A 72089-nucleotide genomic window follows, 5' to 3' on the forward strand; every position below is an offset into this window, starting at 1 on the left:
AATAAAGCAAGATTTGTGTTTTTACTTTCATTCGACCGAATGTGTGCATGTTGTTTAGTAGCTGTTTAATTTGTGAACGCACATGAACCACGGACCTTCTGAGATGGGATAATTTGCTTGCGGTAGATCCAACCAAAACGGAGAGGTGAGACCAGACTGTGATTATCAATGAGGACAGCAGCTTTTGTAGTAATTACAAAGGTAACAGTCTCATCATTGACTGACCTGCCCATGCAACGTTAGCCAACATGAACATTTTCGTGCAGGCGAGTAGCTCAGCCTATGGCTGATGAAGTGGGGTCCTCTTGGTTAAAATATTCCCTAGGTAAGGAACATAGTCTGTCACTTGGATCATCGACTGGGGACTACCGAGGACTGATGTTGTCATCAATAGAAACAAAACTGCATTCTTTGGGACAGAGAATTGAATGTTTCATCCCTTAATCGAATAGAAAAACTGAAATGGGAGATGATGAGGGTGAATTTAGATGTAGTGGGATTTGGCAAATGTGATAATAATGACGGACTGCGGGTCAGGTGACAAAGACAAAATCAAATATGGATAATTCAGGAGTAGATTCAATAATTAATAGGAATATAAGAATGTGGGCAGGCTACCATCAACAATGAAGTGAACGCATTTTCATATCCAAGACAGATACGAAGCTAAGACTCACCGCAGTATATGGTAAGTAGCTTCGCAGGTGATGACTGAAAGAATATGTGATGACATTAATCAAATAACTGAGATAGTTAAGGGAGGCAAACTTAAATGACGATGGGGGTCTTGAATTCGAAACTGGAAAATGGAAGAGGTGGAATAACAATAGAAGAGCATAGAATGGAGGAAAAGAATGAAAGAAATAGCCGCCTAATTGAACTGTGCACAGGCTGATAGAGCTTCAGAAGTTATGTAAGGTAATGATTTGCTGAAAAAGAGAAAGGAATATAGAAAACGAATGAGTAGGCTTGAGAGAAGAAAAAGTGAACTCAGAAGATGGTCAAATAGGTAGCAGAATTTCTTGAGTGAACAAGAGATACTGAATTCATTCGACGAAGAATAAAATAAAAAAATACAGTAAATGAAGTGGGTGAGAGGGTTAATGTCTAAAAGTGTTAATTGCATAAATAGGTGTAGCTACAGGACAAACGTAAAGCTGGGGTAAGACTGGTGCTACCCACAGGAAAATCAAAAGGCACTTTGGAGAAATGGGAGAGAGCCGTATGAATAACGACACCTCAGGTGGCAAAGTACTAAGCAAAGAGGCGAAAAGGGAAAAGTGGATGGAAAGTGTGGAAGGGAAATGAAGGAAATATTATATGCAGGCAAGAAGAAGTAAAAGAGAGGTATGATACTGTGAGAAGAATTTGACAAAACGCAGAAAGACCTAGGTCGAAACAAAGTCCCTCGAGTTGGTGACATTCCCTCAGAGCTACTGAGATCCTTTTAGAGGCAGCTTGACAAAACTCTTCCACCTGGTATGCAATTCACAGGGTAAACATTAATAAAACCAATTGGAGGAAATATATTCTATGAACATGTGCCTAGAAATGCATCATTGCCAGACTGAGCTTACAAATGAGGATTCCTCTCACCACCTTGTACTCGTTACAGGTGATAAGGATAATGACGGTTGTCATGCAGGACACACATAATCGTACTTTGGCTTTCATCTTGTTGGCAGGCCACTTGACTGAAGCTTGTGCTAGGGTTCATCTCTGTACGTTCGTCTCTCTCAAAGGACCCATGATCACACACACTCCAAAAAATAGCTTGATATGTTGTGTGACTTGGTTGGTGTCTGTGAGGGTACTTGTTTTAGTATAGCCTAGCTGCCTCTCCACCGTTATAACCTGCTTGACTGTGTACGAACACCTTATTGGTTTGTTCCCGCCATGAATACTGGACCATTCCACTGCTTACAGTGCTGCATCAATCACACAGCTTGCAACACACAACGAACACATGGCACGTAGTAAGAAGAACTTTCATTCGTCAGCACCGTCTACTGTGGCCATGAAGCATTTCCAGACACATGTCCATAGGACATTCTCTTCTCCACTTCCAGTCCGGAATCCGTCCCTGCAGTTTGTCGCTTTTATTGATGTTTACCCTCTATATGAGACAGGCAAAATACACTCTGACTTCAAGGAGAAAAAAATAATTACGATTCCTAGGAACGTAGGTGATGTGAATATCACCTAGCCATCATTTTAATAACTCATAGTTACAAAATACTGTCAAGAATTATTTACAGAAGAATTGAAAAACTTTCAGAAACTGATCTATCAGAATTTCCAGTATCAATACCCAGAGTAAAATTCACACTGAAGCCACGAAAGAATATAGGTCCATTCAATATAACAGCTTGTGCTGTTCCATTTCTTCCAAGTTTTTTCTCGAGGCTAATATGTTTGTAGACAGACATGCGGTGGCAGCGTTGATGATACACACGTCGACGAGGCATAGCGCTTCAATGCTGTTGCAGATAGAGCTCACAGCGGAATGGTTCCGTTGGAGTGCACTGCCCGTTTATATACTAAGCGAGTGACCTTGATTACGTAAGGCGCTGATAACGGACTTAGACTCTGCAGGCACCAGCAGGCGGGGGTTATCCCGTATGCGTGCTGTGGTCGTACTAGCAGCACTTGTACCCTGGTGCGCCGGCCGGCCTGGCGCCGAGCCAAGTTGGGCGGGTTGCGTCACCAACTCGCTAGGCGCTCAGCGGACAGTGCGGCACTATGTTTTCGATTTTTTTTTTTTTTTAAACGGTAACATCCCTGAGCCCCCGGTTCGCGATGTACGTTCCCTGGTTACAGATGTCAAGGATCACACTTTATTAATAATTATAGTACAAGATAATATCACCAGTCACAGTTACATATTCAGCAAGTACACCAAGTCCTTTCATCCATACATGTATTTTTTCATCATTACTAACTTTACGACAGGAGCGAGTATACAATGGAAATGTGATATTACTATATACAGTAGGAGTAGCCTAGCGAGTTGGTGACGCAGCCCGCCCAACTTGACTCGGCACCAGGCCAGCGCACCAGGATACGCGTGCCGCTACTACGACTACACGCGTACAGGATAACGCCCGCTTGCTGGTGCCTGCTGAGTCTACGTCCGTTATCAGCGCCTTACGTAATCGAGGTCACTCGCTTAGTATACAAGCGGGCAGTGCACGCCAGCGCAACCATTCCGCTGTGAGCTCTGTCTGCAGCAGCATTGAAGCACTATGCCTTGTCGACGTGATTTTTGTAGCATTTATAGATCTGAAGATGTAAAGAAAGTTTTTTATAATGTTGACTGGAAAAGGTGAAAAATGGTTGGAATGGTTCTGAGCACTATGGAACTTAACATCTGAGGTCATCAGTACCCTAGACTTAGAACTACTTAAACCTAACTAACCTAAGGACTTCACACACATCCATGTGCAAGGCAGGATTCGAACCTGCGACCGTAGCAGCAGCGTGGTTCCGGACTGAAACGCCTAGAACCGTTCGGTCACAACGGCTGGCTACTGGATAAGGCAAATGGAGATAAAACACAGGGAAAGAAAGGTTGTATAGAACTTGTATATAAGGGACATGAAATTGATGTAGCTGTCTAGACAGGACTACGACAAGATTGCAGCTTATCCCTATGTTCTTCAGTATGTGCGTTGAGCAAACAGTACAGGAAACCAGAGAGAAATTTGGGGAAATGATTAAAGTTCAATGAGAGAAAATAAACATTTCTATGTTGCTCAGTATCCTTGTAAATGAGATGGCAAAGAACTCGGAAGAGCAGCTGAATGGAATGGATAGTGACCTGAAATTTCAATATATATTATAAAAGCAAGAGCACAATTTGCATATCGCTACAACGAATCCCGGTACGATCAATCGAATTATATGGTGTGAAGAAGGTTCCGTTTTTACCTGAAGGGCGTGCTATTGAAGATATAAGGGTTGGGAAATTTCGCCTTTTATAAATTTCTAGAACATTCCAGAACATTCGAGAGTATTCGAGATGATTACAGAACATTTGAGAGTATTTGAGAACATTCCACAACATTCCAGAATGTTTCAGGATGTTCCACAATGATCCGGATGTTCTAGAATAATCTGGAATAGTCTGGAACCCTCGGGAAGATTTGAGAATGTTCGGGAACATCCCAAAACATGCCATACTATTATAGAACATTCCAGAACATTCTAGAATGTTGTTCAATGTTCTGGAACATTGTGAACTATTCGAGGTCTTTTTGGTATGTTCTGGAATTCGACACTGATGGGGCCACACATTGGTAGGGGTTTATAAAGCAAGTCGTGGGTTCGAACGTCAGTTTCGTATTAATGATGAAGGGAGGAATAGTGGAAGTAATGCAGTGAGTGAATAAAAACAGCGAGGTGTGAGTAGTCAAAGTGAGACGGAGACAGAATATAAATCGAAAATGGTGAAAAGTATTTGTAAATAAAAAGTTGATTTGATATACATTTTACATAATCCCCAAATGTAAAAAAGGTCTTGCCAGTTCTGAAGCAAAACAGCGTTAACAAAAAGAACAGCGATGAAATGAAGCAGACGAAAAGCGTGACGCACGTTTAAGTTCCCAGCAAACGACAACGAGCAGCGTGAGAAGAAAAGAAAACGAAGAACAACGAAATGAACGGATTGAAGAATCAAGAACTGCGATGCACGCGTATAATAAGAAACTGCGGACTCAAGCCAGCTATGAAAATATTCCCTACGAGAAGCGCGGGCGGGGTCAAGTAAACAGTACAACTTAACAAATGAAGCATTCTAATACGACACGACAAAAGAATATAACAAACACAAACTCGTAAAAATGGATAACATCTGCCAATTTCGAAACGCGAAAAGCTTCAGTAGAGAAACACCAGGATGCTGCTGCATGAATGGAAAAAGGAAAAGCATAAATTTTGACAAGAACATTTAAGAGAAAATGAAGAAACAGAAATTGATCAACGATGCAGAAATTTCAGTGAACTGAGACGAGAAGTAATCCATGATCTACAGTGGATCTTATAAAGCCGGCCGCTGTGGCCGAGAGGTTCTAGGCACTTCTGTCCTGAACCGCGCTGCTGCGTCGGTCACAGTTTTGAATCCTGCCTCGGGCATGGATATGTGTGATGTCCTTAGGATAGTTAGGTTTAAGTAGTTCTAAGTCTAGGGGACTGATGACCTCTGATGGTAAGTCCCATAGTGCTTAGAGCCATTTGAACCATTTGATCTTATAGAAATACAATCAACAGATTGTCATGTTTAAAACAGCACTAAACTGAATGATTTCTGATAACCATAAAGTTATAATTTGAGTTGACGAAACTTCAAATGTGTTATGGATTTTTTTATTCTTAGTGTTTTATTCTGGCTTGCTATGATATTCGTTTTCATCGGAAGATGATGCATCTGGATATAAAAGGAAATATACCACTGATGCGTCAATATAAAGCAAACCAATCATATGAGCCATCCAATATCCACTAATATTTCTGCACGGAGAGGACGGATATTATTTTAATATGAAACAAATCCGACCTGAAACAGGGGTTATGCAATTATGCGTTATGCAATTGCTACAATGTGTGATCAAAAGTATTTGGACACCTGGCTGAAAATGATTTCGTGGCACCCTCCATCGGTAATGCTGGAATACAATGTGGCATTGCTCTCCGTTAGCCTTGATGATAGCTTTCACTCTCGGAAGCATACGCTCAGTCAGGTGCTGAAAGGTTTCTTGGGGAATGGAAGCCCTTTCTTCATGGAGTACTCCACTGAGGAGAGGTATCGATGAGGCCTGGCACGAAGTCGGCGTTCCAACACATTTGAAAGGTGTTCTATAGGATTCAGGTCTGGGCTCTGTGCAAGCCAGTCCATTACAAGGATGTTATTGTCGTGTAACCACTTCGCCACAGACCGTGCATTATGAACAGGTGGTCGATAGTGTTGAAAGACGCAATGACCATCCCCGAATTGCTCTTCAACAGTGGGAAGCTAGAAGGTGCTCAAAATATCGATGAAAGCCTGTACTGTGATAGTGCAACGCAAAACGTCAAGGGGTGCAAGCCCCTCCATGAAAAACACGACCACACGATAACACCACCGCCTCCGAATTTTACTGTTGGCACTACACACGATGGCAGATGACGTTCACCGGGCATTCGTCGTACCCACACCCTGCCACATTGCGTACCATGATTCGTCACCCCACACAACGAGTTTCCACTGTCCAATCGTCCAACGTTTATGCTCCTTACACCAAGCGAGTCGTCGTTTGGTATTTACCATTTACCGGCGTGATGTGTGGCTTATGAGCAGCCTCTCGACCATGAAATCCTAGTTCTCTGACACCCCACCTACTCTGGACCATGAAATCCGCCTACTGTCATAGTACTTGCAGTAGTTCCTGATGCAGTTTGGATTTCCTGTGCGATGATCTGGATAGATGTTTGTCTAATGCACATTATGACCCTCTTCAACTGTAGGCGGTCTCTGTCAGTCAACAGACGAGGTCGGCCTGTACGTGTCCCTTCACGTTTCCACTTCACTGTCACTTTGGAAACAGTGGACTTAGGGATTTTTAGGAATGTGGAAATCTCGTGTACAGACGTATGACACAAGTAACACCCAGTCACCTGACCACGTTCAAAATTCGTTAGCGACGTGGTACGCCCCATTCCGCTCTCTCACGATGACTATTGAGGTCGCTGATATGGAGTACCTGGCAGTTGGTGGAAACACAATGCACCTACTATGAAAAACGTGCTGAATAGCTGATGGGCTGGCCGTCCAACTACAGCCTGGTGTTAAGACGAATCCGGAACAATGAAGCCGGTGATGGTGGGCCAACAGATCCCTCAGTCTCCTCTCTCCCCTGGATGTGCCATCATGGCTGCAGCACAGAGCTTTTCCTCTTCCGCTCCTTTTGACGTAAATATGTTTACTTCCTCTCGTGGCATTAGAATAAGAGCATTAAGCAGAAATACACATCAGGCCATGTTTTGCAAAGGCTCACAGGGAGAGAGGAGGGTGGTTGCTTCGGGGAATATGGCACAAAGGATGGCGCGCCACATAAGACTACAACGAGAAGATGGAGAAACTACCTTCAAAGAGGCACTACCAACAGAGCTCCTGGCACAGGCATGAAGAGAATCAGCTCACATCAGGACAGGGAGGTAGTGTCTAACAGCAGAGAAAATTCCTTACTGAACACGAAGCAGTTGCGGCTGGGGACCATCTTCCCAGGCTCCAGTGACACGATTCACCGAAGGCTGATGGACGCTGGACTTCACGCATGACCGTAGGCCGTCAAACAAGAGCGAAGACAGTATTTTGTACTGGCTGGTAGTTTGGGAGCTCGAACTGAGTGCATGGTGGAAAAATGTCATTTTCACTAAAGAGAAATGTTTTCTACAGTAACAGTTATCCAAGAGTCGTATACAGGCCACAAGGGACTCGCTATCGATGCGAATATGTAACCGCGACAAGAAGAAGGGGCCGGCTATATGTTTCCTCCAGGGGATGGGTTTCTGCGAGAGGAGCAGCAATTCTTCACAGGATAGAAGGAACTCTCCACAGTGAGCGGTACGCCCACATATTGGACAATGTGATGCTTCTTTCAGTGCGAATGCTGTACGGACAAGCGGACTTCACATTGCAAGGGGAGCATTCTTCCTTTCATACAGTCTGCATTCGTTCAGCAGCAGCTCTTCACGACAGGCGTCAACGTTATGGACTGGCCGCAACGGCCTCTGATACGAACCTCATGGGAAACATGCGGGCTGAAGTCGACAGAACGTTACGAGATAACTGGCCACAAAACCAACCAACTACAATTGATCTTCGTATATCCATATTTAAACTGGATGCAGTTGGGACACAGCTGGTATAATTTTTATTAAAAATGAATTTCCTCCAGCTGTACTTAAGATTTTTTATATACTTCTCTACTAGTTTCGGCGTTGCGTCAACACTTTGCTGAAATCAGTTGTGTGTGTATTCAGTCTAGAGGCCTACGGTGAGATCTCACTGCGGACTTCTAGACTGAGCCACACACAACCTATTTCGGCAAAGCGTACGGACTTGAAGATGGCATTGACGCAACGCCGAAACTAGTAGCGAAGTAAATAAAAAATCTTAAGTACAGCTGAAGGAATTTGATTTTTAATAAAAACTACAATTGACGCTCTTTCGAACTGCGTGCTTGAAGCCTGCGAAGAAATTGTTTCTTCAGTTTGTTAGTCCGAATGCTTATACACACAGTGCCAAGAGGCATGATAGACCTACAAAACAATGCGCGATTGAGGTTAAAGTATCATAGTCCTTTAAACATTTTGGTATGTCGTATTCCTCTTCTTCATTTTTCTTCATTTAGAGCCAGTGAAAGATCTCTTGGCAACACATAAAAAAAATTAAATAAGGAGGGTCGTTCAATAAGTAATGCCTCACATTTTTTTCTCGGAAAATATTTATTGTCAAGAGTCAGAATTTGGTGACAATAGACATCAACATGTCTTGTCCATGCCCTATTCTTCTAAGTGGTCTCAATCACATTCTATGGCCGTACGTCAACGTTGCGGAAGAGCATGTATTCCCCGTCGGTAAAAGCTCTTGTCCTGTAGGCGTAGCCATGTTTTCACTGAATGTCTGACACTCTCGTCATCTTAAAAGTGTGTTCCCCGTAGAGAATCTTTAACCTCCAACAGTTAGAATGAAATGGCCTTTCTTTGAATCTTGTGGTCCGCTGTGAGCATCCGAGAGCCTCGGTCATTGCAGACGCTCTTCCGATGCTGACCGACAAGTGTATAGCGAATTGTCAAGTTGTGATGCAGGGGTCGGCACGAATAATGGCATCCGCACGATTCAGCATGTCTGGAGCAGTCTCTGTCGCAGGACGTCCCGAGCGTGGCTGATCTTGAAGCTCTGTTTCTGCATTTCCTGAGGCCGTAACTTTCTTCACCCATCACCCAATCGTAATCCTGTCAACTGCAGCATCGCCATACCTGCACAAAATCGTTTATGGATGTTCACCAAGGTTTCTGTTTCTGCACACAAGAATTCAACAACAGCACGCTGCCTGTAACGTGAGTCCTATGTAGACACCATTTTGACGCTGTACTACGGCTCCATCACCTGCCAAAACGTTTCGAAACTTCGCCGGCACACAGAAAAACATCAAATGTAAAGCAGCAACAAGGACGTTTGTCTATGTATAGCAATGGCTTTTTTAAGAAATGTTGAGCATTTCTTATTGAACGACCCTCGTACGTTTCCTTTCATATGTCTTTTTAACTGACGTGAGCTTCTTTTGAATATACAGTTTGTTAAATATTTAATTTTTATTTCATTTATATCCTATCCAGATATTTACAAAGTAATCAGTTTAGAAGGATGGTTTAAAACTATTTGTGTTATTTCGAATAAATATCTCTCTTCTCCTCCATCTATTAAAACACCCTCTGTCCTCCAAAAAATGAACAAACGATTTCGTCTTATTCATTGTTAATTTCTTGTAATTCTCTCTCTCACTCTCTCTTCTCTCTTACGTTATCACCTCAACTGTCCTTATACTCCCTTCTCCCAAAAAGTTATAAAAATAATTAACGGTTTCCATTGAAACTATACGTTCTCTTTTAAATTCTGCTTTTTTTACTGACCTAAATCATCCTTCTCAAAATCTATGAAACCATGTTCTATTATGTCCCTATACATTTACTCCTTTCTTCATTCTGAAAATATTCCTTCCTTTTCTCTCTGTCCTGCCATAAAACGAACTGCGGCGTACGTCTAAGTAAGGAACACTTTGCAAGCTTTTCATTTTTTTATTCTACACTTCTGCACTCCTATTAATTCCTGGATCCCTCCCTCCTTCCTGCTACCTCTCTCTTGACATCTTCGTCCAAATCTACATGAGTACTCTGCAATTCACAATTAAGTGCTTGGCAGGATGTTATCTGAACAACTGTCACATTAAATCTCTACCGTTCCACACTCAAAAAGCGCGTGGAAGTGATGAACAACGAAACCTTAGCGTGCAAGCACTGAGTTTCTTATCACAATTATCATGTCTCCCATGTCTGTCGAGGTAAACGAAATATCGCGGCATTCAGCGGAAGAGGCTGGTGATTGTTATTTAGTGAAAACACATCGCTGCGACGTAAAACACCTGAGTCTCAATGATTTCCATCTTAGCTCGTTTGCCATATTCGTGACACAATCTCCCCTATTTCGTAATAATACAAAACGAACTGCCCTTCTTTGAACTTTTTCGATATCTTCCGTCAGTCCGAAAATGCGTGGGTTGGTTGGTTGTTTGATTTGGGGGAGGTGACCAAACACAGAGGTCATCGGTCCCCTAGGATTAGGAAAGGATGAAGCCTGAACCGACTTAGAAAAATCACGGAAAATCTAAATCTGGATAGCCGGACGCGGGTTTGAATCAACGTCGACCAGAGTGCGAGTCCATTGTGCTAACCACTGCACCAGTTCGCTCAGTACTGCGGCGGAATACTCACGAAGAGGAGGGAAGGGTGTCTCAGGCGGTCACTTTAGTTGATGTGCTTCTTCTTCTACGTATTCTACCAATAAAATGCGGTCTTTGTGTTTCCTTCCCCACAATATTTTCAACATGACGGTTCCAATTTAAGTTTTTCATAACCGTGGCTCTTAGATATTTAGTTGGTTCGATAACCTTTAAATGTGACTGATTTATCGTGTAAGCGAACTTCAACGGAATTGTTATGGTACTCATGTGGAAATCCCCACACATTTAATTCTTTAGAATCAATTGTCGCATTTCGTACCGTAAAGATATGTTTTCAACATACTATTGCATTTTGCTTTGCTCTTATGAGGAGTGTACTAGACGGCAGCGACAGATGCCACATCTCTAAGAGAAACGTTCCAATTGTCTGCTAAATAGTTTACGAGTGTATACACTATAAACAGCGTGACGGACTGTCAATCCTAAGGTCCCGGGTTCGATTCCCGGCTGGGTCGGAGATTTTCTCCGCTCAGGGACTGGGTGTTGTGTTGTCCTAATCATCATCATTTCATCCCCATCGACGCGCAGGTCGCCTAAGTGGCGTCAACTCGAAAGACCTGCACCAGGCGAACGGTCAACCCGACGGGAGGCCCTAGCCACACGACATTTCATTTTTACACTATAAACAGTAGAGCGTCTACGTCACTTCACTTGCTGAATCAGACTCATCACTTCCGTTTCACTAGGTGACGTCCCGTCGCTTACTGAGAACTGTGGCCTTTTAGACAGGAAATCACGAATGCAGTCGCACAACTGAGACGATATGGCCCGTAGGAAATCAGTGTGGTTGGAAGTCGCTTGTGAGCAATGATATCTAAAGCTTTTATGGAACTCTATAGATAACGAATCATTTTAAGAGCCCCTGGACACTGTACACCTTGCAAATGAAGTGCCAGCTATGACTCACAAGACTGATGCTTTCCAAATCCATGCTGGTTTGATGACAGTAATATATCTCGGGGTATTTCATAAAGTTGGAACAAAGTGTATGTTGACACATTATCCTACATTTCTAAGAAATGGTTATGTAACTAAGTGGATTACATTAGTTTCCTTTTGCATCTATAGTAGTCGTCTTTGCAACTTTCCATTCTTCTTCCTCATCATAAATACTAGAATAACCCTAATAATGTCGTAGGAAAAGTAATTAAGCTGCTGCATTGTTGATGAACAAGCTGCACTCCTAATTTTTAGCCCTCTCAAGAATGACATTTCCTGTGGAAACATAATAGTACTACTACGATTAAGATAGGGCCATGGCAACATAGTGGAACAAGTCTGGCCACGCTGTGATAGTTCTCTTACTTCGAATTACAGAGAAGTATCTTTCAGGATTCGCTTGACTTACTTGCGGTATACCAATCAAAGACTCAGAATGAATTCCACTGTAGTGTGTAACTGACTTATCAAATACATGTTTTCAAACAGGTGATATAACTTTTATGCAAGAACTCCAACTAATCTCGTTTTCTAAATTGCCAATTATCTCTATCAGCCATCACAAGGGCAACGAGGAGGGATGAACACAGTAGTTGGTTCCTGGATCCATTACAATGTCGAAGCGTTGTGAAGAGTAAGAGTCAATAACTCTCAGTTCAAAACTTGCGGGGAAGTAACTCTTTACGTCCTCTGCGACAGAGCTGCAAACAGCTATATCGAAATCAGTACGACATCCTTAGAAATTTCCCCGTCATAAGATGTCTCCTAAGGTCAGTAACCAGTAGAGACGAGGTACGAAATATAAACTACTGCGGAACTGCAACTGAAAACACACAAAAATGTTAATGAAATCGTGTCACTGAATACTCTGTTAAATGTGTTTCATTCAGCAACAACTCTCACAGCCATATTGTCAGTTTTACGTTGTATTCCTGTAAAGCTACTTGAGTATGACGGAAGACCTCGCCTTCAATTAAGGTAGCTATTTGTTGTATGGTATTAGATCGAAACCAGTTGTGTTACTGTGATGCGTATTAATAGCGTTCCCCGTTGGGTTCCTGAAGAAAATAGAAAAAAAATAGAGAAATTGCAAATAATATGTTCCACTTCGTTATTGAACACCATCTGACGAAGTGCAGGTAGTTTTCCGATCCCGCGCATGTAGCAACTTGCTGATTAGGCGTTAAGAAACGATTACAGCGCAATCTAAAAAAAAAAGTAATTTTCTTGACGATTCATAGGTAGGTAGGTAGGGGTCGAGAAAGCTAAACACATGCCGATGCCAGATTAGGATCCAAGCATTAGGGGTGTATACCAACTAAGTTCCTTGATGTCTACCAGGTCGCATTTCTTACTCTGCTAAACAAGGCATCTCATTTGTTGACAACAAATTTCAACTGCGAAGGACATATCGTAGTGAGCGGTTCGTAACACAAAACACATTCTTTGTATCGCCAGAAGTATACCAATAACAATAAATTTTCAGGACGTATACAGCCTGTCATCTGAGATAATGTTTGTTATTGCTTACTAACTATTTCTCCTTATGACGTTACCAAACGATACTTCAAATCACCATCAGACCACACTGATTTAGTTTTGTGGTTACCTATTTAAATCTATTATAGAAAATCCCAGGATCAATCCTTTGAAAGGACACAGACGATTTCCTTCGCCATCCTTCCCAGTTCGAGTTTCTCCTTTGCGTCTGATATCGTTTTCGACAAGACGTTATAATATAATCCTCCTTCCTCCCTTTAACTTCAATGTGACTACTGAAGCCAACTGACGCATGAAAGTTAATTGCTTGCCACACTTGCCAATTATCTGATACGCTGTCATTGACCATAGTAGAAAATGGCTGAAACATCCTTCATCAATGCCTATTTGTCTTACTGAATGTCATGATTACTTTATCTCTCACGATTGTACTTGAAACGATACAAGTTGACTTGCAGGACAGCGTTCACTCCATACGGGGCACAAGTGTTCTCAATTGCCTCCACTTCTTTTACCCTTTTGTTAAATACAAACAGAACACAAACATTAGTTTTTACTCCTTTGTAGACTCCGTTTCCTAGAGCGTAAACCACGCTCCTCATGACGTTAAAAATGAGAATTATTCAAGTTGTCGTGGAACGAAGTACACTAAGGTCTTCAAGAAAATAAGACCATAGTTAAATACACTTATAGCAACAAGCCATACAAAATCACCAACTTGCTAATTAGAACGCAGAAAAGTCCACTGGAGATCATAGGCTCTATGCCCAGTGCGTGAAATCACTAGGGTGGATGTAGATCTGCATCAAGCGGCCACTGACTGATAGCGCTGAAATTCGTTTTACCATGACAGGCACCCACGGGCCGTTTCACATGCATAATTCTGCAAGTTTTTTCCTATTACTCTCTTGTTATAAAAAGAAAGAAACGGTTCTCACCTTCTGTCAGACTGATGCTCTTAGCAGACAGACAGAATACGGCTTAAAAAAGGGAGAGGGTTGGTGTGATATCACTGTTTTGCGTTTGACTACTAGACAACGAAGCGGTTATTCGCAGTAATAGCTCAAGTGGAATTCTAAACTTCTTGTGTCCTGTCAGGGTACCCCATTACGACAAAAACATAAACCCATCACATGTGAAACTCGGTGGTTAGTTCGACTGGTGCTAGGTTGCAATAGCTAAGGTGTGGGTTCTATTCCTTCTTACGGAACCAATTTTTAACGGCCATAACCATAATCTCTTGACCACCAATAAAGCCAAGTAAATAATGCTGGACTACGCTGTGTATCGAAATCAATATTAAACGTGTCCAGTCGCTACTGACTGGAACAGAGTTGTATTATTTTTGGCTGCCAAAGACGGAAGTCGCTGCTTGCAGAACCTCTGTGTTCATTAAGCTTTCTTACAGTATTAATATTACTTTAGTTCACGAACCAGTCTTCATATAAGTTGGTAAAACCTTCATTTCTCGTATTATGTGAACTTGATATTTTGAAAATATTGGTCCTGGACTCATATTCGAGCTCTGATTCCAAATTTCCTCTGTATTTGAACCCTTAGGATGATACTGTCCCATCACTGTATCTTCATGATGCCAGAGTACTCCACTTTTCCACGAACGGCTCAATCCTCTCTGCTAGTGAAACAGAATTTGATAGTTGACACCTCTTTGCGTGGAGTCAACAACGACAAAATCCGCGGCGTTGAAGGCCCAGGCCGCACAGAACTATCTGTTGCGTTATCTCTATCCGAACATGTGGACATCTCGCTACTGGTGAAGAAGAAACAATAAGTATTTCATGTGTATTCGTAGCTATTAGACAATAGCTACAATGACAGGTTAAAATCATTTACATCGTCGTCTCAGGTTTCTATACGACACGGTTGATGAACATATTTAATATCTCATATCTGACTGTGCTTAGTTAACAATTCATATAGATACTGTCCTCTACTCCCCGTCTATGACCACACTTGCGCACTGCACTTTAATACATACCTTTCGTAGTTATTTCTTATTGGCAATATGAACTTCATGGGGTTCCCAGTGCATTGCTAAACGTGTCGTCGTTCGTTTCCAGCTTCGGACTTTCGGCCTTGTGAACTGACAGTGGTTAACACTATGATATTTTACGTCTCTTTATGCCTACTTAAGTCTCGATTAGACTCGCAGACCTTGTTTTGTCGGCATTGGGTCCAATTTCGGACCACGTATTTATTTTGAGTGTGATAAGACATCTGTAGTGTCACTTACTGTAATGAAGTTTTAAAAGCGTTAAAGACTGACTCATCTCTAATAACATTTGTTGTATGATGTTATAGTTTTACATCTGGACTGCCTGCCAAAAAGAGCAGTTTTCTCTAGTAGTCTCTTACGGAACCCATTTTGTAAAGTGAAACGAATGCACTATAGAGGGTTTAGAGGACCTGCGACACAGCTTTCCATCAACACTCTATTCCATACCGCTTTTCTCAAAAATACCATTCTTACTTGCAAACTTCACTGGTGAGAAATGTTCTCCAAGCATGTGTTAGTAAGCTTCTCATATCTTCCTTTTTTTCTTCTGAGATGCGTTAATTCCCTTCAAAGAGAGCCGAATTTATTCGTCTGTTACATGGTCCTCCATTCTCAGGCACACCTTGTCTCAGACCTTATTTCATATGCCCTTCCGTGGAGGTGGTGCGCTGGTCAGTTGCTCCTCCATGTAAGTATTCAGTTATTCAGTGACGCCTATCGGTGGAGGATGATACAGCGGTCAGTCGGTAGCTGTGGGCTTTCCGAAGCCTGTTCGGACGGATTTAGTCGACAGGCAAAGAATACGTTGAAAGCCTCTATGAGAGGGAAGATTTTCCTGACGTGATAGAAGAAGAATCATTACTCAATTTAGAACAAGCAGGGAATGCAGTATTAGAATCAGAATTTAAAAGAGTTTGGAGGACTTCAGACCGAATATGGCAGAAGGGATAGGTAACATTCTACCAGAATTTCTAAAATCATTGGGGGAAGTGGCAACAAAACTGTCGTCGGTGTGTAGAAAGTATGAGTATGGTGATACACCATCTGACTTTCGGAAAGATATCATCCACACAACTCCGAGGACTTCAAAAGCAGAAAAGTGCGAGAATTATTTCACAATCAGTTTAACAGGTCATGCATCCCAGTTTCTAACAAGGATAAGATGTAGAAGAATGGAAAAGAAATTGAGGATGTACTAGACGACGATTAGTTTGGCTTTAGAAAAGAGAGATAGCGGCAATTCTGACGTTGCGGTTGATAATGGAAGCAAAATCAAAACACGTTCATAGGATTTGTGGACCTGGAAAAAGCGTTCGACACTGTAAAATAGTGCAAAATGTACGAAATTCTAAGAAAAATAATCATAAGCTATTGGGAGAGACGGATAATATACAATATGTACAAGAGCCAAGAGGGAATAATAAGAGTTCAAATGGTTCAAATGGCTCTGAGCACTATGGGACTTAACATCTGAGGTCATCAGTCCCCTAGAACTTAGAACTACTTAAACCTAACTAACCTAAGGACATCACACACATCCATGCCCGAGGCAGGATTCGAACCTGCGACCGTAGCGGTCGCGCGGTTCCAGGCTGAAGCGCCCAGAACCGCTCGGCCACACTGGCCGGCCAATAATAAAAGTGAACGACCAAGAACTAAGTGCTCGGTTTTTGGTTATCAATGAAACGATTCGCTGATGACATTGCTATCGAGAGTGAAAGTGAATTATATGATCTACTGAATGGAATGAACAGTCTAATGAGTACAGAACATAGATTGAGAGTAAATCGAAGAAAGACGAAAGTAATGAGAAATAGCAGAAATGAGAACAGTGATAACGTAATATCAGGAGTGACGGTCACGAATTAGATGAAGTTAAGGAATTATGCTAACTAGGTAGAAAAATAATTAATGACGGACGGAACAAGGAGGACATTAAAAGCAGACTAGCACTTTCAAAAAGGGCATTCCAGGCGAAGAAAAATCTACAAGTATCAAATAGAGGCTTTAATTTGAGGAACAAATTTCTGTGAATGTACATCTGGAGTACAGCATTGTATGGTAGTGAAACATGGACTGAAGGAAAACTGGAACAGAAGATAATCGAAGCATTTTAGATGTGCTGCTATAGAGGAATGTTGAAAATCTGGGCGTACTGATACGGCAAGGAATGGGGAGGTTCTGCGCAGAATCGAAAAGTAATATGGGAAAAACACTGATAAGGAGAAGGGACAGGGTTATAGGACGTCTGTTAAGACATGAGGGAATTACTTACATGGTACTAGAGGGAGCTATAGAAGGCAAAAACTATAGAGGAAGACAGAATTGCAATACATTCAGCAAATAACTGATGATGCATGTGACAAGTGCTGCTACTCTGAGATGAAGTGTTTGGCACAAGATGGGAATTCGTGGGAGGCCGCATCAAACCAGTCAGAAGACTGACACTCCAGAGAAAAATTACGGGATTGTGAATAATCAGAGTATGAGTTAATACTCTTTGTATTTCGTGTGTTTATTAGTTAATAGTGTTGCTGAACTGACAATAATTTTGAGCTTACTAAGGTTTGTTTCATTATGATCTCAAAATGATCTTACTTTTTAATGCGTTTTGAATGACTGTTTAGCTTGAGGATTCTGGTATCACTCTTTTATCACTGTCAACACCACTTTACTGCATTTAATAAATTATTTATGTATGTATTCTTAGGTATCGTGAGACCACTTTTCCTTTATTTGAGATACTCTTTCAGCCATAAACAATATTCAACATAATTGTTTTGGGAGCTCTGCATCAGTTACGGGCATTAGACCTGAAACTTGTCTTTAACTGTTCATTTATCGTTCATTAGTATTCCTGTGTATTTTTACCAATGCACATTTAATGCATTAACTATTTCACTGCAGGTTCACACTTACAGATTATCATTTGTAGCGAGTTAGCTGGTGGGGATGAAAGCAGACGTGTGTAGCTTCACCCTATGACGTTATTATTCTATTTTTTTCACGCTATTGTTTTTCAAACAGCTACTCTTTTTCAAACAGCTTCGTGCGTAGCCCAGTTACCTAAGGTACAAGCAAGATTGAGTAAAATCGAAATTTGTTTGCTCGTATGAGAGTCTGGTAAGAGAATATACATCTCAGCAGAAAATCGTTAGGGAATTTCGCAGGACAATTTTCTGAAATTCTTGCACCAACCGAGGTGTTGATGAAAACATGATTTTTTAAAAAATGAAATAATGTTCATTTTGCAACGGTTTTTGAAAGCCTTCAAAAACATGCGGACAGTGCACTTGTTGTGATGGTTTCACATAAATTTCTGAAAAATGTGATAAAGCTGAAAGGCAATGCTGTCGCCGTCGGGTATTGTAGTGCAAACAACACCGTATGAAACTGTCATACAAGGCTTTGTCGAGACTTTTGAGTGTTTATTTGTTTCCACAAAAGTTGTTCAGTTAAACATGAGTTTGTACAATTGATGTAGTTTTCCTAAGCCTCTCTTGATATGCTACAAGTTACAGTATAGTTCCATTTACAAAACATAGTGCTGACCCTGTGTCTACGCCATATACGGTCAAGAGGAAATCCGATATAGCTCAATACCGTCGGCATATCTACTTGCTGCATGTGACGACGGTGTGTGGCATGAGATTCTCACTTTGCGGAATGTACATATGTTTGAAATCTTTGGCACAAAAGTTTCAAGGGCAACATGAACGAGTATACCTCTCTGTCTATTATCACATCGTCCACAAACTACACTATCTGACCAAGAGTATCTAGACACCTGTTAGTGGACTTCAATGCGGTGTACGTCCACGTTTCGCCATTACGAAGGCGTCAACACTGCTGAAGACACTGTAAATGAAGCGTCTCGATGTCTGCGGAGTCATGGCAGCCGATTCTCCCTCAAGGGCAGAAAGCAGGAAACGTAGTCACATTGGGATGATGGTGATGATGATGATGATGATGTTTGGTTTGTGGGGCGCTCATCTGCGCTGTCATCAGCACCAGTACAAATTCCCAACCATGGCTCAGTCCAGTCTCGCCACTTTCATAAATGATGATTAAACGATGAGGACAACACAAACACCCAATCACCTCGAGGCAAGTGAAAATCCCTAACCTCGCCAGGAATCGAAGCCCGGACCCCGGCCTTTACCGATGTCGATGTCCGAACTTATTGCAAAGGAGTTCCATTGAGTTCAGATCGGGATTCTAGTCAGACAAGTTCGTTTCAGGACTGTTGTTGTCCTCAAACCCCTGTCTCAAAGATGCTGCTTTATGACAAGGTGACTTCATATGCTTGTACGTACAGTCAATCAGCGTCTCCGAGCCGTTTCTCTGCTATTCGTAGTAAACTATTCGTAGTACACAGTGCTATAAATTTAATTCGTGTCCTGTCTCATTTTGTGCTTTCTTAAGCACAACAACGGGACCTCACTGTAACTACAAAAAACAGCTCCATACCTAACACCACCCTCCGTCTTAGCACTATACATGTCAGACAACGTTCACCAGGATTTCACTGAACCCACACGTATACATCAGATAGCCACAGCGTATAGAGTCTATTATCACTACAAATCACTTCTTTGTAGTCATCCACTGTCCACCTCAAACGTAGCTTAGGACTGACTAAGTTTGTCTCAGGAAGCTTTGCTCGGCCATTATTCCCCATTCTCTTTGACTCTCTGCACAGAGTCATTGTACTAGCTGGACTGCTGCTAGTATTTTACAGCTCACGAATAATTCCTTCCACTGATTTCATGTGATTTTTTTCGAAACACGCTCTGCAATGCTCGACAGTCACTCGGTTTAGCTTTGGTTGTTCGCCTTCCCACTTCACATTCACATCACCAACAGCTTACATGGGCAACTCTGGAAGGGCTGAAATGTCCGTGGTGCACTTAAAACTCGTTTGATATCGAATAACTTTCCTGAATGATCCAATCTGCTGTTACTGCTTCTATATTGATAACACAATATCTCCACCTCTTGTATAACAGTAGGTCCGTCCCTCGTGGCATCTAGTAGCAAATTCCGCATTACATAGGACTGTCTGGCTACTTTCCATCAGGTAATCAAACGGGCTGCGTGTGATTCATCTGCATAAATATAGAAAAAAAAGGAGGAACGCAGAGTACAACCGTTCACACTTCAGTATACGGATTCCTTTCTTAGGACGACGAATGTATGTTTCAGTTGAAAGCATGAAGTGAACTTGATTTCATTAAAGATAGGATTAATAGAAACGGAAATGTAGGAAGTTATAATGCCCCTTGTTACGTAAAATTTACTAAAGGCTCGCTTAAGTTTGCCCACAGTTTCCTCTTCACGCGCTACTAGTGAAAAGAGGTTTTGCGATAAATTTTGACGCGGCTCAGTTAGAGGAGAATTCCAGTGAAGTAAACGAAGAACCACTGAGAACGCAAGAAACAAGAAGGAAACATTAGCACTCGAGCGGGCTCGAGAGTATCGATTAAAAGCTGCGCCGTCCGCCGGGGCTAATGAATGTTAAGATTTATGGGCCTTCTTAGTTCAACAACAAGCGAGGGAGGCGGCGCGAGCAAGATTCCGGAAAGTCGTCTCTAGTTACGATGAAAATCTTCACAGAAAATTTATTCGTTACTCGGGCTGCCAAAGGAAGTATGCTACAGGCTATGTAAGTGCCTCTAATGCCACTCTCGATACCTCCTTTAATTTTTAAAAGGACTGGTATTTCTTTTCCCGGAGCTAGTTAGGCCTTCTGCATAATTCTCCTGATAATTTCTTACGAGAAATAATTTGTGAAGACGCTGGTAACATGATGGAATGCCTCTAGCATTATCCATTCGAGAGTTAATTAATTACCATGGAAAGTGATTCAAACAATAAAATAGGGCATTGCAGCAGTTGCGATTTATTATGCGTTTACTCACTTTTAGACTGTTGGGGAAGTTTATGAAAGTTATGTATAGTTGATATTATGTTATCATTTAACTTAAACAAACATCGTGATTATTATGTTGCGAGGGTGCGAAATCTTATGTGATGAAGGAGAAGTTAGAACTTGATGTAGAAGCAGAAATGAAGCGAGAGAGACACTTAACAACTCACACATTTCAGTCAATGCTTAAGTAACATTCCTCAGCAATCGAAAAAGTAAAAACATACCTGATTCAAGACGTTATTTGCATGAAAAACCTTAACTTGTGTGGTAATTCATTATTTAAATGATTTATTAAGCAGTTGCAGGCTTTCCAAAAACATTGTTTATGGTGGACGAAATTACGTTATCAGGCAGAGATTCTACGAATCAGAACAATGACGTATTTTATTCTACTTTTACTTACTTTTTATTTGCGTCAGGAACAGAGCAGTTGATGAAACACGATGCTTTAAATGACGAAAGCCATGAAGCGAGTATTGTGTGGTATAGATGTCTGATTCTTCAACGAAGTACCGCAGGTTATGCAAGAGATCAGTTTCTTAGCAAGGATGAACTATTGTACCCGTTTGATGCAGTGGCGTATTACTTCACCACAGGATTCTGAGGATAAGAGTCCGGGTTCCCGGGTTCGATTCCCGGCGGGGTCAGGGATTTTCTCTGCCTCGTGATGACTGGGTGTTATGTGATGTCCTTAGGTTAGTAAGGTTTAAGTAGTTCTAAGTTCTAGGGGACTGATGACCATACATGTTAAGTACCATAGTGCTCAGAGCCATTAGAGGATGAGAGCGACGCTTAAGGTAAAGCCAGACAGGGACAGCTTAACTAAATCGTTTGCTGCCACAAGTTTGCCCAGTGTAAAGTCCGGTAGACAGCAAGAGATACTACCAAGTGACGTGCATCTGGGGATACATGAGAGAATCAGACTCATTCCTGTTACATATGAGCAGGTTTTGAAGTAGTACACAACGATGTACTATTCACTAGGGAGGTTGCAACCAGCACTGTGTACTGCCACAACAAGGAATACCATGAGAACGAGACAATAGTTCCCAGGTTACACACCAGCCACAGTGGCATAAGAAATTCTAACCCTGTACGAAGACTTCACGGTGGGGTTACGCAGGTTGATCGTTCATTAGATGTAATTGCAAATTGAAGGCACCAGTGACAAAGATGATACAACCGGAAGCTTCATCGCGCTGTAGATTAGAGTGTGGGAGACGATGAACAAAATTGCCAAGCAGGATCAGCCAGGACGTTCAGACAGTCAGACAGTAATTGGCAGGCACGTATCAAAGGGGCGGGGGAAGAGGGGGGTACCCGCACCAGGCATTAATTTCGGGGGGGGGCGCCAAATTCATATTCTTTAAGAAAAAAGAAACCTTGTTTCACAAAGCGCCTGACATCCAGAGTACGTTGGTCTATCGACTATTCACTTGATTTTGAAACACATCTCTGTTGGTTTTTGAACATTTTTAACACATTCTGATTACTGAACTATTCATAAGTTAATTTTTGAATGCGTGCGGAATGTACGTGATGCCTCTGTCTGAGTAGAATAAACCCGAAAGGGTGAATGCCAATCGCTGTTTGTTTATGTGGTTGACTGGGTGTGTGAATGATAAGTATTGTTATAAATACTATCGAGTGGAAATAAACGGCTAACAAGAAAACATGTAACAAAGACTACATATTATCTTCTCGGTGTATCCGAGAAAATGAAATTATGACAGAAAATTTTTGACACATCGCTACACAAATAAGGGCCAGTTGTACAGTCCCCCGTTAACAGCCACTTAAATTCAATTCTCGGAATAGCGCAAAGACGCGTTGTACGAACGTGTAATAAAATCTAACCGGAGAATAAACGCGGGGTAACAAAACCGTTCTGGCAGGGTTAGTGAAGTTAACCGGAGAATAAGTTTTGTTAATGGCAGGGATAGTTACAGAATTAATGGCGACAAGATTGTATGTTAGAAAGAGGGACGAGAAGAAACGGGGACATCACATAAATTATATGGAAGGACATGACGATTCCAAATTTGTATGTAAATTTCGTACTCGATCTTATACTTGAGAAACTGGAGCGTATGAATGAAATGTGAAACTATTTCCTGACATAAAACTTTCTCCATGTAGTAGGCATAAGAGGCATTTAATATAGGTACTTCGTGAATTATATTCTGTCCTGCTATTTATGCACGTAAGGTACATAAAATGAGCATTTTAGCCCAAACAGTCTTTCTTATTTTGCTTGTGTTGCAATTGCGGCAGTATTAGAAAGACCTATTTCGTCTTATCTAACAGACAGTGACAAAATAGATGTAACCAAATCGAGGAACCATACCAGTCATGGGTACTATTTGTATTAACAGCTTTTCCAATGTTAGACAACGACATTTCAATTTTTCATGTAGCAAAACGATTGACGATCTTTGATGAGGTAATAGTTTCATCCGCAGGAAGGAATTACGCCGTGTAAAGTTGTAGAAAGATTATAGAGAAAAAATGTTGGGTCCTAAGGACTGAAGAAATGTGTTGTGACTTGTTTGGCTCTTGTCTTTCCTTCCTGCATTTAATCTTATGTCTTACAGTAGAGAAAGTTATAAGGTAATAGGTAACAAAGAGTGCAAGTTTTCTGAAGAGGTTTAATGGCTTCCATTGCAAGATATGCGCATTTGATTTGCACAAAACTAAATGCAGTTACTTGCGTTAAAAGACTGGTGTGTGAAGAGGCGTGACACTGCACTTCGGCACACGTCAGACCCAGTAACATGACTTACATATCCTCATTTTTGAAAAATCAATTTTTTTTAATCACAAACGCTCGAGGGGTTGAGGGTAGGGGGCGAGAGGGGTGGGGAGGGGTAGGGGGGCCACGATTGGGAAATATGGTAGGTCGGGGCTCGTAACCGGTCAGTGGGTGGGCTACCTGAGCAGACAGACAGCCAATGACTCACGAGACAGCGAGCAGAAAGTGATGAGACGATGGGCAGGTAATCAGGGGAATCAGGAGAGAGAATTAGCTTGCCTTGTAGAGGCCTGCCAACCTATGGTTGACACAGCCTTCAGACATCGTGTCAGACTCTTGTTTTCATTGGTCTATCATCACTTAGTGACATTTTTGTATTCCATGTTGAATGGATTTATCTTGTGATCCAATGCATGAATCTTTAGCCTTCTGACTGCATTTTCTTGTCTGATCTCAGCCTCCAAATATTACGCTAACACAACTTCTGCGAATCGTTTACAGCAAATAATGGTCGACGGGAAAGCAAACACGAGGACAGCACGTCGAATATCAGGTATATCTGAGGGTATTAAGTCAGCCAAGGCAGAAGAAGGAACGAAATACGAGGTCTGCTCAAAAAGTTCCGAAACTTTGTCTACACAATTTTTCTACGCTCACCTTTTACTTATTGTGCATGGCCTCCTTCGAAATACTCTCCTCCGGAATTGACACACCGCTCCCAAAGCCGTTTCCATTTCCGGAAGCAGTCTTCGTACGCCTCTTGCTGGATCGCACGAAGCGGAGTCTGAGTTAGAATGGTTTACTTATCTTTGTGACTTTTTGAATAATGAAGTCTGCAACACTGCTGTAATACATCACGGAAAATGCCCTCAATGGCTAAGTGCAAATAATCACACGTGAACTTCACAGTAAATAACAAGTGCAATATACAACTGTCTGTTCGCTTCTAAGAGTTCACTAAACATCATTCCCTGTCTAAGTCAATGCTGGACGAAGATCTATTACCAAGTGGGCGAGAGGTGCTCTTCTGTCTTCCGAGTAAGCTTCTCTCCGTTGTCGTCCGGTCATTGGTGGATTGTACTCGGTCAACAATTGGCCGAGGCGAAGTCGATATCTTCCTTCTCAGCGCCGCCCCTGGCGCTGGTGGAACTCGTCCAAGTGGCGAGTCTCTATGGCATGGACACCGGCTCGCATCTTTGCGACTGTGGTGCTTTTGCTTTGGCTGTGTCTTGTTCGGACGACACAGTCGTGTGCAGGGACAACAACCACATTTCGCTCCAACTGAGCATTGGCACGAAATTACGAACGTTCCAGAATTTTTGGAACAGACCACGTAACGAACCCATGACAAATAATCGCAAAGCTATGGGGCATAGAATACGTAAGCTGCAGTCTGTCAACTAGCTGATTCGTATGGGCTGCTCTACTTCCAGATGCTGAGCAGTTTGCACAGCAGTGACTCCGTTCAGTGGTGAGACAGCCCTTCCTCCCCCTCTCAGTTTTCTAATTACTGGGTCGCGATTGCACCCAGTCATATCGACCCTGATATTTATGTTTGCATTGAATATAGACTGGTAAAAATAAAGCTTTTCACTTTTTAATGCCTTTAATCATTTGTATTCACTGTGGCGATATTATCGCAACATATTTGCTGATTTATTTAGTTTTTGGCGCCCAGCGGGGGCTTCGATTTGATCACACCATTCTAGTAGACACTGAAAATATTAACTTCCCATATCGAAAATTCTGACATTTTTGTATGTGATTCCGGGCACACAAATGATGTGCTTGTGTGTGTGCTGAGTGTGTCATGAACGAACAAAATTCAGTAAATATAGATATAGTGATATTTAGTGTCTGTTGCCGTAGCATAAGCTGTATCTTTTGTTGTAGTTTTAGGATGTGTAGATCGTCGCTGTGTTGATGTTCTACTTTATGTTTCCATTGTTCGGTCTGCTGCTACCAGAACTGACATCGGTGTAGGTTTCTTTGTATCACATATTTCTGTGGAGTACTTTTCGTTCGTGCTCGCATTTTCCGTACAGCTGACGTCTGAAAGGATGGTAGGCATGGAAACAAACAGGTCAGTCGAGGTATTCTTGAGAGCAATTGGGAAGGCACACAGCACTTCCATACAACATCAGAGTTCACAGCATTGCATCCTGGCGATATTACAAAAGACCACAGCACAACCAGCCAAAATAAATGACGACAACACCGTAACAGCAGGACAGTTATAAAACATCGCAGGTCAGTAAGCGGAAATAAAGAGAGGCAACGCCAAAACACTGCAACGGTGAACTATCACCGTGGCGCAGCTGTCCGAGATAAAGCAAGGAATGCAGAAACAGCGGAAAAACTCGCCCAGATGAGGCAGGAGAACCATCTGCAATTTGCGAGACTAGAAGCCGACGTAAAACGCTTCAATAAAAAGATTGATGGTTAAATCGCAGAAGGAGTGTTTTGTGGCGGCGTTCGTAGCGACAAACAATTCGCTGCAGAAACGGCTTACGAAGTCACCGCCACACTTTTAATAGCGGGCCGACCGGTCCGCTGGAACAGTGAACATAAAGATGAAAACCCAAACACTCTGATTAAATAAAAGTCGGTACTTATCTTTATTAACGAAGATACAGAAACACAGGGGTGAACTCCGTGTCTACAGAAATCTGTCTAGTTCGAGTCGAAGCGGCTAGGTCAGCGTCGGCTGACGACAAACAACAACTCTGCTGCGATGAACACACAACTGACTAGCAAGTACACAATTCGGTGGCGAGTATACAACTGAGCGGCGAATACAGAACTGTCCTAGCGCTCGCGACTCCAGCGCTTAAGAACCCAGAAGCCAGCGGTGGCGCGCGCAGACTTCCGGCGATTTGCTGTCTCGCTGGCGCTGCTTATGCGGACGGCGTCCGGACTTTGATGCTGCCAACCTTTTGGCAGCGGGCTCGGGTGGCATTACTGGCTAGGATATAACACTCCTCCCCCCCAAATCGCCGCACCGTCGTTGAATAATGACATGGCGAGCGTCGACGGCGGGGGAGGGGTCTGGCCGCAGGCGTAGCAGAAGAGACCGGGGCGGAGACTGTTGTTGGTGGCAGTCCCCGGTCCGCACCCCAGCATTGGCTGCGCGGGGCCTCGGGAAACACCGACTGAAAACCGAGGTCAGGGTGCACGCCTGTGACCACTGGCGCAGCTTCTGGTACTGGACGCGACGGGGCGTCGGGACCCACGAAGAGAGGCAGTGTCTCCTGACGCTGCGTCGACGGCTGCTGAGTGGGCGCCGCACAAGGCGCTGCGGTGTCAGACTCCTTGAGGGTGCCCAAGGAAAGCGGCTGCAGGACAGGCTGCACTGCCACCGCTTGGGAAGGCGGCCCGGCTGAGGGGTCGACGTCCATCAGCTCCGAAGGCGGTGGCGACTGAAGAGGGACCGCAGGCGCCGGAGCGACCACCTGGGGAGCTCCCGGATGAAGCAGCGCGGGAGGCATCAACGGGACGGGCTGTCGGCGTGGTAGCGGCGACGGCTGCTGCTGCTGCCCTGGGGGCGGCAGCGAAGTCGGAAGGGCGCGGCTGGAACCCGCCGCGGACCAAATCTGTGGACAAAGAACGAGCGACAGAATCCGGGCGGCCGGCGCGGCGCAACTGGTTCTGATGCCTCCTGTGCACCCCAGTAGCACCTTGAACAGTATAAAAACCGCGACCCTGGACACTTATCACGGTACCACGTTCCCAACGACGGCGACCGTGATAAACTCTGAAAAAAAACGGCGTCGTTGCGCTGGAAACGCGTGCGATGCTCAGAAGCGGCGGGTCGATCCGGGGGGTGCAACAACCGTATTAGGGTGCGATGACGACGGCCGTGGAGAAGCTCCGCAGGCGAAGGGCCGTCGCGTGGCGTGGTCCGGTACGACGACAGGAACGTGATGAGGGCCTGCTGACGAGAATGCGTAGCACGAAGGCGGTCCATATGATCCTTGAATGTGCGTACAAAACGTTCCGCTGCACCATTCGATTGAGGGTGGAACGGCGGAGTAAGAACATGGCGAATGCCATTGGCAGAACCAAAACTTTCAAATTCAGCAGAGGTAAATTGTGGACCATTGTCAGACATTAAAACTTATGGAAGACCCTCAATACAAAAAATTGAAGTCAACGCCTGTATAGTTTGTGCAGACGTTGTAGACTGCATGGGCACAACAAACGGAAAATTACTAAATGCATCTATCACGATGAGCCAACGAGAATTCCAATATGGACCAGCGAAATCAATATCTACTCGCTGCCAGGGACCGGCAGGGCGTGCCCACTCAAAATAGCGTTGAGGCGGAGCAGCTTGGTGTTCGGCACACGTCGAACAATCTGTAGACATCTGCGTAATCTGCTTATCAATGCCGAGCCATGTACAATGACGGCGGGCAAGCTGCTTGGTGCGGACCACTCCCCAATGACCTTGATGCAACAAGTCGAGGACCTTGGATTGGAGCACTTGGGGAACCACTACACGAAGCTGGTCATTCTCGGTGCGTAACAGCAAAACTCCGTGCGAAACAGACAACAGATGACGTTGCGGATAATAGCGACGAACCACAGGATCCGATATGTCCTTTGCCTTGGACGCCCAACCACGTTGAACAAAACGTAATAGTAAACTCAGATGAGGATCCGTAGCTGTCTCACGTGCCACCTGACGATAATCAATTGGAAAATCCCGGAGGGATTGATGCTCATCGGCGTCAATCTGATGGCAAGAGTCGTCAGAGGAATCGAAGACATCATCCGCAGCAATCGGCAATCTAGAAAGCGCGTCAGCGTTTGCATGCTGAGCTGTAGGGCGATACAGTATCTCATACTGGTATTGTGATAACAAAAGAGCCCAACGTTGTAGTCTCTGAGCTGTCCGCTGAGGGACTGGTTTAGACGGATGAAACAGTGACGTCAGGGGCTTGTGATCTGTTACTAAATAGAATGGTCTACCATAGAGGTAGTGATGGAATTTTGTGACACCTAACACAATAGCCAACGCTTCCTTGTCCAATTGGCTATAATTACACTGAGCTGTTTAGCAATTTAGATGCGAACGCCATAGGACGTTCGGTGTTACCGACTCGGTGAGACAACACAGCACCGAGGCCGAAAGAAGAGGCATCACAAGCTAACACCAGGGGCTTGTTAGGGTCGTAATGGACCAGACAACGATCATTCAATAAAGCCTCTTTAAGCTGCTGAAAGGCTGATTGGCAATCAGCTGACCACACAAACGGAACATTCTTACGGCGGAGACGATGCAACGGTGCAGCAATCTGTGATGCATTAGGTATAAACCTAATATAATATGTCAATTTGCCAAGAACTGCTTGCAATTCATGCAGATTGCGAGGGGCGGGCAAATCACGAATAGCTGCTAAATGTGACTGGGAGGGATGAATGCCTTGAGCATTAATAACATGTCCCAGATACTCCAGCTCCGTAAGGAAAAATGAACATTTATCGATGTTGCAACGTAGGCCTGCCTGAGACAACACTTTAAACAAACACTCCAAATTACGGAAATGTTCAGCAGGCGTCCGACCGAACACAACAATATCGTCTAAATAGTTGCAACACGATGGCACATTAGCCAGAAGCTGTGACAAAAAACGCTGAAAAACAGCTGGAGCTGACGCACAACCAAAAGGCAAACGCAGAAAACGGAACAACCCCAACGACGTGTTTATGACAAAATACTGTTGTGATTGCTCGTCGAGGGGCAATTGCAAATATGCTTCACGGAGATCAATTTTGGAAAAGAAACGAGCTTCCCCTAATTTATCCATCAGCTCGTCCGGTCTAGGCAAAGGAAAAGAATCAATGACAGTCTGAGGATTAACTGTCGACTTAAAATCAGCACACAAACGTAACTTGCCAGACGGTTTCTTTATAATAACTAAGGCAGAAGCCCACTGGCTCGCTGAAACGGGTTGAATAACACCGTTGTTTTGCCAACGACGAAGTTCATCTGCTACAGGTGCCCGGAGGGCGTGAGGCACTGGACGAGCACGAAAAAATCGAGGCTGAGCATTATCTTTTAACGTAATATGAGCGGCAAAGTTCGCAGCACAACCTAGTTCGTCTTTAAATATGTCACTGTATCGTTTACACAAATCGGTTATGCTGTCTTGAGGAACAACAACAGAATTAATTTGCAACACATTGTCTTGGATAGACAGGCCAAACAAGTCAAAACAGTCTAATCCGAAAATGTTTACACTGTCTGTAGCGCGGAGCACTGTGAATGAAACTGTTTTTGTATTGCCACGGAATGTGGCTGGCACGCTACATACACCTAACACAGGAATTTGTTCTCCACTATAAGTAGCCAAAGAATGTTTTGCCGCTGAAAGTTTAGGGCGGCCGATACTAGCATACGTAGCACTATTTATGAGAGTCACAGACGCACCAGTGTCTAATTGAAAATTGAAGGTCTTATCCTGGATGCGTAGCTTCACAAATAGTTTATTACACTGTCTCTGGATCGGTGCAGTGGAGGCGGAAGACAAAATCAGCGCGTTTAGCGCGTGTTCGCTGCTTACGACAACTCGTGGGTTGGGCGGGTGGAATAACAACTCCCGCTTCACTTGCAGTCTGTACATTACGTTTTACAGCGTTTGAATTACGCTTGGGTCGCATAGCAGAGGGCTGGGTGGGTGGCTTATTGCGAACAAGTTTATTACCCACACGAACCGTGGAAGAGTCTTTAAACGCGACCTTCTGGGCGGGCTGGCTTTGAAGAACATGAATATCCATGGGCTGGGCAGCACTAGAATTGTTCTTGCGTTTACGCAAACAAACAGTCTGGATGTGTCCTTTCCTTTGACAAAAGTGACAAACCGCGTTTCTTAACGGGCAACGTTCACGAGGATGAGCAAGAACACACTTAGGGCAAGACTTAACTCTATCATTTTGCACACGTGACTGACGAATGTGTTTAACATGACGCGGCCGGCTAGTGTTTACAGTCTGACTCTGCCGGTGGGGCTGCGGGCGTGACATAACTTGCTTAGCACAGGCAATTTGAGAAATACATGGCTGATCTAACTCACACTCAGCATAGTCAAAAGTATCTTAGGCTTCAATGATGTTCATCACAGTCTCTAATGACGGGTCAGGCAACTTTAAGATAGCAGCACGAATACGAGAATCTGCAATGTTTTGAGTAATAGCGTCTCGTAACATGACATCAGTGTAGGAAGCTCCACACACACAATTAAATCGGCACTGACGGGTGAGGCCCCGTAAATCTGTTAACCACTGTTTATTAGATTGATGTGGCAGTTTCTTTAATCTGAAGAACTTGAATCTGGCTGCTGCCACATGAACTCGCGACTCGAAATACTCAGCAAGCTTGTCAACAACAACGTCATAGTCTAAAGCTTCTGGCTGGGATTCCGGGAACAACTTACAAAGTAGTCGATAGATTTCCACGCCTGCAGTGGAAATTAAATAAAGCTGCCGCTCAGTACCTGTGATTTTGTAGACTGTCATGTGCGCCTGCAACTGCGCGAAATATTCTCGCCATTCTTCTCTCGATGCGTCAAAAGCACGGAAAGGTGGTGCTGCCTGTGCTTGTTCCTTTTGTGTTGGAGGATTAGCCGCTTGTTTGGCGATTGCTTCCACCAGACTTTGTATTTGCTGACTCTGTAACAAGATCAACTGTTGTAATTCGGCAGACATAGTGAACACAAATTAAACCAGCCCCCAAAATTTTATCGCTATAAGTAGTATAACCAGAAACAAGTTGAACCAGCTCTGGACACGAGTTCGGAAGTCCTCGTCGCCAGTTTTGTGGCGGCGTTCGTAGTGACAAACAATTCGCTGTAGAAACGGCTTACGAAGTCACCGCCACACTTTTAATAGCGGGCCGACCGGTCCGCTGGAACAGTGAACATAAAGATGAAAACCCAAACACTCTGATTAAATAAAAGTCGGTACTTATCTTTATTAACGAAGATACAGAAACACAGGGGTGAACTCCGTGTCTACAGAAATCTGTCTAGTTCGAGTCGGAGCGGCTAGGTCAGCGTCGGCTGACGACAAACAACAACTCTGCTGCGATGAACACACAACTGACTAGCAAGTACACAATTCGGTGGCGAGTATACAACTGAGCGGCGAATACAGAACTGTCCTAGCGCTCGCGACTCCAGCGCTTAAGAACCTAGAAGCCAGCGGTGGCGCGCGCAGACTTCCGGCGATTTGCTGTCTCGCTGGCGCTGCTTATGCGGACGGCGTCCGGACTTTGATGCTGCCAACCTTTTGGCAGCGGGCTCGGGTGGTATTACTGGCTAGGACATAACAGAGTGACTTGGGTGTAGAGGTTGCAAAGAAACAGGCGGAGGTCGCCAAGAGAACTGTTAGTGGGGTGGAGTTGGCACAAGCGAAGCACAAATTAGAGCGTCTGTTCTCGAGCGAGAGGTGTCTACAATGCAACAGAATCTATGTGACGCAAGTAACGCCAACGGTTTTAAATGCTGTTTTTCCAGTGCAGGTTGTGGACATGCGATGTCCAATTTTAAGTCGAACACGCAGTACCTATCCTAAGGCTCACCTAAACAACTGAGACCAGTATCTGCATGAAAAATGAGTTTCGGAGTGTAACACATTACTACACTACTGGCCATTAAAACTGCTACTCCAAGAAGAAACGCAGATGATAAACGGGTATTCATTGGACAAATATATTATACTAGAACTGACATGTGACTACATTTTCACGCAATTTGGGTGCGTAGATCAAGAGAAATCAGTACCCAGAACAACCACCTCTGGCCGTAATAACGGCCTTGATACGCCTGGGCATTGAGTCAAACAGAAAATGGATGGCGTCTACAGGTACAGCTGCCTATGCAGCTTCAACACGATACCACAGTTCATCAAGAGTAGTGGCTGGCGTATTCTAAGCCAGTTGCTCGGCCCTCATTAACCAGACGTTTTCAATTGGTGAGAGATCTGGACGATGTGCTGGCCAGGGCAGCAGTGGAACATTTTCTGTATCCAGAAAGGCCCGTACAGGACCTGCAACGTAGGTCGTGCATTATCCAGCTGAAATGGACGGTTTCGCAGGGATCGAATGAAGGGTAGAGCCACGGGTCGTAACACATCTGAAATGTAACGTCCACTGTTCAAAGAGCCGTCACTACGAACAAGAGGTGACCGAGACGTGTAACCAATGGCACCCCATACCATCACGCCGGGTGATACGCCAGTATGGCGATTACGAATACACGCTTCCAATGTGCGTTCAACGCGATGTCACCAAACACGGATGCGACCATCATGATGCTGTAAATAGAAGCTGGATTCATCCGAAAAAATTAGGTTTTGCCATTCGTGCACCCAGGTTCGTCGTCGAGTACACCATCGCAGTCACTCCTGTCGGCGATGCAGCGTCATCTACATCTACATCTACATGATTACTCTGCAATTCACATTTAAGTGGTTGGCAGAGGGTTCATCGAACCACAATCATACTATCTCCCTACCAATCCACTCCCGAACAGCGCACGGGAAAAACGAACTTCTAAACCTGTGGATCACCTCACACTTTTCGTTATTTACCGTCAACTGCCACCTGCCACACCATACAGCTATCTTTTCTAAATCGCTTTGCAACTGATACTGGTCTTCGGTTGACCTTACTAAACGGTAAATTACAGCATCATCTGCGAACAACCTAAGAGAACTGCTCAGATTGTCACCCAGGTCATTTATATAGATCAGGAACAGCAGAGGTCCCAGGACGCTTCCCTGGGGAACACCTGATATCACTTAAGTTTTATTCGATGATTTGCCGTCTTCCTGACAGGAAATCACGAACCCAGTAGCACAACTGAGACGATACCCCTTAGGCCTGCAGCTTGATTAGAAGTCGCTTGTGAGGAACGGTGTCAAAAGCTTTCCGGAAATCTAGAAATACGGAATCAACTTGGGATCCCCTGTCGATAGCGGCCCTTGCTTCGTGCGAATAAAGAGCTAGCTGTGTTGCACAAGAACGATGTTTTCTGAAACCATGCTGATTACGTATCAATAGGTCGTTCCCTTCGAAGTGATTCATAAGGTTTGAATACAGTATATGCTCCAAAACCCTACTGCAAACCGACGTCAGTGATATAGGTCTGTAGTTCGATGGATTACTCCTGATACCCTTCTTAAACACTGGTGCGACATGCGCAATTTTCCAATCTGTAGGTACAGATCTATCGGTGAGCGAGCGGTTGTATATGATTGCTAAGTAGGGAGCTATTGTATCAGCGTAATCTGAAAGGAGCCTAATCGGTATACAATCTGGACCTGAAGACTTGCCCGTATCAAGCGATTTGAGTTGCTTCGCAACCCCTAAGGTATCTACTTCTAAGAAAGTCATGCTAGCAGCTGTTCGTGTTTCAAATTCTGGAATATTTCATTCGTCTTCCCTGGTGAAGGAATTTCGGAAAACTGCGTTCAATAACTCCGCTTTAGCGGCACAGTCGTCGGTAACAGTACCATCGGCACTGCGCAGCGAAGGTATTGACTGCGTCTTGCCGTTTGTGTACGTTACATACGACCAGAATTTCTTCGGATTTTCTACCAAATTTCGAGACAATGTTTCGTTGTGGAACCTATTAAAGGCATGTCGCATTGAAGTCCGTGCCAAATTTCGCGCGTCTGTAAATTTTAGCCAATCTTCGGGATTTCGAGTTCTTCTGAACTTCGCATGCTTTTTCCTTTGCCTCTGCAACAGCGTTAGGACCTGTTTTGTGTACCATGGGGGATCAGTTCCATCTCTTACCAATTTATGAGGTATGAATCTTTCAATTGCTGTTGCTACTATAGCTTTGAATTTGAGCCACATCTCGTCTACATTTGCATAGTCAGTTCGGAAGGAAGGCTTCTAGTGACACTTTATCCGCTTTTTTAAATAAAATTATTTCTCGTTTGTTTTTGGTGGATTTAGAAAGAAACGGTATTGAGCCTAGCTACAACGACCTTGTGATCACTAATCCCTGTATCAGTCATGATGCTCTCTATTAGCTCTGGATTGTTTGTGGCTAAGAGGTCAAGTGTGTTTTCGCAACCATTTGCAATTCGCGTGGGTTCGTAGACTAACTGCTCGAAATAATTTTCGGAGAAAGCATTTAGGACAATCTCGGAAGATGTTTTCTGCCTGCCACCGGTTTTGAACAAGTATTTTTGCCAGCATATCGAGGGAAGGTATAAGTCCCCACAACTATAACGATATGAGTGGGGTATTTATTTGTTACGAGACTCAAATTTTCTCTGAACTGTTCAGCAACTATATCATCGGAGTCTGGGGGTCGGTAGAAGGAGCCAATTATTTAGTTTGGCTGTTAAGTATAACCTCAACCCATACCAATTCGCACGGAGTATCTACTTCGACTTCACTACAAGATAAACCACTACTGACAGACACAAACACTCCACCACCAATTCTGCCTAATCTATCTTTCCTGAACACCATCTGAGACTTCGTAAAAATTTCTGCAGAACTTATTTCAGGCTTTAGCCAGCTTTCTGTACCTATAACGATTTCAGCTTCTGTGCTTTCTATTAGCGCTTGAAGCTCAGGGACTTTCCCAGCACAACTACAACAATTTACAACTACAATTCCGACTGTTCCTTGATCCAAGCACGTCCTGTATTTGCCATGCACCCTTTGAGATTGCAGCTCACTCCGTACTTTCCCGAGGCCTTCTAACCTAAAAATCCGCCCAGTCCACGCCACACAGCCTCCGCTACCCGTGTAGCCGCCAGCTCAGTGTAGTGAACTCATGACCTATTCAGCGGAACCCGAAACCCCACCACCCTATGGCGCAAGTCAAGGAATCTGCAGCCAACACGGTCCCAAACTGTCTGAGCCTCTGATTCAGACCCTCCACCCTGCTCTGCACCAAAGGTCCGCAGTCGGTTCTGTAAACGATGCTGCAGATGGTGAGCTCTGCCTTCATCTCGTAAGCAAGACCAGCAGCCTTCACCAAATCAGATAGCCGCTGGGATCCAGACAGAATTTCCTCAGATCCAAAGCGACACACGTCATTAGTGTCGATATTGCCACCACCTGCAGCTGGCTGCACCCTGTGCTCTTCATGGCATCCGGAAGGACCCTTTCCACAAAAGGAATTACTCACACCCAGAATGCACACAGAGTGCACACTGGATATCTTCCCCTCCTTAGCCGCCATATCCCCAAGGGTAACCGCAGCCATTGTCTCCGAGCTGATAGTCCATGCTGCTGCAAATGTCATCGAACTGTTCGTGCAGATGGTTGTTGTCTTGCAAACGTCCCCATCTGTTGACTCAGGGTTCGACACGTGGCTGCACGATCCGTTCAGCCATGCGGATAAGATGAATGTCATCTCGACTGTTAGTGATACGAAGCCGTTGGGATCCAGCACGGCGTTCCTCATAACCCTCCTGAACTCACCGATTCCATATTCTGCTAACAGTCACTGGATCTCGACCAACGCGAGAAGCAATGTCGCGTTACGATAAACCGCAATCGGGATAGGCTACAATCCGACCTTTATCAAAGTCGGAAACGTGATGGTACACATTTCTCCTCCTTACATGGGGCATCGCATCAACGTTTCTCCAGGCAACGCTGGTCAACTGCTGTTTGTGTATGACAAATCACTTGGAAACTTTCCTCATGTCAGCACTTTTTAGGTATCGCCACCGGTGCCAACCTTGTGTGTAAGCTCTGAAAGGCTAATCATTTGCATATCACATCATCTTCTTCTTGGCGGTTAAATTTCGATTATGTAGCACGTCATCTTCGTGGTGTAGCAATTTTAATGACCAGTAGTGTAGTTGCACAGCAGACGCTTGATCACGAGGTATCAGCCCTGTTCGAAGCATCGATTGGCGAGAACTGATTTCTGTACCAAAATTCTGGTGAAGAACGTGGCCACACAGTTAAGTACGCAGATGAACATATATCGTGGACAGAACACGCCCCAGTCGTGCCAAACTACGGCAACATATGCTGCTAATTTTGTTCTGGTGAGAAACTCAGAGGACAAAATAACAAATGAAGACTAATGTTGTGTGATGTGCACACACTTCCCTGCTCACTTACGGCGTGCCACTGGACGACATTAAGCAGCAAGAGAAACCGAGAACGGCTCACGCTAGCGCACAGAACATGGAAAACAGGGTATCACATGCATTTGTGCTGCGCATACGGGCCACATTGGCACAACACTGAACGAAGAGGAGAACAGAGGAATAGGAGAGACAGAGAGAGACACCTTGGTTCATAACAGAGTGAGAACGCTGGAAAAATTCACCGGCTCATGGACGCCACTGTCAATTGCGTTCAGGGAGCTAGAGTAATGTGTATGGGTCAGCAGTGGCCTCACCTAAGACAGAGCTGCTCGAGATCGTTGAAGCACTTTGGCGATCACAAGCGCAAGCCGATGTCGATCCGAACAGTGAACACTCAAAGTTACCTGATTGGGCAGACAATGTGAGACAGCCGTTAAAGATATTAAGATCACGGTTTGTTCAAGATAACAATAAAGGTTGGAAATTGAGGCCCCACAGCAACAGAAGAGCTTATTGAAGACTGTGAAAGAGATCACAGAGTGACGGAAAGAGACTTTGAAGTGCGCCAGGAAAATATATGATGCCCCTATCCACCAGTAGCTGAAAATAATATTCCATTCACGGTAGGAAAAGTGGCAAACATCAGATGGTTGTCATAGAAGCGCGAGTTTTTCTACGCATCAATGTGATGCGAGAGACCGCGGCAGATATATCATCCGGGTGCGGATAACTGATTGTAAGAGTTAATAACACCCAGAATTTTGTGAATACATTGCAAGTCGATTGTTTTGCATGGGTAACATAGGGGATATTGGACTTAATTCATGGAAGGACAAAACAGAGTAATGTATTAAATGAAGCTATAGGAAATATATAGGGATAAAGAAGAATGTATCACTAGCGGAAAGACAGATATTGCCTACAGGAAAGTTAAAGAGGCGTTTGGAGAAAAGAGAAATAACTGTATGAATGTCAAGGGCTCAGATGGAAATCCAGTACTAAGCAAAGAAAGGAAAACTGAAAGGAGGAAAGAGTATGTGGAGGATCTGTACAAGGGAGATGGACTTGATGGCAATATTATAAAAATGGAAGAGGATGTAGATGAAGATGAGGTGGGAAATGGGTTATTACGAGAAGAATTTGACAGAGGACTGAAATATGTAAGTCGAAACTAGGTCCCAGGAGTTGGGTTCTTTTCGTCATAACTACTGACAGCCTTTGGAGAGCCAGCGATGACAAAACTCTTCCATCTGGTGTGCAAGATGTATAACGCAGGCGAATTACCCGCTGACTTCAAGATGAATGCAATAACTCCAATTCCAAATAAAGAGAGTGCTGATAGATGTGAGGGCACGTTTTAGTGAAATACCAGTTTGACGAGCCATGGATGTAAGGTACTATACGAATTCTGTACAAAGGAATGGAAAAACTAGTGGAAGCGAAGTCGGGGTTCAAAAATGGTTCAAATGGCTCTGAGCACTATGGGACTTAACTTCTGAGGTCATCAGTCCCATAAAACTTAGAAATACTTAAACCTAACTAACCTAAGGATATCACACACATCCATGCCCGAGGCAGGATTCGAACCTGCGACCGTAGCAGTCGCATGGTTTCGGACTGTAGCGCCTAGAACCGCTCGGCCACTCCGGCCGACCGAAGTCAGGCAGGATCAGTTTGTATTTCGGAGAAATGTAGGAACACGATAGGCAATACCGACCCTACGACTTACATTAGAAGACAAGTTGAGCAAAGGAAAACCTACGATTATAGATCTTTGAAATTCTGAAGGTAGCTGGGTAAAATAGAGCTAGCGAGAGGCTATTTACAACTTGTACAGAAACCAGATGGTAGCTATAGGAGTCGAGGAGGATGAAAGGGAAGCAGTGGTTGAGAAAGGAGTGTGACAGGGCTGTAGCATATCCCCAGTGTTACTCAATCTGTACAGGAAAAGAAAGGATAATTCGGTGTAGGAGTCAATGTTCAAGGAGAGGATATAAAACCTTTGAGGTTTGCCGATGAGACTGCAATTCTGGCTAGAGACAGCAAAGGATTTGGAAGAACAGTTGAAGGAAATGGACAATGTCTTAAAAGGAGTTTATAAGATGAACGTCAGCAAAAGCAAAGCAAGCATGATGGAATGTGGTTGAATTAAATCAGGTGATGCTGAGGGAATTGAATTAGGAAACGAGAGACTTAACGTAGTTGAAAAGCTTTGTTATTTAGGCAGAAAACTAGCTCATGATGGCTAAAGCAGGCAGGATATAAATTGTAGTTTCCCAATGACAAGAAAAGCGTTTCTGAACGAGAGAAATTTGTTAACTTTAAATAGATATTTCAGTGTTAGGATTTCTTTTCTGAATGTATTTGCATGGAGTGTACCCATGTATGGGAATGAAAGACTAACGGTACACAGCTTATACAAGAAGAGAAAAGAAGCTTTTGAAATGTGATGCTACAGAAGAATGCCGAAGATTAGATGGTAGATCATGTAACTGAAGAGGAGGTAAACATACAAATTTACAGTACCCATACACATCAATAAATATGTACATATATATACACAAATTGTATTTATATTACATTTGTCCAGTACTTTGCAACCTCCAAGGCGCTTGGAGTGGCTTGCAGGAAATCAATCTTCGTGCAGGATGTAGGGCACAAAGGGCATTGGAGCATGTGGCTTGTGGTTTGTTCTTGTCCACAATCACAGGTCGTATCTTTTGTTATGAAGCCCCATCTCTTCAGGTTGTCTCTGGATCGTCCAACTCCTGATCGTAATCTAAGATTTCCACAGCAGCCAGCTCTCGTTGTGTCCAGGTGGCAGTTCTTCAGCTTCTGGCGTCTGCAGGTGAGGCGTCGACTTCTTCCATAGCTCCAGCCTTGCCTTCCCTGGTGAGCTTCTCGGACGTTCTCAGGAAGCTCTTTCGCGATCTCAGCCGTTGCTGTGTAGGATTATGTCCGTGCAGTGGATGGGCACTGTCCTGTTCCACTTTCAGTCTCTCCTTGTTGGCAGCCACGGTTCTGCGTATCCATGGTGGCGCTATTCCAGCCAGGCAGTAGAGCTTATCAGTTGGGGTAGGTCTTAAGCAACCTGGGATCAACCTGCAGGTTTCGTTGAGAGCAGTGTCTACTTGTCTGGCATGAGATGACCTGTACCATACTGGAAGCATATTCAGCAGTAGAAAAGCACAGTGCCATTGCAGAACAGCGAATAGTTTGTGGATGTGATCCCCACTGTGTCCCAGCTAGTTTGCGAATTAGGTTGTTTCGAGCGGAGATTTTCATTTTGGTGTTCTTGCAGTGAGTTTTGAATGTCAGGGGGGAAAATAAATTTGTGGGACAACATGAATAGGAATAGCGGTCAGATGATAGGAAACGTTCTGAAACCTCAAATGATGACAACTGTAATGTTAGAGGGTAGTTTGGGGAGGGGGAGGTGTAAAATCGTGGAGAGAGACCGAGATATGACTGTACTAATAATCTTCATAAGAATGTAAGTTGCAGTAGTTATTTGGTAATGAAAAGGCTTGCACAGGATAGATTAGCAAGTAGATCTGCATCAAACCAGTCTTCGGACTGAAGACGACAACAGTATTGCAAGTCCAGTAATTAGTATGTATTTATTGTGTTTAGATAGCTATCATGTGTGTGAGGACTGTGTGGTAATTTGTATAGTAATGGATAAGTGAAATATGGATCACACGTTTGTGAGCGTGAGCTCCGTGTGCAGTCGCACATACAGCATGAGGTTCACAAAGGAGCCGTGTGCATTAGATAGTGTAACACATTCTGCAGCACCGCATTACAGTGCAGCTAACGCTTGTGATTTGGCATTCGCTGTACGTCTTTTTTTTCTTGTACTTCATTTTAATTTGGTAAGCCCACGTTTTATTGCGCCACCGGCACTGCCGCAGTAGTTAGAACGTTTCCCTTGAGATCGCCGAAGTTAAGTGCTGGCTAGCACTTGGCTAGTACTTGAATGGGTGACCATCCGGTCTGCCGAGCGCTGCTGGCAAGCAGGGTGCACACAGCCCTTGTGAGGCCAATTGAGGAGCTACTTGACTGAGCATTTGCGCCTCCGATCACGAAAGCTGGGACAGCGGTGTGCTGACCACATGCGCTGCCATATCTACATTCCGTGACACCTATCGGCTGACGATGAGACGGAGCGGCCGGTACCATTCGGCTACCTGATGCCTGTTCGGACGGAATTTGAGTTTTTGAGCACATTTTCTTGTATTGTCATATGATGTGTAGAACTGGGTGACACAACGATATCTACCAGAGCCATCCTCACACCCTGATTTTAAAAGCTTACTGTTGCAGTGCTTAGAGACACGCCAGGAGCACCATGCAGTGTTGATGGAGAACAAGTTTTTGTTTTGTTAAGAAGTGTAGTGAAAGTAGATTTGGACGTATGAAGATCTGTTTGCGTTTTGGAAGTTAAGGTAGGACACTATAGCATAAATGGGCAGAAATCATTATCATTGATCATTAACCTATTACAGCGACCCCTTCTAGTTGTTATTAAGTTTAATATCGTCCATAGTCTTCATGGAAGGTCAAAACCAGTAACTTGGTACGTCATGTCAGCAATAAGGGATCCGTTTTGCTTGGTGCTACTTCGACAGTGCTCCTGCCATTCCATTTCTTATATACCAGTTGCAACTTAAGCATCTCTCTGTCCTCAGAACCTGGCCACAAGGTGTTACACAGGTCCTTGAAGTGAGCCTGTAGATTTTGCTACAGATTCATGGTAATGTGATCCATTTATGCTCATTTGACGCGTTGCTCACACACACACACACACACACACACACACACACACACACACACACACACACACACACACTCGCACACATGCACACACACAAACAGCCATGCATCCTTTTTGTAAGGAAAAATTCACTTCGTAATGAAAAAAACTGCTTCACTTTCAGGCTTATGATTTGTGGAACAGTGACACTGCCAATTGTGCCCCAGCATGTCATGCCCGGTCAGTGAATAACTCAGATAGTTCCCTTAAGATATAATTATGACATACATAATTAAACAAGACAGAACGGAGCAATAACGAACACCCTAAGATCCGCCCTGTTGAAATACTCTTTTTTTTAAATTTTACTTCTTATAGGGTGGAGCCCCTCCACGCCCACATAGACATGATGACCAACAAAATAAGTCTACTGCCATCTCTACACAATGGTTAGTTTTCACGATGTGAGGTCTCGCAGGATGTGGGTACTGCGATGTCTGCGTACGTCTGGTTATGATCAGTCATTAACACGCTCTCATCTGGAGATAGTTGAACGAAAGGTAGCGGTAGAAAAGTGTCAAGGCAAGAGTCAAGGGACTGAAACCTCTGCGATAGTTGGGTCGGGTTGTAAGAGCAGAAGCAGTTTTTTTGCTGCCTGCGACGATCATACATAAATAGGATTTGTTAGTAGTGGGTATCATGCAGGCTGATATCTTTGACGTGAAGCGGTTTGCTCAGCGGCTGCAGCTGGGTACAAGTGTTGGCTTCTTGGTCAGCATCGTCATGCCCGTAACAATTGGGTTCATCATCGTTTACTGTCCGATAGGACATATCGGATTCACAGTGTAGGGTAGTGTTGGCGGTTTGTTTGTGCGTTAGTGTACGGGTTTGTCGGCTTCTCTGCTGTAGTGTGTTCGTCGGCTTTTATAGCTGCTTGAATATCCAGTCAATTTTGCTAATTTGAAGGGGCTTACCGATGTTGTCGCTTGTGGGTGTATTTCGGCTCGCCATAAGTGGTTGTTCTCTAAATACGTGTTTTCCATCTTCTTTTATGGTTGCGAAGTATGGACTCTTAAGGACAGAGACATGCAGCGTATTGATGTGTTCGAGTTCTGGTGCCGGCGCAGGATGCTGCACATAAAAATGTCTTAAAGAAGAACAAATATGTCTATTATTGAGAAACTCAGTATCTCAAGGCGCCTTTCTTCTCGCGACAACCAAAAAATTGTCCAGACCTTTGGCCGTATTGTGAAAAGAGATGGAGGAGACCTAGAGAAAATAATCATGGAAAGGAAGCTCCGTTAGTTTGGTGAACTTCGAGACTATGGACCATATTTTAAATTGCGTAATTTAGGTTTCAAAGAAGGAAGAATTAAAGACATCCGCAATGTCTCTGGAAATGCCTTCCAGTGGCTGAATACCTTTCAGTGTTCTGCTTGACTGTAGTCTGTGTAGTTTATTTCTTACCTCATTAATAGGTTTTTGTTTTTTAAACAATAATTCATTGAGTTTCATGATGTCTTGTGCAATCCAGTTCAAATGAGCTAGCTATCCGTAGAGCTTAAAGTGTATTTCCTATCTGCTTAATATTTTTTCACATATGTTATTTGGCTTGCTATGGTAGGTGTCTTTTAACTTGATAATCATTATTTCTCATTAGGCCAAATATATATATATATATATATATATATATATATATATATATATATATATATATATATATATATAAACGCTTACTTTCCATGTTAGAGCTCATTTTATTACTTCTCTTCAAATCACGTTAATCATGGAATGGAAACACACAGCAACTGAACGTACCAGCGTGACTTCAAACACTTTGTTACAGGAAATGTTCAAAATGTCCTCCGTTAGCGAGGATACAAGCATCCACCCTTCGTCGCATGGAATCCCTGATGCGCTGATGCAGCCCTGGAGAGTGGCGTATTGTATCACAGCCGTTCAAAATACGAGCACGAAGAGTCTCTACATTTGGTACCGGGGTTCCGTAGACAAGAGCTTTCAAATGCCCCCATAAATGAAAGTCAAGAGGGTTGAGGTCAGGAGAGCGTGGAGGCCATGGAATTGGTCCGCCTCTACCAATCCATCGGTCACCGAATCTGATGTTGAGAAGCATACGAACACTTCGACTGAAATGTGCAGGAGCTCCATCGCGCATGAACCACATGTTGTGTCGAACTTGTAAAGGCACATGTTCTAGCAGCAGAGGTAGAGCATCCCGTATGAAATCATGATAACCTGCTCCATTGAGCATAGGTGGACGAAAGTAAATTAGCTCTAACATGGAAATTAAGCGTTTCCGGACACATGTCCACATAACATCTTTTCTTTATTTTTGTGTCAGTAATGTTTCGTGAAAGTTTGGCCGTACCTTTTTGTAACACCCTGTATAATAAGTGCAGGAACCAAGAAGGAACAAGAAGACTGGGAGACCAGGAAAGAAATGCTCTGATTAAAAAGGTTGTAAGACAGGCACCTAGACTTTGCGTCACACTGTTCAATCCATACATCGAAGATGCAATGACGTAAATAAAAGAAAGGTTTAATAGTGGGATTAAAATTCAGCGTGAAAGTACATCAACGAAAAGAATCACTGATAATATTGCGACTCTCAGTGACAGTAAGGAAGAATTACAAGGCATGTTGAACAAAGTGAACACTGTAAAGAGTGCATGATATTGACTGAAAGTAAACCGAATAAACAGGAAGAGAATGAGGAGTAGCAGCAATCAGATTAGCGATAAACGTAACATTGAATCTGGGAACCACGAAGTAGACGAAGTTAAGAAATTCTGCTGCCTTGAAAGCAAAATATTACGTGAAGGACGAAACAACGAACACATAACAAGACGGTCAGCCCAGACAAAGATGGCACTCCTAGATAAGAGACATCTGCCAGTATCAAATACAGACCTTAACTCGAGGAAGGCGCAACAGTATTTGATAGTGACGCATGGACTGTGGGAAAACCAAAAACGAATGCGGCTGAGATGTAGTGCTGTAGACAGATTTTGAAAATTAGTTGAACTGGTAAGATAAGGAATGAGGAGATTCTCTGCAGAACCGACGTAGGAAGGAACATACGGAAAATACTGACACGAAGAGGGGTAGGACGAGAGGGCATGAGTTAAGACACGCGGAAATAACGTGCGTGGTGCTAGAGGGAGCATAGAGGGTCAAAGCTGTAAGAGACAGAGATTGGAATGTATCCAAGAAATAATTCAGGACGTAAGGTGCAAAGGCTACTGCGGGATCAGGTGTTTGCCACAGAAGAGGAGTTCGTAGCGGACTGCATCGAACCAGTCAGAAGACCGAGATTCGTCTTCCTCTTTTCTTTTCTTTCCTTGCGCTGTGAAAGAATTGTTTAAACTGGTTTCCGCTCATTGTTTCGTAAAATATCTGTTGTACTTAGACCGCTGCTGGCAGCTGTTGATATCAGTATTACTAACATAATGGAGGTCAAACTTAGCTACGAGTACATTCGTCTGTAGTTGCGTGCCCCAGGAAAGTGTGTTGGCTATCTTATTGTCCATTTTGAACATCACTGATGTATCAGACAATATTGTTAGTGATCTCGAATTTTTCGTAGATGATGCTGTTTTTTATATCGGTATAATCTGAGCAAATGTGCACAAATATTTACTCAAACCTCGCTTATACAAGTATGTGAGTGTAGCAATTTGTGGGAATGGTCAGGTAGATTCAATCGTAGGAAAACAAAGTGGCAAATTTCGGTTCATTGATGGGATACGGCGGAAATACAACATCTACACATGACATTTCTTAGAAAACACTCGTGCAGCCCATTCTAGAATATTGCTCAAGAGTGTTGTACCGTTAGCGAATAGAAATCTGGGGATATTGATCACATTCAAAAAAAGTGCACACATTTTTTTTGACTCACGAGAGAGCGTCACGCTGATGCTGAAAAATCCAAACTTGCATACACCCCTGGATAGACGTACAAAATAGACCGGAAGTCTACCAATAAAATTTGAAGTACCAGTATTAAAAAAAGAATCTAGGGATAGACTGCGGCCTGCACCTTTTGTGTACGTTTCACACTTACTTTCCATTTCCGTTACAATCGTAATTACGTCTTGTATTTAGTATTTTCATTAATACAGCTATTTTTGTTAGGATCTTTGTCAGTACTTACCAACATGCATGTGATCAATAACCACTGGGTCCTTGCTTAGCTTGCATTTATCGCGAATCCCTCACCGAGTACAAAGTGGCTGGAAAAAGCACATGTGATTCCCCTATATAAGGAATTAAGAGACCAATGTAGGTATGCTTAAGAATCATTGAACTTATTCAAATTTCAGTTATAATAAACTTCGTGTAAAGGGAGGGCGGTCATGTTTTGTCATTAGAGAAATAGTTACAACAGAATGGGTGGTTGAAGAGAGCTCAGTGAGTTCTAACGTGGGTTTGGTATTAGATGTCACATGAGTAACAAATCCGTAAGGGACTTTTCAACCCTTTTTAATCAGCCCAAGTCGATTCTTGATGATGTTATTGTGGTGTGGATAAACAAAGGAACAACCACATGTACTGGAATGAGATTTTCACTCTGCAGCGGAGTGTGTGCTGATATGAAACTTTCTGGCAGATTAAAAGTGTGTGCCGGACCGAGACTCGAACTCCAAATATTCGAGTCTCGGTCCGGCACACAGTTTTAATCTGCCAGGAAGTTTCAACCACATGTACTGATTGACAGGAACACTCAAGCAGTGCAAAGGGTTGTAAAAAATTGCATGAAATCAGCAGAAGGAATCGCTCGCGAGTTCTTAGGTGCTGCCAGAGATCCAGCTATCATGATGATTCTGTTTAGGGTGCGACAGAGAATAGACTGCAATGGTCGAGCAGTTTCTCATACGCCATGCATTCCTCTAGGCGGTGGGAAGTGACGCTTTAGATGGTGCAAACAATACCGCGACTGGACGGTGGTCATTTGTTATGAGTGATCTGGAATGGCGAATCATGCTGTAGACTCTGGTTGAGTCTGAGATTGTCGATTGCCTGGAGAACGTTACCTGCCATCATATGTTGTGCCAACAATGAAGTACGGAGGAGGTGATGTTAAGGTATGGGGTTGCTTTTCGTGGATAGGTTTTAGTGGCCTTATTGGGCTTAAGTAAACGCTAACTTAGGAAGGTAATGCAGCATCTATGAAGCAATGGCTTGCTTACAATAACACTCCTGTAATGTACTGTCCTACCAATAGACACGACCTGCACTCAATGGAACAATTTTGGGATGAGTTAGAGCGGCGATTTCGCTGTAGACCTCAGCGTACAATGTCACAACCTTCTCTGGTTACGACTTCTGAGGAAGAATGGACTGGCATTCCTCCACAGAAATTCAAATACCTCATTGAAAGTGTCCCCAGTAGAATTAAAGTGGTCATAAAGGCGAAGATTGAATATCGCCCATCTCCCATTTACCACCAACATGTGTCCAGATAGCTTTCATCAGATACTGCATGCATTTCTCACGGAGCAACCAGCACTTTTTAAAAGGTTTAAGCAACAAAAGTCACAGTTTATTACCCCTTAGTCAAAGTGCACCGCGGGTAACGTAGTGGTGGTCTACCGTGAACTGAGCCGCCTCTGACAAGGGGACCATCACACCTGTTAACCAAGGATTTTGGTGAGTCCTAGATATGTTGTAGAGTCCTGTACATCTGACTATTGACTTTCCATGCGATGGCCACTAGTCTCCGAGAACATCGATGTTCAAATTTTAAGCGTACCTCCTACATCTGCAACTTTAGATACGTTTCGGCAAAGACAGCGTAGTGTAGCAGCAAAAGTTCACGGCCGCCATTCTTTCGATTCGGGTTCAGATACTACTCTTATACCTTCTTTAATTTCATCGTACAGAATGGCATTGAACGGTATATGTCATGCAGAATTATTCAAAAATACGATGGTCGCTTTCGCCATAGTAATATAATTAATGAATCAACCATTACAGCAAACTTCCTTCAAATGAGTATTCCGATTGTTATAGAAGAAATTACAGAATCGTCTTATTCGCTATCCCTTGCATGCTAGAATTCCGGATGGCATCAGTCACAGAAGCAACCGAAACAAGAATGAGATTTTCACTCTGCAGCGGAGCGTGCGCTGATATGAAACTTCCTGGCAGATTAAAACTGTGTGCCGGACCGAGACTCGAACTCGAGAGCTGTGCCTTTCGCGGGCCAGTGCTCTACCAACTGAGCTACCCAAGCACGACTCACGCCCCGTCCTCACAGCTTTACTTCTGCCAGTACCTCGTCTCCTACCTTCCAAACCTTACAGAAGCTCTCCTGCGAACCTTGCAGGACTAGCACTCCTGAAAGAAAGGATATTGCGGAGACATGGCTTAGCCACAGCCTGGGGGATGTTTCCAGAATGAGATTTTCACTTTGCAGCGGAGTGTGCGCTGATATGAAACTTCCTGGCAGATTAAAACTGTGTGCTGGACCGAGACTCGAACTCGGTACCTTTGTCTTTCGCGGGCAAGTGCTCTATCGATTGAGCTACCCAAGCACGACTCACGCCCCGTCCACACAGCTTTACTTCTGCCAGTACCTCGTCCCCTACCTTCCAAACCCTACAGAAGCTCTCCTGCTAACCGAAACAAGTACTTAAAGCGCCGCTTACATTTAACAGAAGTTATTGCCTTGCCGTCACACGTAATTTTCAGAAGCGATACCAGAAAAGACAGTTCATCTGGATTCAAAAAACCTCCTCCTTCTCCGATCAATTTCGATGCGAACTACACGTATTTGAACTTTCCTGTGAAAGGATGTGCACTACATTAATGCAGAGTCAAACAATATACCTTTTATTGAGTCGCTCGAAGCGCTTTCTCTATTATTGTTCAGCATGTTGTGAGCATTTTGAACTTTTTGTTGAAAATATTAATCTTCCTGTAAGAATAAACACAACAGATTTAAAAAAAAAATGGCTCTGAGTACTATGGGACTCAACTTCTGAGATCATTAGTCCCCTAGAACTTAGAACTAGTTAAACCTAACTAACCTAAGGACATCACACACATCCATGCCCGAAGCAGGATTCGAACCTGCGACCGTAGCAGTCTCGCGGTTCCAGACTGCAGCGCCTAGAACCGTACGGCCACTTCGGCCGGCCACAGATTTTCAAAGTGGAGTGTATCTGGATGGGATAATTTTTACAGTGCAGTTGCAAACATTTGATCGTGAAAAATCTGATGAGTCTGCACTCCCCACGAGTCAATTATGTAACGATTTTTTTCTTTCTCACGTTCGGAAGACCGACATATCTTAAAAACTCTTTGTGAACTTGTCAGATGTCGTCCAAGTTATATTTTCCAATTAATGAATCAGTTCTTTGTTGAAAAGTCAGACCAAATTTCGAGGATGTTTCTTGGTTCCTGAGAAAATGTAAGGAAATATCTTTCCTGGAACACTTGCAGTATAGCGTGTTGTGAAGGGCCGTTGAAATTTATTTCCGCTCCTTGTTCCATAAAGGATCTGACCGACGACGGCTGGTGTTGGCAGCCGGTTAGATCGGTATTTCTTACATAATAGAGGCCAAATTAAGGGATGACTACTTTCGTCTGTATTTGTAATCCTTCCACAGCTGCCAATACTTTGTCCACTATTGCGAACTCTTTGGAGGGGCATAAATATTTGAGACTGTAATTACGAACCACAAATGGGATACTCACCTGAAGAAAAAGTGCTGTGTAACTGATTTGTTAATGAAATTAATACGCTGAAAATTACTAGTTTCGAATAATTTTTCATGCCATACGCTATTTAATAATATTATGTGCAATGAAATTCAAAAAAGTAAAAAATAATGTACACGGGTACGGTTGGAACCAGTACAGCCAAGGTGGTACACATGGACGTTAGCTCCTGCCCTGCGCTCGCTCAGTCGACGGATAATTAACGTTACGAATATAGGAGGTACGAATAAAACTAGAGCACCGAATTCCTCGGAGGCTAGGGTCCTTTGCACGAAAAACCGCTAGCGAGTTACTCAGGAAACGTCCCTTTACAACATACCAAACATTCTTCAAAATCCATGATCAAGAAGTCTGAAGTTTCCCTTTTAAGATTAACTAATGAACAATGTCAGTGGTCGTGGCTCATCGGTTGTGTAAAGTCACGTTGCTTGCTGCCGTTTTCTGTTCACTGTCCTTACATCCATAAATTTTAAGAGAAATGTCACTGGCCTTTCATTACCAGTCGTACGTCACACGACAAAGGTAAAACATCAACACTGAACTGAAGTCACAACTTGTATGTTTTCCGGAATATATAGTATTACCTGTAGATCCCTTCCTAACATCCAGCACCGAACTAACCGTTCAGTTGCTACACAATACACGTCGCACACTAAAAGACGCCACACAGCATCGTACGTCCGCCTCTAGAGACCATGACTCACTGCCTTAATGGAAGCGCTACCTCAACGGTAGAGGCGTTAATCCATGCCAGATGGGCAACTAGATATGTTTCAACCGCCTATAATCTTTCCCTTTTAGACAGATCGTAGGCCTAGGTTTCAAAATGCTATTAAGTTTACTGAAAGCATCCAACATTTTCTTTACTACTGTGTTTATCCCTTCTAGTATCCAGTCATTCCTTGTCTTGAACTACCGTCAATGTAGGAACTATCAACTTGTTCTATTAGTTCACTGTTAATTTTCTCTGCTTTCATTTCTGCATGTTGGTGATACTTTAGTCTTATTGTAACTGATTTTCACGCCTACTCTAAAGCTTGCTCTGTTAACTCCTCGCACTTCTATTGAAGTTTATCACGGTCATTGCTCCACGTATAGTTTCATTCGATTTGAAAATAGTACATTGTCTTATATCAACAACTTAATTCAGTTTGCTCATTTGCCTGTTTAAAATTTAGTTGCCTCTTTTTATGGATGGTGATAACTTTAAAAAATGCCTTTTACATTGCGGAGAGGTGGCTGATGAAGTCTTGTTCTGTACCAATTACGTGGATTCCTTTACGCCATTGGGACACTCGATTCTTCGGTTTCATAATAAGACTTCCTTATTTCATCTTCATCCTTTTAATTACAGCAGGAGTGAACAGTCTATTGTTAATAAAGCCATTTGCTTCATGTCGTCATTAGTCTAGTTCGTGGAGGGGGAGAATTTATTTCTGCCCACGTTACTTCATTCATAAGTATTGAATTAAGCAGGTGGTTCATTTCTTACTAATGGCTGATCTTTTGAATCTTTTTTGTGGCTCTCTCGTCACTGTCGCTAAACTCTTTTGTTCTTATATTTAATGTATTCGCAGTTGTGTATATGAACAAACTTTGGCTGTTTAGTAAAATGACGAAAGTGAATATTTATGTCGGATCAGGACTCAAATTCGGATTTCCCACTTTACGCGAACGGTCACCTTAACCGCATTGGCTAACGGAGCACAGCTCACAGTCAGACCCAAACTTCCATATATCGTCGTCTTTGCGTCTCAACCTGTACTCGTACGTTGCCTATTTTCCCGTCCAGGTAGGAATTATTCATTGAGAATCGAGGGCCTGATAATGACGAATAAATACAAAATAGCTGTGCTTGTGTTATCAAGAATTTTCTTCGGACATGCATGCACATCGACGCTACCTGGCGTCTTGGAAAGTTATTATGATTTAACTTCGTCGCCACATGTCCCTTCTTGGCGCCGCAGTCGTGAATGTAACTAGAGAGAATAACTTGTGCGCCATCTGTAAACAGCCTTCATTTTATTACCGCGCGAGGTGACGCAGTGGTTAGACACTGGACTCGCATTCGGGAGGACGACGGTTCAATCCCGCGTCCCGCCATCGTCATTTAGGATTTCCGTGATTTCCCTAAATCGCTCCAGGCAAATGCCGCGACGGTTTCTTTGAAAAGGCGCGGCTGACTTCCTTCCCTAACCGGATGAGACCGATGACCACGCTGTCTGGTCTCCTTCCCCAAACAACCCAATCCAACCTTCATTTTATTGTATGTGTTAATGTATTTTAACTGTTTGTGTGTATCCTATTGTCTGGGGCGGAATTTGGGGACGAGCCATCATTTACCTAAACGAATGAGGAAAACTGCCGAAAACATTTAGTCATTAATTCGTGCCGTCCACACCTCCCTGTCTAGCAACCTAGAGCACCGCGAGTTACACTACACGAGAATGTGTACGTCATTTAGGGTTTTATTTTTTCGAATACATGTTTCAGTGTGGTTTCTCTCATCCCTGTAACATCTGCTGTTGTTTTCCCGTTGCACTTCGTCTGTATCACCCATTTTCATATTGTTCTTCTGTGTTTCACAGCGTTTCCTCATAACGCTCCGATTTAATCCATCTGGGCCACAGTTCAGTCGAAGGCAATATCTGTTTGAAATTATTTATTCCATTTTTTTTCGTGCTATAATATGTCGGAACAGTCACATTGAGTGTTCCATATTTTCTGTTGAGTCTTACGTGTCTCTGGATTGGCAAAGACGGCATAGAAATATATAAAGTAACGATTATTATACATCAACGTACAGCAAAATGGGTCGGTGCGATCAGCGACTTCTAACGTACAGGATGAACGACTCCGTGATAATGTTACAGACGTTCAGAAGGGTAAATGTTTCAATTTTAGGTGAGAAATCCTGGTTTAGAAAAGATCGATTCAAAAGTTACAAACGAAAGTCGTTCTCATGCCTCTGGCAGTGGACCTCTTCTAGGACAAGCATTAGGCATATTTTTAGAGGGGTAGTATGGACCAAAAAAAGAAATTATTGTCTGGTAAACATGTTTATTTATTTAATGCGATTCGATCAAGGTCAACAGGTCCTGTCTTACATTGGACCAGGATTTCACACACAGTACGTTTGTTACATTATAGTTACCTAAGAAATAACAATTATGATATGACTAATAATATTAAAATGATTTGTCTTTAAAGACAATGCGAGTAAATAGCGCAATGACCTAATACAGTTAACATTGGTAGTACTTAAATAAATGCTGCTGTTTACACTGATAATAATAATAATAATAATAATAATAGCAAGAAATCAAATAAAAAACCTACAGAATAGAGCACATAAAACAGGATCCCAGATATCATTTACAAAGGTTGAGATAATGATAGCAAATCCTCTAGTAACCAACCATATAACAATAAGTAACAGGAAAGTAAATATAGTGAAATAATTTAAATACCTAGGAGAAATTATAACAAACAACTTGGACGACCAACATGCATAGCAAGAAAGAAGTAACAAAACGATGAAATATCAAAAAGTAACGTAGTCTACATACAGTAAAAATGTCAGTCAAAACTAAATTAAAACATTACAAGACAATGATTGAACCAGAGGTGACATAAGGAAGTGAAACTCTTTTGGGAGTCGTCCTGAAAAAAAGAATGGACGAAATACTAAAAATAGAGACAAGAAAGAACATGCATCATTAAGAAATAACAATGGCAGATAGTCCCAAATGAAGTAGTGTACAGAGAACTGGAACCCGTTACAGGTACTATACTGAAAAAAGGATCCCTTTTTTGGCCACATTATGACGACACCAGAAACCAGATTACCAAGAAAAAGTGTAGAGACACTTTGGAACATGCAGCAACACGCATGATGGATGAAGGATATCAGGGAGCATATGAAGAGCTGGAATTGACGCTGGACGATTTGCGAAATAAAACAGAAAATTTAAAGAAAGTGGAAAACATAAATATACGATTTAAACCTAAAAGAGGCAAACGACAAACAAACACGGTTATGTAAAGACGAGGAACAACAAAAATTATCAGAACGATTGATAAGATACACGGAAAATGATTGACAATAAATAGAAGCAGAGTAAGAAAACTGCAATGATAGTGGCAGAGACAAAAACAATATATAGATGTTTTCTAGGGAAAGGAAATTTAAGGAGACACCGGCTATGAACACTGGGAAACGAGATATAGATGGAAAGTAAGTTGCGCGAGGCAATGGGCTCTAAAATGCGTACCTTAAGAGCTAATAAGACATATTCAGTAGAAGAGATGCGTTGTTTCACAGCAGGGAAGACGAATGAGTACTCATACTTCTTAAGGTATGTTCTTTAAGGGCAGTGTTTACCGGATCTTGTTCCTTATTTTGGTCCATACTGCCACATCTCAAGATATGGAAAACAAAGAGCTTTCTGTAGAGGAAGTCCGCTGTCAGAGGTACCACAACGAATTTCTCTTGTAAATTTTGAGTCTGTCACTTCCGGACCAGGGCCCCTTATCTCAAATTTGTACGTTGACCCTTCTCCATTGTCCCTAAAAGTTTGTAACATCGTCACAGATTCACCCTGTATGTGTGCCAATATTGGGCGCACTAAAGTATGCATTTACTGGGTTTTAATTAACTACTCACCATCTGTGACAGTATATCGGTAGCTACAGGTAACCCCTGAAACAACAAACCGACCTTTCTCGGCAGCCAAAACAGTGGATCAACCAAAGGAAACAGACGGGAGAGAACATCGAGAAAATGGACAGGTGTAGACGGCATGACTAATGAACAAAACAACCGAAAGAGAGAAAGCGAAGCATATTATGTATATGGGGTGATACACAGTCCCCAAAAAATATCCATAATGAGAGAAATTATCAAGATGTGCTTCCCGGTAAACGTAGGTACGAAGTGATATAGCTACGACTGTCGACAAAAGTGTCCATAATGAGCAAAATTATCAGGCTGGGCTTTTCGACAAATTATAGCAGAAAATCTAGCAAATTTTCTTATATACCATGGTAGGTTTTAACCTTTATGTTTGCCGAACAATAAAGCCCATTTATTTTAATGGAACTGTAATTATTTTTCGGTGACATCGGAACGAATCTTCGAAGAGGAGTTCAGTGGTATATAGCATGTGGCACTTGATCTAATATTTACTAGATGAGAAAACCGGAACTAATGTCCTGCCATCTGGAGAATAGGTCCCACAAACGCGCGCGCAACTGTAAATAAATGATTCAAATGGCTCTGAGCACTATGGGACTTAACATCTGAGGTCATCAGTCCCCTAGAACTTAGAACTACTTAAACCTAACTAACCTAAGGACATCACACACATCCATGCCCGAGGCAGGATTCGAACCTGCGACCGTAGCGGTCACGCGGTTCCAGACTGACGCGCCTAGAACCGCTCGGCCACACCGGCCGGCTATTTACATCCTGCCTCGGGCATGGATGTGTGTGATGTCCTTAGGTTAGTTAGGTTTAAGTAGTTCTAAGTTCTAGGGGACTGATGACCTCAGATGTTAAGTCCCATAGTGCTCAGAGCCATTTTTGAACTGTAAATAAACAGGCAACTTAAGTACTGTTCATGTTGTAATACTAATGCATCACACATGAACTATAGTTTTGTTGCCTTTAGGAGTGTGTACATGTGATACCTGACAAGTCTGTTGTGTCGCCTACTGGTTGTTAGTGTAACTATGTAAAATGAAGAGTGGTTATAGTTAATCTTTCACTGCTTGAGTCAGTGAAGACTGAAAACTGTTTACCGTATGGGTACCAAATTTTGTAGGAATGATCTTCAGACTGTGCCCTCACGATTTGCATTATTAGTAGTGTTAGTGTCATGACTTGTGGTTAGGCGCCGGTACCGGTACTACGACATAGGATTGAAACACAAGCGCCACTGTTCATTACAGTTGCAGACAGTCGACATGGATGTGTTCGAGCCGGCCGGTGAGGCCGAGCGGTTACAGGCCCTTCAGTCTGGAATCGAGCGACCGCTACGCTCGCTGGTTCGAATCCTGCCTCGAGCATGGATGTGTGTGATGTCCTTACGTTAGTTAGGTTTAAGTAGTTCTATGTTCTATGGGACTGATGACCTCAGATGTTAAATCCCATAGTGCTCAGAGCGATTTGATGTGGTCGGGGTGAACAGGACATCACTCGTAAAGCTGTTTTAACAAAAAAACAGTAATAGGGCTGCTACTCTTTGGGAATACGGAGAGTTCTTCTTTCCGCACCTTGGTTGAAAAACATGATTGCAAAGTTCAAATTAACTGGCAATTTGCGAACTGTTCCAGTGAGAATCCGACGGCTAATTGCGCCATAAATTGTTTAAGAAGTTACCGTTTCCATGCCTAATAATGCTGGATGCACTGTGCGATCTTCAAGTAGGGCACTAGTTGTGTCACGACAAAGAAATTTCCATGATCCACCATTGTTTCGGCAGCAGAGTAATCTCTAGTGTGGATCCAGGTTGTCGTGAAAGTAGATGGTCGTTTCAGTGAGCAATGTTTGTAACTTGGAACGTAAATAATTAACAGTTGTTACCTTCTCATGTGGAATGTAAAACTTCCAGTGGTTTATCAATTATTTTTGTGCCGCAAGTCCTTACAGTGTTTTATTATGTTAGGATCAATCGTTTGTCATGAGAGCGCTCTCAAGTACTGTCTATTATAAACTACAGTATTTAAATTTATTTGTAAATAATTTTATATGTAAATAAAATTTGGTTATCATTATCATATGGAAACAGCGTGTACAACTGTACAACTCCGTGTGAAAATCTTTGTGAAAAATACAATTTGCAGAGTGGACACTCTGGCAGTGTCATGATTTCAAATTACTGTTTGTAGCATGTGGGCAAGAACAGTCACGGTAGACAGCAAATCTGCAATAATCTTGAATTTGAGTTGACATGTTATTGAGTGCTGGACATACAGTAATTAACATCATCAACAGGATAACCGTGAAAGATTCGCTTACTGGCGAAACTGGAGTCGTCGGCAGCGTTTCTATGACAACAGCTACTGTGACATTTCGGCGGAATGATGTAGTTATATTAGGACCTGCTTAGTTTGAAAATTGACCACCCACTACTTGATATAAGCTTAATCTCAGATACAGTGAATGCAGTGAAGACTCACTTAGTGGTTCCGTATGAATGTATCTTGTGCCTGTCTGTAATTTGTTTCTCCGTCCTCGATAGTTGTACAAAGCATGAGCTGTTACTATACCCGAAGTTAAACTTCGTTAAAACGCTTCATCGCCATCATGTCCCGTAGCACCCCGCAGATTTGCAGCGAAGAGTCAAATGAAAACGAGGCAGGTAGAGAAAAATAAGTAAACTGTTTATTATTTCAAAAATAATCGCCAATCTATTAACACATATATCCGACTCTTAGACAAGACGCTCAATGGCTTCATGGCAAAATATTCGCAGTCCCCTGCGAACCCACAACTGTACCCAGGCAAATCTATGGACATGAAAGACCTTCTACAAGGCTCCAAAAATATAGATATTGTATGGGAAGGGACATGAACTGTATGGAGCATATGTGTTTCCCATCGAAACTTGTGCAGCGAAGTTAAACAGCCTTGGCAACATGTGGCTGGGCATTTTGTTGGCAGGTTATTTCGACTATGCCGCACTAGTTTCTCTGGTAAGCTGGGAAACTCCAACTGCTGTAACATGAATAAGATTACGAGAGAAACTGCTTTCGATACCTATACCCACTGAAACTCCTACTCCTTCGTTGATTTACTTTCAGATATGAAACTATTTATGGTGTCTTCTTCTTGGGACATTCACTGTTTTTGCGACAGTATGAAAAGGTCTAACGACATGTGTTTTGTCTGCTTTTTGACTAAGCGTTCACATTTAATTTTTGAGTTTGATGGAAACTAGGAGAGATGAAGTACTACTGACTGAAGGTGTATACCACGTATAGATATCACACAACTGTGTCGCTAGCTGCGGTCGCGACGACGATCACGTGGAATTCTGTGTTAGTGCAAGAGCTCTGTAGGAATAACGAGGGTGGGTAACTGACTGGAACAGGACAGACAACAGAAACTGCACGCAGGTAGGAGATCGACTGGAAACTGAACATTATGAATTCCCACAAGGTTCTGTCCATTGCTATTTGTTTTACAGGGTGGTCCATCTGAAGTTTCGGATGAGATTATCTCGAAAACTATACATCGGGTAAAAATAGTGGGTGAGACAAGTTCATAAGCTCAAAGGGGGACATCTAAAGATACTATACGTGACCTCCAGCCCCCAGCCCCTTGGGTGGGGTGGGGGGCAACTTTTAAATCTTAAACGGAAACACCCATTTTTATTGCAGATTCTGATACTCGGTAAAAAAGTAATCAAGTTTTGTCTGAACCATTTTTTAAACCATTGACAGATGGGGCTGAAATCGAGGAAAAAGTAAAATTGGGGAAGAACTCTGATTTATTTAGTATTATCCGAGAAAGACGCATCAAATCGATAAAAAAATGTGCACCAATTCTTTCGTTACGCCAAATTAAGCTATTTTTGTACAAAACGTACTGTATCCTACTTTTAGCATTACCCAGGAACAACAACACGGACATAGTAGAATGATTTTCCTATGGGGTGCTTCATTAGTCTGAGTCCCCTTGCCTCTCACATGTTGGGGTGCTTCATTAGTGTGAGTCCCTTTGCCTCTCACATGTTGGGGTGTTTAATTAATGAAATTGGCCACGAATAAATTGTTCAAAATTAACCCCATTTGCTTTAATGCATAAAGTCAATCGTGTGCGAAAGTTGTCCACAGTTTTGAGCAGCATATCCCGTGGTATGGTTGCACACGCTCTTCAAATACGTTGCTCCATATCCTTTCGGGTTGTGGGCTGTTTTTCATAAACAATATTTTTTTAAATAACCCCACAAGAAAAAATCGAGGCCACTGAATTGGTCCACCGCATCCTATCCAACAACCAGGGTACCGTAAATTTAAATGTTCCTCACATTTGAGCATAATGGGGAGCTGCTCCGTCCTGTTGGAACTTCATTCGTTGCTTAGTTTCTAAATCAACATCTCCCATTATCTCCAACAAATCAACGTGGAGAAGTTGTAAATACGATTCCCCAGTAACATTTCGGTCAAAGAAATACGGTCCTATAAAGTGACCGTTTAAAATTCCACACCAGACCAGTAACGACCATTTGTGTTGATTGTCAACGGGTCTGTGTCAGTGTGGATTGACAGAGGATCAATAATGACCATCATGACGATTTAATTCACCATTGTTTTTGAATATGGCTTCATCGGTGAACATAATGTATCTAAAAAAATCATTGTCACCTCTTATCGTTTCTAAGGACCATTGGCAGAAATGCCCGCGTATTTGCATATCTTCCAGCGATAACGTCTGTGTCAGTGTGATATGATACGCATGCTATTTGTGTGCCTTCAAAATCCTCAAAACAGCCGATTTGGGTATTTCAAAAAAATGGCTCTGAGCACTATGGGACTCAACATCTGAGGTCATCAGTCCCCTAGAACTTCGAATTACTTAACCTTAACTAACCTAAGGACATCACACACATCCATGCCCCAGGCAGGATTCGAACCTACGACCGTAGGAGTCCTGCGGTTCCGGACTGAAGCGCCTAGAACCGCACGGCCACCGCGGCCGGCTTTGGGTATTTCAGTTTGTCTCTGAACCACATGACTACTAATTTCGGGATCCAGTTGAACACAGGCGAGAACGATAAGGGTACGGGAGTCATTTTCATTTTATTCGCGATGACGAGGTGGACTGCGCATGTATCCATTTCGAGCTCGTTCAGTGCAATTTCGAATAATGTTTTCGCTTCGATGTCGTCTGTTTTGGAAACGATCCACACGCAATTGCGCAGCTGGAGCGTAATTGTTATGGCATTCGCCTAAAATTAACATCTAGTAGCATGGAGAGCTGCATCAAACCAGTCTCAGGATTTAAGACCACAGCGACAACAACAATCAACAATCTTTGTAGGAGGATAGTGAGCCATGTTTTTCTAAAGAATAATTTACTTTCGTCACTTGATGTTTACGGTTCACTATCTCAAAGTGAAGTGACGTCTCACTGAATTGTACAGATCTTTATACGGAGCCATAGTTTGCAGTTTGGCCACGATAGCGCCACAGTCGGGTGTTTTAATGCAATTGTGAAGAGTTCCCTAACGTGATTTTAATACCATTCCGCTTCCCTCCAGCAAAGACTATGGTAGGTAGGATACATTGTGTAAAAAAATAGCTTAATTTGGCATAATGAAAGAATTGGTGCACATTCTGTATCTATTTGATGCGTCCTTCTCGGATCATTCTAAATAACTTGGATTTCTTCCTCAATTATAACGTTTCTCGATTTCAGCGCCATCTGTCAATGGTTTAAAAAAATGTTTCAGAAAAAAATTGATTACTTTCTTATGGAGAATCCGAATCTGCAATAAAAAATTGGTGTTTCCATTTAAGATGTAAAAGTTAACTCCCACCCCACCCAAGCGGGAGGGTGCTGGAGGTCACATGTAGTATCATTTGATGTTTCCCTTTGAGTTCACGAACTTGGCTTACCTATTATTTTTACCCGATGTATAGTTTTCGAGATGATCTCATCCGAAACTTCAGATGGACCACCCTCTATACTTCAACGCCTTAGTTCTGTCCTCCAACAAATCAAGAAATTTCACTGTGTTTTCTAGCAATAAACTTCAATAAAACAATTACATTCAGTTTCATTTTGGCCACAAGAGCCCACACAATATGGTTGTTGCACATTAGAGCCAGCAGATACATAGTGTGTAACATTCGGAACTCTTAGTCGCCCATATGGATAACAAACGCAACTCGGAACACCACGTCATTCAAACCTCGATAACATCAGATCAGCAACATTTTACATTAGGATAATCTCCAAAATTGGAAACATGATTGTTTCAAAATTGTCTATTTTGGCCAGTTTCATTCGTTGATGTGTTATTGAATCATCTTCTAGGACAATTAACGGCCATCGAAAAAAGTCATTATTAGTCAGTAAAAGGCTGTTAGATCGTCGCGTGTGGAATGCCTCATTTCGTAATCTTTTTAAGCAAGTGGAAATATTAACCACTATCGCATAGATTCTCTTGCCCATCACATCATTTACGTTTCACAATCCTCAGTATGAAACGAATGGGCCTTACCACCATCATAGCACAATAACGGAATGTGATACTTCATGTAACCTCAAAAATTTCTCTAAGGTGAAAAAGGTGTGCAATACACTACTGATATTGTGAAGTCCCTTCGAGATAACAGTCGACTATTGATATTGAAAAGTAATCTAAACGACTTTTTCCTTGAAAGGTGTTTATATTCTTTAGATGAAGTCTTCACCAGAGGCAGATAAGACTACTCGCCATGTCGTTCTGTGGTCTCTCTCTTTAATGTCTCTTGCATTTTTAATTGGTTACTCAAATCATATGTGTTCCATAAGTTTTATAAAACAAGCTCTGTTTTTAGCTGATATTTGAAAAGCGAATTTTTTCCTCTGCGTGCGATTGTTAACCTGCAAGTTATGATCGAATTTTGATTATTAGTGTGTGTTTTTAACCTCCGTACTTTATTAATAAAGACGTAAATATAATGATGAATTAAATTTTTGACTTGTTACACAGACATGCGCTGTCACGCAATGATAGATTTATGAAATATGTGTGACAACAGCTAAACAGCTTACTATTCGTGATCCATTAAATTTCAGGATTGCAGCCGCAAAAATTGTTTTTATTTTTCCTACAGTATTTCGGCTGTTTATATTCCGGCTATCTTCTGAGTGAGCCGCCAGACTGAAGGTACAGTACTCGTTCCGTCGTTTTAAATCACAGATACACAAGCCCCAGAGACGTTGATTGGAGGCAAAGAGCATACATAAAATGAATCTGTGGCTACGTTCTCGACGTGGGATATCGATGTAACATTTGTAACTGTACTGTGGCAACGTCTTTTCTAGTTTGTTAAAGGTAAAGACGGTTTCACGATTTGTGTAGGCTGAAGCCGCTTAACCTGTTAATCAAGTTCTTCGCCAAACGACTTTCAATAGTTTCTTTCATCACCGAGTTCCTAAAAGGTGGAATTGACTACATAATTTGACGTCTTCACACCGCACAGAGTAACCTTGCCGATACTGTGCTCTGCCACAGCCGACTATTTGGCCGTCAAGAGCCGGATGTACCTACAGCGTTCCATGCAGCTTTCATGGAGTATATTCAATCTACGACACGCTAAGCTGACAGGGAATGTTGAAAACTGCGTCAATTCTTATTTCAATGTCATTGTAAGAAGATATAGAGTTTACGAGGCTGCGATGAAGTTGACAGCGTGCTACACATGAACTGCTGTCCATTGCTGCGGGTCGATGTGCTCATATTATTTCTTCACCGTGTGCGTCAGTCGACCTCACCTTGTAATTTGTTAGTAACAATACGTTTCCAACGATATTAGCAAGTCTGACGCTATGTCTTGACAGGTTCGGTCTTTCAGTGCTCTTACCAGCGCACTAGGCTTCACATTAATTAACGTACACACAATTTCTAACATGAAACTATCCATGTCACAGATATACTCATTATTGATATTATGACCCTATGCAACTTAATTACATTCTTTTTCACATTAATATTACATACTTTGTACATAAAGAGTTCTCACCGAAAACCTTGCATCAATACATGGTTCAAATAGCTCTGAGCACTATGCGGCTCAACTTCTGAGGTCATCAGCCGCCTTGAACTTAGAACTAATTAAACTTAACTGACCTAAGGACATCACACACATCCATGCCCGAGGCAGGATTCGAAACTGTGACCGTAGCGGTCACACGGTTCCAGACAGAAGCGCCTTTAGCCGCACGGCCACACCGGCCGGCGCATCGATACATAGTGTGTAATATTCGGAACTGTTAGTCGCCCATATGGATAACAAACTTAACTGGAACACAACGTCCTTCAAACTTGATAATACTTAATCAGCAACATTTTACGTTAGGATAATCTCCAAAATTGGAAACATCATTGTTTCAGAATTGTCTATTTCGGCCAGTTTCATTCACTGATGTGTTATTCAATCATCTTCTAGGACAATTAACTGCTGTCAAAAAAGTCATTATTACTCAGTAAAATTCTGTTAGATCGTCGCGTGTGGAGTGCCTCCAAGAAACACATTTCGTAATCTTTTTAAGCAAGTGCAAATATTAACCACTATCGCATAGATTCTCTTGCTCATCACATCATTTATGTTTCACAATCCTCAAAATGAAACGAATTGGTCTTACCACCATCATACCACAATAAGGAACGTGATTCTTCATGCGACCCCAAAAATTTCTCTAAGATGAAAAAGGTGTGCAATACACCAGCATTAAAACCTTAAGCTCAATACTGATATAGTGAAGTCGCTTCGAGTTAACAATCGACTGTTGATATTTAAAAGTAATCTAAACTATTTTTCACTTCAAAAACGTTTATATTCCTTAGATGAAGTCTTCAACAGTGGCAGATAAGACTATTCACCATGTCTATCTGTGGTCTCTGTTTTTAATGCCTCTTGCATTTTTAATTGGTAACTCAAATCATTTGTGTTCCATAAGTTTTATAAAAGAAGCTCTGTTTTTAGCTAATATTTGAAATGTGAATTTTTTCCTCTGCATGCGATTGTTAACCTGCATGTTATAATTGAATTTTGATTATTAGTGTGTGTTTTTAACATCCGTAATTTATTAATAAAGGAAGGCAGCGTTGGTCAAAAATGTGCTACAGTCTCTGATGAATATCAGAACACCATTAAAACCGCAGAATTATGAAGGAGGCATGCAACAAATGTGAAACTGCTTGATATGTAAAACATGCTTGTTTATGTAAATACTTTGCAGAGTTATTCATTTATGTTAGTACAATGGTAAGTATTAGTGAAGGGGAGTGTCGTCGCATCTGTTGTTGGGAGAGGCAGCTAGGGCCCAAGGCTGCTCTCTGTGAGTTAAGAGAATGGCGGGAGCAATGCGTCACGGCGCCTTCTGAGACACCGGCGGCAGTTAAAATATTTATAAGGCGGGACCGAAGAGAATGCAGGCAATTCCTAATTAGGCGTAATGTCGGGCCAGAGGGAGGGGCCGTAATGAGAGCCCTGGGCGGCTGGGGCATACGGTCTCTCCGCTCCCGCGGGGGCGGCCGGCTCTACCAGCGCACGCCGCCTCCAGCCACCTCCGCCGTGCGGGGTAAGCGAGCTGTCATCCTACGGTGTGGCCTAGGGCTTCTGCCCTTCCGTCCCCCCCCCCCCCCCCCCACCCGTCCCACGCAGGGCCTCTTTCAATTACCGAGCCGAATCCCCAGCGACGGCGACGGCGGGCAGCGTGCGCCGCTGCTGCCATCTGCGGCATAATTGAAGAAAAACATTAACCTGCCGCCTGCTGCCTCCGCCGCGGGCCCGCCTCCGTCCTTTTCTTCCCGCGCGGCGCGTAGTGGCAGGGGGGTGAGAGGAGGGGTCATGGCAACGGCGCAAAGGGGACCTCGACTGTCTCGCACGTAAGGGGGAGACGACAACGGAGATTAACATGAATTACTCGGGGAAATACGCTGGCGGGCCGACTGAACCAACATACGAGATTGTGACAGAGTAACGCCAAGTGATTACACCCCTCACGCTGTCTGCCGTAACAGAGTCCACGCTGAAAGGTGGCCTGTAGTATCACCGTAATGTAAAAGAGTCAAACCACCTTACATACAGCTCTTTTGCTATACCAGTTTCGTACCATCTCACAACTGCCCTATTATAAAATATAATCAGTATTATTTCTTGGCTTACTGACACTATAAAGCACAGTATCTGTCTATATCACTAAATGGTTATCCCCGTCCATCGTTCACGGAGCAGTTTTCATGTTATCAATCTAACAGTCGATATTCCCTGTTTAATATAATTATTTACCGAATTAAAAACATGTAAAATATTATGTTCAAGGTTTAAGACAGTAAGACAAGTATTTCAGTTAGATACTGTGTATGTCTTGAGCAACTCACAGCGCGCCAAATTACTCATCTTATAATTATCTAGTGTTTGGGAATGAGAGCACGTAGAAACTTCCAAAAGACTTAACACACAATTTCAAACCTTTACGAAACATTTTCTCGCTGACTCCGCCACAAAATGATGAGCGAATAAAAAGTTATAGCTTATTATATTTTCGGTGGTCTTGCAGTAAAACCTTAACATCAGGTATGATGTTTCAATTTATAACTGATTTATTACTAACTCTATTCGCAGCTCAGTGTGCCGACAGTATACACGTATACCGCTAAATGTACCCGGATAAGTATAATCTGAACTATACGTCCGCATAGTTATACGATGAATTATACATGGGAGACTGAGTCTTTAAAGTAGGGGTGTCTAACCTGCGGTCCAAAGTAAGTTTCATTGCGGCCCAATAAGTGAGCAGCTTGTGATACACGATCGATAAATAAAAAAATCCATAAAACTTCGTTTATGTAAAGTTATGATCTGCTCAATATTTTCAGTTTGGAACTCTCGCGATATGATGCTGTTCTGTCATTCATCCATCCCGCTGTCCCTCGATTTTTATTATTTATTATTATTATTGTCATCATTATTTTCTCAGCGGTTATTTTTTATTATGATCGGCTCGAAAATATTCACCTTCTTCCAATGTGGCCCAGATAAGTATAAAGGTTAGATACCTATGCGTCTGGGATTGGGGATTATTGGTGGAATTGTTGGAGGTTGCTGTCGGAATTGTTAACGCAGAGAAATATTCAAACGTAAAAGTAGCTTCGATAGTACCCCAAGGGAGTTTTATAGGACATACAGCATGCTGGATTATCATACGTACAAACGAAAGGAAAAATGTGTCACTACGAAATGCTTCACATTTGCACATGATCCAGCTTTATTAACGGACAACAAAGATGAAGTGAAACTGTTACTAGACAGACTGCATGGTATCTTCTGTTAGACCGGTCTCCAAATTCCCCAAGAAAAAACTCTGTATATGGGCACCAAATCAACAGGAAAATGCCCAATGAAGACACAGTATGGAAAAACCTCACATATAACTCATTTCAACTACTTAGGAGAACCCATCTTACACAAAGGGACAGAACGCCATCTCCAACACAGAAAGAATTTTCCGCCTGCAAAATGTGTAGAAACTGAGGGAATCACTACACTATAAGAGCAGTGTCTTATAATCCAAGAGTAAGTGAAGACAAGGCGGTTGTTACACCAGAAGTTTTCAATGTGGCAGAAACCACAGTAATTAGAAGGATGACGAAAGTTCATAGCATTAAAAAAGAAGAAGGCAAAATTCCTAGAAAAATCCACCGCGCTGTTATCCGTTGCGGGGCAAGTCTCAGACGACGTAACAAGGAGCTACACGATAACACAGACAGCATCACAGAGAAATTTAAGACACCTACTGTTCTACGGACGCCTTAGTAGGATGAATGAAAACATGCAAATTGAGATAATTTTAACGACCTTAATGCAAATTAAAGACCAGTTGGATGAAAGACACACTACAACGAGTGAAATTCCCACGAGATGAAATTATGGTTAGAAATGAATAAAACTGAACAAATCCCAAAGAAACAAAACAACACGAAAAGAATCGACAGACGAAAGGAAGAAAAAACAAAACTAGTTAATGAAGAGGTTTTGGGAAGACAAGAAATGAGCGTAAGTAAGTGGAACTGTGACTGGCTCCACTTCACACTCACTCCTAAAGACGAATAACATGAAATAATAATAATAAGAGTAAAAATAGGTCTGGATGCGTATGATTCCCTCTATACGAGGTATGCACAAGTGCAGTCATACTGATGTTTCACGACTGCTAACATCGAAGTCTTTGCTTGTTTCGAAACAGAGCGAGGCGTAACTTACAAAGTAGTAAACTGCCTTCGCTTGATTTTATAATCCTTATGGATTCGTAAGCACTGGCATATAATGTTTCTACATCTAGCGTATCGGTCGAGGCCCGCCAAAACGAAGGATTTACGAACTCGAACTACCCGACTTAAATCATTTTTTTTTTTTGTATGGGGAGATGTTTAAAGGCTTTGGTGTATTTCAGCCCTATTGATAGTGTCGATCAACGCTGGTGCATCGTTGTCAATGCATTCTGATCGTGCCTGAGACTGAAGTGTACTGGAATCTATGAGAAGACGTGCTGAAGCAATGCCTTCACATAAATGGCGGTTGTGTGGATCGAATAATGTCATAGGTTTGCCCTCAAGTGCAATTCTGCAGTTTGGATGTCAGCTATTCTGTTATGAGGTATACACGTACACGTTAATAATACTTTGTGTGGGGACCTATGTTTATTGCAATTATTTAATACTCCTACAACTTGTACCTGTAAGTTAAACATACAGCATGTAGTCACCCGTCTCCACATCGTTACTTCCCCAGAACCTCATCTCATACCTTCCAAACTTCGCAGAAGTTCTTCTTTGAAAGTTGCAGTACTAGCTCTTCTGGAACCACAGCCAGGAGGATGTTCACAGAATGGATTTTTCACTGTATAGTATAGTGTGCGCTGATACGACACTTCCTGGAAAATCAGTACTGTATGCCAGGTCGAGACTCGAACCCAGGATGTTTGACTTACGTGGACCAGTACTCTACCGACTAAGCTGTCCAACACGACTCGCGGCCCGGAGATGAGGTATTGGCGGTAGTAAAATTGTGAGGGCGGCTCGTGAATCGTGGTTGTGTAGATCAGTCGGTAGAGCACTTGCCTGTGAAAGGCAAGGATTCTGGGTTCGAGCTCCAATCCAGTACTCACTTTTAATCTTACTCAGTTTTAATCGTTAGCAAGTTTCACGCAACATGCAAACGACTTACTAAATTAGGTAGCAAATTCCATGAGGCTTTTCGTGGATGATGCTGCTGAATACAAGTAAGTGACGAAAGTAGCAAAATGCCGGCAGACCTGCAGCGGAACGACACTTGCTGCAGGGTTTGGTAGCAGACCCAAAACGTAAACAGATGTAACGTACTTCGGATAAATAGGCAAAAAGACCCGTTACTGTGTCAGTGCACTATTGCAGAAAAATCGCTGAAAGCAGTCACATCCATTATTTATCTGAAAGTATGCCAAAAGAGTGATTTCAAGTCGAATGAAATGATAAAACTAATCGTACGTAACGCATATACCATAATGAGACTCATTGGAAGAATGAAGTCCATCCACGAAAGAGGTGTCTTACAAACACTCTAAAATTGTTCGTCAGTCTGGTATTTGTTTCGGAGAGGATTTATAGAGGAAGTAAAGAGATCCAAAGAAGAGCGTGGCGTTTCTTCACAGGTTCGTTTACTATTTACGAAACAGCCTCGGACGTGCTGGTCAAACGCCAGTGGCAGACGATAAAAGAGAAGTGATGCGTAAAAATAGTGTGGTGTACTCTAAAAATCTGTTTGTAGACGATCCAACCGATACATGGCTTCCTCTTACACTGATAAGCCAAAACATTATGACCATTGCCCACCGCGACGCCGGATGCCACCTGGTAGCGTTGCGCGAACGTGACGCGGTAACAAAAGTATGTAAGCGGAGCAGACACGGACAGGAAATCGCCCTAGCTAAGATATGGGCTGTAAATTGGGAAATCCATTGAGATAAGCGACTTTGACAAAGGGCTTATTATTATTACGCAGAGGTTGTGAACGAGTATCTCGAATACGGCGAAGATGGTAGAATGTGCTCGTAATACTCTCGTGGGCATCTACGTAGAGAGGTAGAAGAACATTCAAACTACCAGTAGGCGCCAAATAGTTGGATGTCCACGACTCTTCACTGGACGCTGGGTTCGGAGGCTTGTCGGCTCTGTAAAATAGAATATATGGTGATCTGTGGCATCTCTGGCAAAAGAGCACAACGCTGGAGCACGGACAAGTGTTTCGCAGCACACTGTTGATCATACTGTACATTGTTGAACATGAAGCTCCGTAGCAGGCAACTCCTACGTGGTCACAAATTGACCCAAAGATATGGTCAATTACGATTGCAGTGGGCACGGGACCATAGGGATTGGACCGTCGATCAATGGAAACGTGCCGGCTCTTCGAGTGAATCAAATTTTTGCTACAGTGGGTCAATGGTCGTCTCCACAAAGACCGCCATCGACGTGAACGGCGGCTCGAATCGTGCAGCGCGCTACGGATGCAGGCTGGGGAGCAGTATTATGCGATGGGAGACATTATCCTATGCTTGCGTGGTACCTGTGGCAGTAATCGAAGACACCTGCGAATCACATGCATCCCTTCCTGCTTGATGTCTTGCCGATGGCGCTGTCACCTTTCAGCGGTATAGTTGTCCTGTCTCGGAGCCGCTACGTTGTTTTGAGTAGTGAACTAACATTGACGTCTCGGTGACAAAATTTGCCTGATGTGAAACCTATGGGACCCATCTGGTTAGTAATGGTGGTCCATCACCACGTACACAAATCAGTGGCCCGTTATTTATGCTAATTACGTGACCTGTGCGTAGAAATCTACCGCCACATACCTCTGCAAACCCACCATCCAACTGTCGAATCCCTGATACGTATGTACACTCCTGGAAATTGAAATAAGAACACCGTGAATTCATTGTCCCAGGAAGGGGAAACTTTATTGACACATTCCTGGGGTCAGATACATCACATGATCACACTGACAGAACCACAGGCACATAGACACAGGCAACAGAGCATGCACAATGTCGGCACTAGTACAGTGTATATCCACCTTTCCCAGCAATGCAGGCTGCTATTCTCCCATGGAGACGATCGTAGAGATGCTGGATGTAGTCCTGTGGAACGGCTTGCCATGCCATTTCCACCTGGCGCCTCAGTTGGACCAGCGTTCGTGCTGGACGTGCAGACCGCGTGAGACGACGCTTCATCCAGTCCCAAACATGCTCAATGGGGGACAGATCCGGAGATCTTGCTGGCCAGGGTAGTTGACTTACACCTTCTAGAGCACGTTGGGTGGCACGGGATACATGCGGACGTGCATTGTCCTGTTGGAACAGCAAGTTCCCTTGCCGGTCTAGGAATGGTAGATCGATGGGTTCGATGACGGTTTGGATGTACCGTGCACTATTCAGTGTCCCCTCGACGATCACCAGTGGTGTACGGCCAGTGTAGGAGATCGCTCCCCACACCATGATGCCGGGTGTTGGCCCTGTGTGCCTCGGTCGTATGCAGTCCTGATTGTGGCGCTCACCTGCACGGCGCCAAACACGCATACGACCATCATTGGCACCAAGGCAGAAGCGACTCTCATCGCTGAAGACGACACGTCTCCATTCGTCCCTCAATTCACGCCTGTCGCGACACCACTGGAGGCGGGCTGCACGATGTTGGGGCGTGAGCGGAAGACGGCCTAACGGTGCGCGGGACCGTAGCCCAGCTTCATGGAGACGGTTGCGAATGGTGCTCGCCGATACCCCAGGAGCAACAGTGTCCCTAATTTGCTGGGAAGTGGCGGTGCGGTCCCCTACGGCACTGCGTAGGATCCTACGGTCTTGGCGTGCATCCGTGCGTCGCTGCGGTCCGGTCCCAGGTCGACGGGCACGTGCACCTTCCGCCGACCGCTGGCGACAACATCGATGCACTGTGGAGACCTCACGCCCCACGTGTTGAGCAATTCGGCGGTACGTCCACCCGGCCTCCCGCGTGCCCACTATACGCCCTCGCTCAAAGTCCGTCAACTGCACATACGGTTCACGTCCACGCTGTCGCGGCATGCTACCAGTGTTAAAGACTGCGATGGAGCTCCGTATGCCACGGCAAACTGGCTGACACTGACGGCGGCGGTGCACAAAAGCTGCGCAGCTAGCGCCATTCGACGGCCAACACCGCGGTTCCTGGTGTGTCCGCTGTGCCGTGCGTGTGATCATTGCTTGTACAGCCCTCTCGCAGTGTCCGGAGCAAGTATGGTGGGTCTGACACACCAGTGTCAATGTGTTCTTTTTTTCATTTACAGGAGTGTATTTCGTTCCAAAGACGGATAAAAAAGCTATTAAACAGGTAGTCATAATATTTTGCTCTTCATTGTACGTATATGATACGCAAAGGGCACGAAGAGAAGTTAGGGGTATTCGACCTTACATGGAGCTTTACAACAATCGCGTTTCCCATTCACGACTCGCACAGGAAGGGGGCTTGCGCAGTAGATATGGAGGACATGTATCTTTAAAAATAAGTGATTAACATTGTTGTCTTTTTCGCCTGAATGATGTCTGGTATACGTTTATGATTTATGGGACTATTTTGACACGAACCTCATTTATCTTGGGTTAATGACGTGTTGACGAAGCGGTATCGTCTCTCTCAATGGATGCATGTCGAGCTTAGCAGGACCTGTCACCGAGATATGCTATCCGACGCCTAGTGACCACGAGAAGATGGAAGCCGTATTTTAAAGTGCCTGTTTGCATTTTATTATGTAATTTTAAAGAATACAAATAAAAATTTTGCAGTTCTACTATGTAATTAAAATAGCGGGCTTAGTTCTCATCCGTTTTTCGAAGGAAACACCACTGAGTGTACGGCACCTATGTACAGAGTTTGGACAAAAATATGTATAAACATCGCGAGAAATGCACGCTTGAACATAAACTCAGATGCTACCAAGGCCTGCTGGTTGAGCTGTTGTAGTCTGACAACAAAAAGCATCTATGAGTGATCCCAATACGTTGCAAATTTCAGTCGCGCTCAGAATCCTGTTCTGTGTAGTTATGAGATCAATTAGTAGTAGCTAAATGAATTCAAAAATGGGAAAATAGTCGGTACTCGTATGGTGGGTGCTTCATTTAATAAGGGAGCCAAACAATTTGGTGCTTCAGGAGACGCCGTATCGAAGATTTACACCGCATCCAGGGAAAGCGAAAAACCTCGACTGCTAAATCGCAGCGCGGACGAATTTATATACTGTGTTATCGTTATTGGCTGTCATTGAATAGAGCAGTGACGAAAAGCAATGGAACAACGGCTCAAACAGTCACTGCAGAACTGAATGTCAAACTCACGAACGTTCTCAGCACCAAAACAAATCGAAGGAATTACCATAAGCAGGGAATTTGCAGGACCAGCAAGAATTCCAAAACCACTTAGTGATGCAAATGCTATAGCAGTAACCGTATCGGACCGCTTAATGGTGTGAGAACACTCTAAAAATCAGGTTATTCCTTGTTTTCTGAATTTTTGCATGTCCATTTTCATGCCTCAATCCAGAAAACAGAATTATTAAAGACCGTTTTTCCTGCACATAATGAAAATTTTCATTGTTGTTTACTTAAAAACCACAACAAATCTGTTATTATAAGAGAAAATGTTAAAGGAGCTTCCACTAAGCACGCACAATATAATTAAAAAGTTAATTCTTTGAAAACTTGGAATATATTAGTTTCAAGGTTATCAGCATACAGCTCTGTTACGTGCGTACGTGCGTATGGAGCCCTAACACCTTGGATATGTAGCCGTGGAAGAAAGTAATTTCTTCGGATGAGCCTTGTCTCCCAATGTTTCCAACTTCTGGTCGAGTTTATGTCTCAAGAGTGATGGTCGGGTTTCGGTGCCGACTGGGCCAGCCATATCGTGATATTCCATGGGACCCACTGTTATTCTGCAAGGATGCATTACTGCCGAAGATTACGTGACCATTTTGGCTGGTGAGGTCCATCCTGCTGTACAACGTTTATTCCCCAATGGTGA

The sequence above is a fragment of the Schistocerca piceifrons genome, chromosome 3 (assembly GCF_021461385.2).
Source record: "Schistocerca piceifrons isolate TAMUIC-IGC-003096 chromosome 3, iqSchPice1.1, whole genome shotgun sequence".
Lineage (NCBI taxonomy): Eukaryota > Metazoa > Arthropoda > Insecta > Orthoptera > Acrididae > Schistocerca > Schistocerca piceifrons.